The sequence below is a fragment of the Artibeus jamaicensis genome, unplaced genomic scaffold (genome assembly GCF_021234435.1).
Source record: "Artibeus jamaicensis isolate MK-2021 breed Jamaican fruit bat unplaced genomic scaffold, CSHL_Jam_final scaffold_614, whole genome shotgun sequence".
NCBI classification, from domain to species: Eukaryota; Metazoa; Chordata; class Mammalia; order Chiroptera; family Phyllostomidae; genus Artibeus; species Artibeus jamaicensis.
In genome coordinates this window covers 3,243,391-3,306,199 of record NW_026522050.1, presented here as the reverse complement: position 1 = coordinate 3,306,199, position 62,809 = coordinate 3,243,391, and the positions used below count along the sequence as shown (strand labels likewise).

At 42.5% G+C, this 62,809-nt stretch overlaps 1 pseudogene; it reads right to left on the bottom strand.

Annotated features, from left to right (window-relative positions):
- Positions 1-2,805: 2,805 nt before the first annotated feature.
- On the bottom strand, positions 2,806-34,716 carry LOC119051998 (catenin alpha-1-like; annotated as a pseudogene).
- Between the last annotated feature and the right edge of the window lie 28,093 nt (positions 34,717-62,809).

Genomic DNA, 62,809 nt, shown 5'->3' with positions numbered 1-62,809 from the left:
ACCTTTGGGTTTAAGGCACATCATTCTGATGCTCTAAAACACACTGGCTAGAACTCAGATCATTTTATATAAATTTTTCCTTGCCTGAAGAGGATATTTCTTAGACTTTCCTAATTTCCTTTTATAATAGACAAGTTTTTTAGAGGTGTTTAGGTTCACAGAGCAATTGAAGAGCAAGCGAAGACTTCCCACATGCACCCCACTCCCAAACATACACAACCTCCCCACCCAACATCTACAGCCACACCAGACAGGGACATGTGTGTCACAATTGATGAACCTCTATAGTTACTATTAGGGTCCATTATTGTTCTGTATATTCCATGTGTTTGGTGAAATGTATAATGATGTGTACCCACCCTTACAGTGCAGAGAGATTTTCTGCCCTCCATTCTCTGTGCTTCACCTATTTTCTCTCCCTCTCCTTAACCACTGAAGACCACTGACTGATCCCTCAAAATCTCCATAGTTTTCACCTCTCCCAGTGTCTGCCATAGCATCATGGATCCTGTAATCCCTAAGGGCCTGTGAGATGCTGTAGCCAGTCAGTGGGAGAAGCCTGGGTCCCAGACTAACCCTTGAGGGCAGGATGTATTCTGAACAGGCATCTGGGAGCAGTAGGCTCATGGTTAAGGTAACAGTTGTCTACAGTGTCCAGCACAGAGGAGTGTGTTATCAGTGATACTATTAAGAACACTGAACCTCGGTGACTATCAAAAGCAGTGGAGTTATTTTCATTTTACTATCATTTCTCAGTCCTCCACAGACAACACATTCTTCACCACACACACCCCTGGGTCACTACCACTGCCCCACCCTCTGACCTCAGCACATTCTGCACCATGTCTCCTCTGCTGGCCTCTGAACCTGCACCCAAATATCACAATAATAATCCACTATGTTATAATCCACTGTAAGGAAAAAGGCAGTGAGATGGTGGTAGATGGGTTTTCTTGAAGAAAAGGAAGATCGGAAACTTTGAAGAACACATACAACAAGTCAAACTGATTGCCACCTTTGTCCTGTGTGCAAACAGTGAGTTTTCCAAAATACACTGAATAACATACTTGAGGGTGCTGAGGGTTTTTTTTTTTATTACATATGCAGTGTGCAGCAGTACTTCAATCCACTTTTACTCTGTCCTCAAATCCCCTTAGTTCTTTGGTAATTTTAAAAAAGATTTTATTTCTTTTCTTCCAGAGGGGAAGGGAGTAAAAATGAGAGAGAGAGAAACATCAATGTAAGACAGAAATATTGGTTGGGGGTGAACACGCCCAACTGGGGACTGAACCTGCACACAGCCATGTGCCCTGAACAGGAATCCAACCAATGACCTTTTTCTTCACAGGATGACACCCAATCTACTGAACCACACTGGTCAAGGCTCTTTGGTCTTTATTTAAGTGTGTATTCTCAGAGGGGAGAGTAGCACTGTTTAGATCTTCCCAAGTCTTTAAATTTCTGGTTCAGTGGAAGACAAGTACATTCTCATTTTTGCTTCACCCTTCACTCTGTTGCCATATCACAGGCCAGGTAGTCTCCAGAAAGCTCCACTGCACACCTGTGAGAGAATGGCATTGAGCAGTGATCATAAACCTTGAAGTTGTTATTGACATAGGTTTGTGCCAGACCCCCTGAGTCAGAGGGCCTCATCAGCAGTGGCATGTAAGTGTGTGTGTGTGTGTGTGTGTGTGTGTGTGTGTGTGGTGACATTTGTGTGCCAGTTAGGTGGAGGCCAGAGAGTAGACTGACCCTAACACGTCAAACATATGGAGTGGATCCAGATGCAAGTGTGCACCTCCGCTTCTAAGGCTTCAATCAAAGTTCTTACTTCAACAAGAGTACACAGTAAAATATTGCATACTTTTTTTTTACTTCAAGGAGGTCTTTATTAGGTAAAGTTAGTGTAAACAACATTCAAATTCATAAAATTCAGAGAAAACAGTAAAAGCATACTTTGTAGCCATAGTAATCACTTTTAATCACAAATAAAGTAAGGTCTCAATTACTGCCCAAGCAAACATTCTTCTCTCTGGCTCTATTGAAAGCCTAGGCAGAAAACACTGCAGGTATTGGAGGTATTGGAAGGGAGACCAATGTTTTATCTGTGTTTGAGGCTGCAGAGAGGGAAACAACATGTCCTGACTGTGGCATCATAACACTGTAGCCTAAAAAAAAGTAATTTGGCTGATGCGTCCTGCAGTGCACTGTATCTTTGTCATTGTACCAACACAATAAATGTTTCATTTCTGTCATAAAGAGAGTAATCAGTTTTCTTCATGACAGGTTGTGTTTTACTATGTCGCATGTGGTTTCTCCATTTCAGAACTAGTGCTATGGACATTCCTCCTCTGGGGACAGCTTCCTGAGATACCCATTTTGATTTCCCTGACTCAGTTTGGTCATTGAATAGCAACAAAAGGTCAGGATACAGGGCAAGTGAAAATCCCGTCTCTGAATCTGGGGTGAGTCAGCTCTTCCCATCGTTCCAAACCTAATGCCACGCTAATTTAATGGGCACCACTTGGCCAAGAGCATTATTTACAATTTAATATGAGATTCTATGGGTAAGACATTTTTACTTTTATTTAAGCATGTTAAATCATACCTAGGAAAGGGATCCTAAATTCTGAGAGTGTTTGTGACCAACTGAAACACATGTGTGCCCTTGCAAAATTCCTCACCTGCCCTGGTTTAAAATCTGTGCAATCTGACTTCAGTGTGCTATTCTGCAAAATCATCCTAGTGAAGAATTATGACTGATGTTAAGGGCCCAGAGGGGTGGGGCAGCTGACTAGTGCCACCTTAGATGCTGTCCGTTGTCCTGAATTCTCTCTGGGCCTGCACAGGGTTCACCTGCGTCTTAGCAGATTCCCATTTAATCTTGGCCTGTGTCTTGTCCTATTTCTCTGTCTTCACCAAGGCTTTTCCTCAGGTGTCTTCATCTTCCATGATACAGATGGCAGGTTGGACAAAGCAATACTCTGAGATCTCTGGTATTTAGTGGAGACCACATAGGATGCCTTCACCTTCTGCACTACAGCATTCATCAAGTTCTTGGTGGTCAATATGAGGGACATGGCCCTGCTTACCCCAGAGAAAATGAGCTCCCCCAATGGTTGTGCACCTCACTTTTGACCATGAACAGATTTTGAGCTTGTAGAGGGCAATACTCTAGGGAGGCCTGTGTCTGAAAATTCTAAGTGTTACACTGAAATAAGAACATGAAATAATTTTAAATATTTCCAAAGATAAAATTAAATAATTCCACTTGCCGACAACACAGTTCTTTCTCCAGGAGACAAGAGACAGGCTCGCAGAGAACCACTGAATGTGTTCAAATAATATTAAAAGATACACTGTAAGTGGTCGAATACATGCTCAGTATATAAAAATACATCAAGTTGTGTATGGTATAGGAGAGAATGAGAACTGCAAAGGAAGGAAGTATCTCACTGGAAAAAGTGACAAAACCATCAATACCTAAGAACAAATCTAATGAGTAAGGTAGTATATCGTGTGTATTTGGAAGACTAATTATAAAAATGTCAATCATTCCAATATGGCTATGTAAATTCAGTGCACTTTCATCCTGAATGCCACTGGAACTTAATGAGGAACTAGAAAAAATTATTTAAAAATTCACACGGAACAATACCTATCCAAAAATGGCCAAGGAGATGAGGAAGAACACTGAGTGGTTACTTTTCTTTCAGATATTGAAAATAAATTAGTAAAAAACTATTCTTCATCCAGATTAGTACAGCCTTAGAAATAGACATCTGTACTATGGAACATGATAGGTAACTCAAAAATGGATGCACATGCAGAGAGAACATAATATATGTCATAAACCACATCACAATTGAAAAGTTCAAAGACTAAATTTTTTGGTCAGACATGGCTACTAACCATCAGCAAGAGAGAAAACAAGACTTCTACCTCTTACGATATACAAAATCAAAACTGGCCTCAACACTGACATATAAGTGAGAAATTTCAGTGAACTGGTTGGGGCAGGATCCAGATTTAATGGGGTCCGGAGAAGGATTGGAGGTGAGCAGTGGAACCAGTCACTGGAATGTGACACAGTAAATACTCCCACATCATGTGATACATACACACCCGCTCTGGCACACACTCACCTAATCTAAAGGTGCTTGGTTTTACTTTTCAGCCTGATGGAGGCCATTTTTCTGACCTGTAGAAAACCGCACAGTAGGTAAGAGAAATATTCCAAAACGTGATACAGATGACATTATCAGCATAATAAATACATCAACTAACTAACTCATGGGCTTTATTGCTTTATACCTGTGTACTGGGAAACCTTTGGTAAGAATTATTCCTGTGCAGTCTTATGTCTTATATCTTACACCAAAGAGCAGCAGATCTACAATGAGAGGGATTTACAGAAGATGCCAAGGCTACAAGCACATGAATGTCAGATGCTTAGGGGTTAATGAGGACCAATATCCAGAAGGAACAGAAGACTTCTAATATGCCCTTCAGTACAAAAACCTGTTCCAGAAGAAAGGTCTTTCTGGTGAGCAGGAGATAAAATTAAGCAAAATAAATAGTTTTGAGAATCCTCTAGTAAATGTTAGTTCATCAGTTTCCTGGTCTACCTGACAAGCGCTGAGGCCTTTTGGCCACTTTTCCCAGGGAGTTCCTCCAGAATCCCTAAACCAATTCTGTCAACTTCCCATGGTGTCCCAACATATTGCCTTTCTTCTCCAGGGTCAGGATGAAGAACACCTGCTTATTTTCAGAAGCCTATATGGCACCTCCGTATGCTGAGGGCTCAAACTCCCATGACTGGAAGGTACTTTTTGAGGCTGTCCTCCAGATTCCTGTTCACATGTAGGCTGATGTACACTCAGGAACACAGACCTAAAGGATGGTCAGCACACCTGCCCTGGAAGAGCTGAATGATGAGGTGGCCTTCATAGCTTTCAGTCAATTCTTCCTCCGAATATCTGTGTGGAATGTCAGGTCTCCAGGCGGAACATGTGTGCTTTGAAAGAGACTCCCCTTGGCCCACTAATCTCAGCTTTTGCTGGAATGAGCTTAGGATGGAAGGAGAATGCTTGGCACCTGAGTGCTTCTCCAGGTGAAGAACATCACTGGGTCCTACCAGTAACTCTTTTGGGCCCAGGAGAGGTCAAATGAGCAGAGCCCCAATCACCTTTGCACACAACCTCGATGGTCACTGTTACAGTGAGAGAGGTCAAGTCTACTTCTGGGTTGTTTGGTTGTATATTTGTTTTTGTTTTTGCGATTTACTCAGTCTTTACCTTGCTGCTGAAATTTGTGTGACCTTCCAGAGCTATGGGGTTGGAACAGAGTATGTGATTGTAATTTGACGTGTAAGACTTTGTGTATCTATTGGATAACATTCCTCCTAAGATGAGATACATGGCTACGACAGAAACAAAATGTGTAGCCATCCTAGGACAACGGAGCTGTAGCAGGAGTTGCTGAAGAAGAGGAACAGAGCAATCTCTGATGCCTAGGCACTTTCCTGGTTGTGAGTCTCCCTTGGCAGTTCACCACTCGTAGAAGCAGTCAGATCATTTTAGGGGACCAAGGGCTGCAGGCAGGGCCAGTGGGAGAGAGAAGGTGAGGTGCAACCACCCACACATGTTTTTGAAGCCTCAGGGCGCACATGTCAGGGGCTCTTCAGTGCACAAGCCAGGGGAGAAAGTGGTAACATGGGTTATGGAGTTTGTCACATGAGACATGTGGGTGATGTGGGATCCATCAGAGATCCTTGCAGTCTTGGGTAAAGTTCAACATATATCTTTCCATTTTTTATATTTTTTATCAAAGTGAAATGTTACTGATAAATGCATTTCATATTCAGCAGACTGAGGCCTACCTTTTATGTTGTATACCTCTAGACAGCATCATGTATTGACAAAAATGAAGATTTTTAGTCATGTTATTCATCCTTGGAGGTCTTGGCCCAGAAAGCACTTGTCACTTAATTGTGCGCATGTGAAAAGGACAAGTCTGTGGTGCCCATGTCACTGTAGTCCAAGTATTCCTTTGGAGAATGGGCAAAGACTGACAGTGGGATCTGACACTCAAAATTATTCTTAATAATTTAACAGCCATGGCATGTTAGGTCTTTCTTTGATGTTTTCCAAAGCCAGGACAGAGAGATGACTCACTGTAGAAATATACTGTGTCCTGCAAAATACTGCCTATACTGAGCTCTTTGGAGTTTGCAGTTGCACATGCAGAGTCAATGCCACATAGAATCTGACAGACCACATGTACATCATCCATCTTGGGAAAAGGGAACAAGGATGCTTGTGCAGGGGAGGTCGCACATGACAACCAGTGTCACCAAATGATACATAAATTGTATCTTAAAGTATACTTGGACATCATGATCCAGAAGTGATGATGTCTCCAATGTTTCCATCCCCCATGTTCCTGTCCCCCAGTTAGACACAAGGAGCAAAGGAACTCTGGGATTTCTTTTTTTGTTGTTTCTGTAGATAATTTTATTTTATTTTTTTCATAGTTCTGCTTGAGTTTTATTTTTTATTTTTTAATATATTTTTATTTAGTTATTTTTCAAGTACAGTTTTTTTGTCTATTTCTCCCATCCCAACCCCCCCCACCCCGTCTCCCCACCTCCCTCCCATTCCCCCCAGTCCTCATCCCTGTGTCTTTCATACTTGTTCCTCAAAATTCCTCCCCATTCTTCCCCTTAAATTCCCTTCCCTCTCCTCTCTGGTCACTGCCCACTTGTTCTCTATTTCAGTGTCTTTGTTTTTATTCTGTTTGCTTGTTTGTTTTGTTGTTTAGCTTGCTGTCTACAGTCAATTAATATTCGACAAAGGTGGCAGTAACATAAAATAGAGTAAAGATAGCCTCTTCAACAAATGGTGTTGGGAGAACTGGACAGCTACGTGCAAAAAAATGAAACTTGAGCACCAACTTACACCATACACCAAAATAAATTCAAGGTGGATAAAAGACTTAAATATAAGCCGTGACACTATTAAAGTCCTAGAGTAGAACATTGGCAAGAAAATACCAGATATTCCACACAGCAACACTGGGATTTCAACCACTGCTGAAGGACGCCTGTCACCAGTGCATCCTGCTGAGGACCATGTTCCACAAATTCTGTGTGTCTTGGAATAACTAGTACCCTCTTATACTCTTAGTTCACCCTCTTATCACCCTCTTATACTCTTAGTTCCAAAATGCAGTACTTAGGATTAGAAAATAACAATAACAGTCACTGAGATGTGATCATAAAGCAGGATATGAAGTGATTGAAATGTGATGATATTATTTAACTAAGAGAAAATCCACTGGAAGCAGAGCCAAATTCAGAAGCACACTCAATTAGCATTTAGGATGAATCAACATTGCTCCTTGGCAAAGTCTACTAGATTCAGTCTGATATTTGTCTTCGTGGGTGAGGTGGTTTATTCTGTTTGACTTAGGACTTACATTTCTTCTTTTCATTGCATAACTGAAACAGCTGACTTCCACCGCCAGTTACTGTGCTGAGCATGGTTCCTGAATTAATTACTTATCCTAGTATAAATTGTTTGCTCTCAGCCTTCATGTAAAAATGAGGAAACTGTGGCTGTGAGGGTCAGCACCTTGTGGAAGATCCCACAACTGAACTTGAAACCAGGTAGTCTCTAAAACTGAGCTCTTCTTCACAACTCAGTTAGTGAACAAATTTGAAAGATCCAGATCTGTTCACTCACTGTTTTGATTCTGAAGGATTGTCCCAAACAATCCTGCAGAATCAAAACAATGTGTAAAACATTCTGAGTAAGATTCTCAAGTGGGTAGGCTTGAAACTCTACAGTAATTTGGGAATAATTGACTTTACATTTTCTAATATTTCTTCAGGCACAACGTGTGGGTGCCTTCCTGTTTTTAGATTGCTTGTTACATAAGTAAGAAAAATACCATGACATTATCTTTCAAGCTTTTTTGAACTGTGTGAACCTCAGTGTATTCTAGCTGAAGCTGGAGTTCCTGTTGCCAGTGGTGCCCTACTCTCCAATGTGTCACAGGGTGAGACAGGTTTATGGGAAGAGAGGCTGGTTTGCAGGCTGCCATGAATTCAGCTGTAACACAAACTTTCATCTCTTTTCACTCTTTTGCTCAGGAGGTTATTGTAGACTTTTCTGAGAGGTGATCCATCATCTACATACCATGACCAATTCATTGATTCCTTTTTTTGTCTGGTTTTTCCCTTTGTTAAAACAGAATGACAAGTACAAGATGTTGGCCTTCATTCTTTAGCAGTCTGTAGTTCCAGGACACTCTTAGATTCACAGAACATAAAGCATAAAGTACACAGCACTCCCATCTACCCTTATTTCCAGACAGACACAGCCTTGCACTCCCTTGCACTCCACAATCAGCATTGCACTCCTGGGGCCTGGGGACAGGAGGAGGAGAGGCCCTGTGGGAGCTGCTGCTGGTACCCTGAAGACCCAGCAGGTGCCAACCTCCTAAGTGACAAGAAAACAGTCAGGACACTTTCCCACTTGATTTGATGGAACCCTGACTTGACCATGTTTGAAATGTTAGATGAGAGTAGCAGGGTGGAAGCTGGGAAGGTAATATTATTCTTGGCATGGTGTTCTCTCAAGACCTAAATAACTGATATCTTCACAAATGCCCCACACCACTGACCATTCTGCCTCAACTTGCCAAAGTGACCCTAGTCCAGCAAGCATCCTTTTGCACTAAACATGCACCCAAAGAAAACATTTCAGGAATGTGTGCTGGTCCTCTTCTCTGTCCCAGGCACTAGGCTTAGAAACATGAGCAAAACCTGTCACAAACCGCAAGTAAGAAGTTAAATTCTCATGAGGCTCCCATCAACCAACTGATTGTACCTTTCTAAAACTCTAGTTAAGGAGATGAAACATGGGGGGCACCTGCCAGTACACTGATTGCATTTTTGTGTAATTCCAGCCTCAGGATTGCCACTAAGAAGACATGCATGGTTCCACCAATTGCTACTCGATCAAGTTACCAGGGCTGTGACCATGGAGGTTGGAATTCAGCCACAGTGAGAAAAAGGGAGCTGGACGTCGGGCCTTGTGACCTGCCATGTAAAGTGGGCAGGACCTGTGAGGCTCACTGGGTACAAATAGCCCTGGGCTCCTCAGAATGCTGAGTCCAGCTGCTAACTGCTCATTGCTTGCTAAAGCTGAACTCAAAGCAACATTGACCATGAGACTTTTCCTGTGTGTCCTGCTGGTCACTCTGGCCTTTTGCTGCTATGAGGGTGAGTATCACTCCTAATCAGACTACCACCAGCCCAGAGAAGTGACCTTCTATGAAGTATGTAACTTATTTGGGGAGGAGGGAGGAGATCTGAATCCAAACCAGCTCCACTACTTGTAGACTAGCCCACCAAACTCCAAAGGCTCCCGTATCAATTCCCAACAGCCAGGAACTTTCTAGAACACCCTCTGAGGCCACTTTAAAAAGGCTCTCTTTTGAAACCTCACTCCCTGTCTAGGGCCTCTGTTCAGAAGCAGTAGCATGTGCTAAGATTTGGTTTCATCACACTTCTGTCTCTTATCAGAGCTATGACTTGAACAAAATGCTCAACCTCCCAAGTCCTCTAATATTCAGATTTTACAGCTACTAGAGAGAGCAGCTGTGATCATGGAATAACACAAAGGGTGTCAGGAGCCAGCTCTGAGTCTTATCAGCTGTTCAACATCCCAGAGTCTTTGGTGCCAGTTGAACCATGGCTTTCAAAATCTTTCATTCAGACTCCTAGAATGCTACAGCTGGGAGGGTTTTAGGAGAGCTTTCAGTTTAAGAAGAGCCAGTGTGGTCTGGCTCTCTGAAGAATCTGTCAGGATCAGCAGCATGCAACACATGCTCATGCCCTGCTTCTTTGCTGGGAGTCCACCAAGGATCAGAGGAACCAGTGCAATCTCAGGTTCTGTACTGGTTGTGTTTTTAGCTGCTTTAATCCACTCATCCAACAGTACTTTGTTGTGGTATCATGCCCTCCACTCTGACCAAAGTGCTTTTCACTCTTTCTTTTTCATCTGACTTTCCCAACTCCTCTGCTTTCTTCGTGTTGCCAGAGATCTGTCAAAATCTCAACATAGTTGTTGTCTGCTCAGGTCACATGGGAACTTGGTAGGGCACATTCTGTTCTGCAGGTGGTTATGAAGACCTGAGGACAGAGCTGGGGATGAGGATGGAAAATCCACATATTAAGTGTGATGAGTTCAGGTCTCAGCACAATCCCCTTGGAGTCAAAAGCAGGCCCTAGTTGCCACCTTCTACCATCTCAAAGGAATTCTATATTTAGTGCAGACCACAAGAGCTAGTGGTCATTCGTGTGTAAGACTCATATGCCTTTCTAAACTCTTTAACTGTTTTTACCCAATGACATAATTCTATTGTTTAACTTACTCTCAGAAGAGCATTTTCCAACATTCAATCATTATCCCTACCCCTCTCCAGTCTTGGTCCCTGTTCTGAACTCTGTGAGATAGGCCCTTCCCACTTTGCTGGAAAGACTGATCACTAAGAGCTCCTCTTCCCCAATGTCCAAGAGCAAAGAATGTGTCACTCTAACACAGACCAAACCCTAATTTCTCAAACTTAGAAAACAATTTCAGCAAAGCAGTCTTGTCTTGCAAGTGTGTGTATACTTAACACAGAAGAGCAGCTGAGCTGCATGTCACTGAACCTGTTTTCTAGGACCAGCCCTGCTGCTGTTATATGATTTGAGTACATCATGGGTTTTCTAGGATTTTGCATTGTCATTGCTGCAAACATGAGATGAGACCATAAACCCCCTTGTGTTCCTGTCTAGTTCTACTAAGCTCAGGGGCCATCAGGGAAAAGTGACTTTTTTACATCAATTGTATTTTTTCTTCTACTACAGCAAATGCAAAAGTCTGTCCAGCTCTTATGTCTACACTTAGAAGCTTATTCTTCGCTTCTTCAAGGCTCGGCAATATCCAACTTCTGCTATTTTTTCCACCTAGAGAAGATTCTGAGGCCATTTTGAAAGTGAAAGAATGCATTAACCGTATGCCCAGGGATGACAGACAGAGTGTTTTCAATGTTTTGGTAAGTTGTTTCTCCCTCCTCTGTAGGGCTTTCTGCTCAGCTGCACAGCCTGGATGGAGATCAGGGTTATTCACTGTGGCACAGGGTCGGGAGGCACCTGCCCCTCTTCTCACCTCCAACAGAGAAACTGGTAGCCATAGGGTGGATGATGACATGACACCTGCTGAGATAGACTAAGTCTGCACATTACATGTAGCATATTCCTCCTTCTCAGGTAACTTTCCTGGGCACCACATTCCGCACAGTGTCCTTGAAAAGACAACTAGGGCCCAGGTGGTGATGCTAAAGGGCAGACACTGCTACCTCGTTTTCTCGGAGGGTTCAGATGTTGGAGTGCCAGGTCTCCCAAGCAGGGAACAGTCTCTGGTGAGCCTCAGGGAGGGTGGAGAATATTGGAGGGAATCAGCAGTGGAGAGAGTACAGGCCCAGGCCCTACATCAGTATTGAGAGGTCAATGCTTGGGGCTCCACCAGCTATCAGAGAACAAGCTTCTTCCTATACCTGAACCCTACTTTTTCGCCCATCACCAACCATATCCAGCAACCAGAGAGCCTCCCTGTTATGTCCTCTGCCATCTCTTGTGGAGCTATAACACTTAAACAGTATAATTGGGGAAGAAATCAGATACTTAGAATAGTTTTTCAGCTTGTCCACCACTGAAATGAAGTTGGGTGTGGTACAGATGCCCACATATTCTGGATGCTCCGTGTGGAGATGTCCATGTGCTGTCAGTTCAGTTTCCTCAAGGAGACAGAACATCTCCTGCAGACAGAATGTCTTTTGTTTCTTTTTGCTCCTGTTCTGTTCCCTCTCCCTTCATCCAATTCGGAGAGAAAACAGAGCCATCAGTTCTTGGGCTCTGAGGAAGGATATCCTGGGCTGCTCTGCCCAACCCTTGACTTCATCCCAACTCCATTAGAAACCCAAGTCCCACTCTTGTGTCACTCGGGCTTTATTTGTCTGTCTATGGTCATTTTCTTTCTTGTCCTGCATGGTTTGTTCTGACTGTACCAGTATTTTTTACTTCCCCACCCACTTAGCCCTCCTGCCTAGTGGCTCTATGTGCCTCTGCTGGGTTCGATGTCCTTCACATGTTGGTGTGAACAGAAGATTCTGTGAACGTGTCATCTTCAGGAACAGCATGACTGATATTTCCTGTCTCTCTTTCTCTATTTCAGAAAAATGTACAGTCCAAATGTAACAGCTAGACTTTAAATACCTTACACAAGTGTGCCTCTGTCATTCAAGAATGGCCTGATCTCCCCCCCAAAAATGTGAAGGTTTCAACGTCTTGCTTCAATAAAGTACTTGCCCTGCACTTCTCTACCTGTCTTGTTTTTGTCCAAAAGTCTCTCCCTGGATTTGGGGTGGCTCTCATCATAAAGTGGCTACATCTCTCCAGTCTGCCCCAGGAGGGTGCCTTGCCATTTCCCTTTCTGTGTGTTTGCTAACCTCTCTTCACCTCTTTCTGTACAATACATGGGATGGCATTTGGAGGCCACCAGGAAATTCAGAATTTTCTCCCTAAATCACAACATGCACCCACATCACATTTACAAAACTCTTTGTGGTATGGAGAATAAACCATAGGTCCTGATTTAGGGTATGGATTTGGCAGGGTTGCAGGTGTTTTATGAACCTGCTTTAGCTCATTGGTTCCCTGACATCTAAGAGTCCACTAAGTTCTGCCTCCTCCGTGGCTGACAATCCCTCCGATATCTTTGTCTTCCCATCCCCACAGCCATCCTCACAGTCGAGCCCTTACCCAGTGCACCCAGGTCCCCTAAACAGCCCTTTGGGTTAGAAAGGGCACTCCTGATATACACCCTCCCTATGAACTTCACTGTGACTCTCCAAGTCGGATTCCACCTTACTTCTATAACTTTGAAACACTAAAGTCATGGCTTCCTAAATGTTTCAAGTAAGAGTACTTATTATTAGATCTAACCCATCTCTAATTGTGAAGAATGTGTGAAGGACAAGCTATGATTCAGAAACCAAAACATAAGACTTACCTACTCTTATTAATTATGTCCAAAGTCCTTACAATAAATGTGTACTTTTGATTACTTCAGGGAACATGTACACTTACATCAGTCTCTGTTTTCTGAAACACATTCTATATTGAGTCTTCACACTGTGATTGGTAAACCCAAGAACTTGGGACACCCTTGGGACACCCTGAGAAACAAACCAGGCCATGCGGGGAGCACAGGGGACCACAGTTGGTGTTGCTAAAAAAGCCCTTGCCCCACCCAAGCCTGGACCCTCTGAACACATTGTCCTGCCCTCCAGGCTCTCTACTCAGCCATACCCTTCCATGTGCCACTTCTCCTGTGTTACATTGCATCACACATTCGCACAAATTTGGTGGTGGTTCCTTTGCCTCTGCATTGTCCCCTGCACAGCTGACAACCTCAACTGGGAGGCCCTTTCATGTGCCCTCTTCAACAGGAACTTTTCTAACTCTCACATCCTACAGTAAATCTTTACACACAGACACACAATTTACACTCATGAACACTCAGATGGTGCACAGGGTGGCACATGCAGCACACCTGCAGATTTGCAGTCATCCCCAGACACAAACACAGAATGGCACTGCCGTCCCTCTGGCAGCACTTTACTTTTCTCTGGTGTGGTATTCAAACCAAAAAGTTCATTGGAGACCATACTGACTCAACTAAAAATATGAAAGCACCAATGTTCTCATTGTTATTTTTCTAAAACACATAAGAGTTCACATGCATTGAATAACCCTATGGGCGACATAGTCCTGGAAGGTTAACATTTTCAGTCTAATTTGGCTCTGACTTGTCTCCAGGCAGGTGACAGACTGTTACAATCATGGCCATGGAGAAGAAGGATGTTCTGCCCACTGCTGGTCAAGCCTGCCTCTGTGTCTTCTCAGAATCAACTGGGAAGACACCAAAAGACAGTGAGGCCCAAGCCCCACTGCAGGACTCACACGTGTGAATGTCTACAGTAAACAGTTTATGTTAGTTGAGGGCCCTCAACTTTCCTCTAAACCTGGCCTGCCTTCTCACTCTGGTCTCCCAGTCTCAGCCAAGAATGCAAGGTGAGGATGAGAGAGCCATTACTGTTAATAAACATTTACAGTAAAAACAAAGTGTTCTGGAAAAGTGAAAATATCACAGCAGGAAAATGTCATAATGAATATGGAAGATAAAACAAAACAATGCAACAAAAGTACATGTGATGGGTCACTCAAATATTGGAAATTGTTCACTTTCAGGTGATAGCTAACAAGCTTAATAATCAATGTATGTAACAAAGTATTCTTTTAGGAACTGAAGGTATGACCCACCCTAACTCCAGGAGACCATCAGCAGTTCCATCTTTGTACCTCAGGAGGACTGCAAGCAATGAACAGGTATCTGAGCCATTTAGCTCCAGGGTAAAACACCCACTGCCCAGGACACAGATAGAGACCACCGCCCAGGGTATGGATGAAAGTCTACCAACCAGGACACAGATGGAAAACTGCTGCAGCTTTTATGTCATGAACGTTTTCCTTGAAGTTCAGTCCTCTTACCTACACATCTCTCTGCTTATTGAAAAGGATGGTTGAAAATGGAATTGAAGACAGTCTGCTATGGTAAAAACTCACCATCTTCTCAGTTCATTAGCCAAGTGAATAACGTGCTTGTCAAGACTCAATCTCTGCCTCTGTTATTGCTTCTGGTAGGTGACAGGCAGCAGTAATGCTGGCTTTTCTGGGTTCCCTCATATAAAAGAAAGAAATATGAAAGAAAAGAAAAGCACATGTAACTAAAAATTTCAGGTATGAGACAGATGGTGGTGGGAAGAAAGTCACCAAAGAAATATACTTAGAAAATTTCCCCACAGTGAAAAATATGAAATGGAGCACCTCACATTTTGTGACTTTTTGGAAGATCACCCTAAACAAAAATGATTCTTCAAAGAAGAAATGTCACTCAACAGTACTGGGGAATCTGCGGCATGCCTCTGCACTCTAGGGAAAAATCTAGAGACAGAGGTTTGGTGAAAACGGAAAGAGGTCATTTATTCAAAAGCTGCACAATTTTCAAGGAATGGCAAACTTCTACCACGGAGCCTATTTCTTCTAGAGCACCCAGAAAACCCCCCTACCTCAGTATGCCATACAGAGAGAAGGTGCACCCTGAGTAACTTCTCCCATTTAAAAATACCATTTCTTCAGCAATTGTAGGTGGCTGCTGCACCATTGTCCAGGCAACATGGCTTCTTTCCCCTTCACTGTTGGGCCTCAGGCTTCTCCTAGGCTTCTCAGCCTTCTCAGGCTTCTCCTTGCTCAGGCCTAATCACCCAGGGACCCCGCCATTCCCAGCACAGGGCTGTACCACCCTCAGTCCTTATTTTTAGGCTTAAGTCAGGCAGAGGAGGCAGATAGCCAAGGAATTCTCAGAGACTTCTTGCAGTCAGACTGAGGACTCAGGCTATGTCAGAATAGCCGGGGAGAAAGGGTCTATCAACCCCTCTTTTTTGCAGCCTCCCAAGTCCTTCCTTGAGGGCCTCCCAAGTGGTTGTGTATGGCTTAGGTTGCCTCTCCTCAGAGGGTTTGTACTCATCATTGACTAACCAACCAAGCACTGGGAGCAGAGATGGATAAAGCAGAAGAAGTACTCCTGCCAGGGGGATAAGCTTTGCCTTCCTAGTGGCTTCAGGTCCAAAGATCGCTCACTCAGCCTTATTCATGGGGGCGGTTTATAGCTCCTGACACCAGGCAGGGCAGTTCCCAACACGTGTATTCAACTAGAATTCTTATACAGTTAGCTAGCCTTTAAGCATGAATATAAATATGTTTCAGAACTGCAAATATTCAAAAGCTTGATCACCAATGACCCTTTTCTCAGAAGGAAGGAGAAAATATGCTCTACAAAAAGGCCCAAATGAAGATTGATGAGGCATGCAATCCCCTTAGCACAGAACAGAACATGGGTGTTTATATTGCATCCACAGAGAGGAGTATAAAATACCCACACTCAACACCAGGAGACACAGTGAAAGAAGCTGCAGGTGAGGCTGGTGCAGCAGGTGTGGACCAGTTTGGAGAGGTGTCTATTGCTTCTCATTGGAAGATCTTTCTCATTATTTCATTTCAGAAACAATGCTCTTACATCATTACCTTTTAAAAAAATGTTGACAGTGATAGGACGTTTAAGATAGAAACGGCAGGGAAGGACAGAACTGAAATTTGCAGAGATAAAATTTGGCAAAAAAAAATATATATATAAAGATGCTGCACATCACCTCAGGTGAGAATGGAATCTATGCTGCACCACATGTGCTGTATTTGTTAAAAGGACATCAGGTAAGAAGATGCTTGTACTTTCTTTTATTTTAATGGTTGCATGGGCTATGATAATGATGACAAATATGGAAGGAAAGAACATAATTTAACTTGCTAATTAATTCATGTATTTATCTGTTTTATGTCAGCTGTGGTGCCAGCTACTAGAAAGAAAGGAGTGGATGAGACAGACCCAGGGATGACACTGATGGGATTCGCAGTCCGTGAAGGTGGGTGGAAAGGAGACAAGAATGGTGTGGAACATGTCAGAGGGCAAAAGGTAATTGCTGGGAAGAAAATGAAACAGGTGGAGGTGAAGTGAAGGGAGGTGTGGGTGAGAGGTCCTTTCACATATTCGTGTCCTACACCTACAATAACAAACTACCACAAGCTGGGAGCTTAAAACAATAGCAATTAATTTTCTCATAGTATGGCATTGAACACAGAGGTGTGGACAAGGCGGTGACATTGGTCAGCACTAGAGCTCCACTCACTGCCCAATGTGTATCCACAGAGGCCCCCTCACACTTCTCATCTGTTGCCACAAGGTTGACGGGCAGTTGTCTATCATTGGGGGTGTCTGCCATGGCTTTAGTGCCATTGGAGGTGAGACTCTCATTTCAGTGGAATTCCTGAGCATCACAGAGTTTTTAGTGACATACTTGGCCTCACTCACCCTTTTGATGCAAATACAACTCCACCCACCCTGTGGGAACATCAAAATATTTCTGAATATAGACAAATGTCCACAGGGATGGGTGTAAGGAGTGAGAAGATCCACTCCAGTAGAGAATTGCAGTTCTAGCAGTGTGTAAATACATTGTTAGATCTCCCATATTCTCCGGGTAATTCCCCTAAGAGCTAGAAGGGCACGCTCTGGAGGCCAACAGTTAGTAAGAAAATGTGAGAATGAGGAGAGGGAAAATAAGTAACTGAACAGAGGAGATTTGCTGTAGAAATCTAACAAACCACTGAATGTCACAAGCATGTGCTGATTAAATATTTAATGACACATTTTGTAGAAACATGAAGTTGTATAAAGTTCAGAATTTTGGTGACTGAGCCAAGGAGAATAACTACAGGTGAAACCTGATGCTGACTCAGTTGCCAAATCCAGCTCCTTGTCTGCAGTCATTGCATAGATCCGGTTTAGCTTAGATCAAGAGAATGTTTTTATCTTGGGAACAGAAAAGCTGAGGTGGCCCAGTCCCTCCATGAAAGAGTTCCAACTTCATCTCTCCTCACCTGACCCTGCCTCTGGTGGCTGAGTTCACAGCTGTCTCCAGAAACACAAAAACAGGGTATTAGCACCACAATGTCATGCTGGTGCCCAGGCTTAGACTTGGGTGGGAGTCTTGCCTTTATTCGAGTTTCTATTTTAAATGACCTTCTCTTTGTAAGAACATCCCAAAATAACACGCACTGTGTAATCAGAAATTTTTTTGTAAAATCTCAAAATGTGTCCTCAAAACCAGTTATAGAAGAAATAATTAGATGTCTACTTTGTCACCTTTATCACACAAGGATTAGAACAGCACAGATCTCCAGGAGCTACACAAAGAAAGAATAGCCATAATGTCAGGTCCTACTCACTAGCAGAAAGGTGCACACAGAGGACCTCAGGATCTTGGAAAGGAAATCTCCGGAGATTCAAGGTCATGATATGACAAAGGAAGTAGGCTGTCTCTTGTGTGGCATTGAAAATATATAAGGAGTTTTAACCTAAGGGACTCAGGCAAACACACTAGAGGAGAGAACTTTAGGTGGAGCAGAGGCCTCAGCAGAAAATTGTGAGGCCTACATGGAGATCGACCTGGAGTCCACAAGGGCAGTTGTGCAAGTCAAGGTCACAAGAATCCACCCGACTCATAAAGTGAAAGCCCATAGGGGTCAGACTAAGGCAGTCTATAGTGTGGAGAGCTGTCTCTAATGCCAGAACATCTGGCTACTTAGGTGCCTCTACCACCCACTAGTCGTGTGCTGTTGGTTGGGTTACTTGGCTTCTCTTCCCACCTGGTACAACTGGGGAGAATTGATATGCCTATGGATGGGTTGAAAACCACACATCTCTCTTTCCTCAGCAGAGGCCTGGTCTATGCAACTATTTTGACATTTCATCCTTTCTGTGACCTCATCTACTTTCTGTAGTGCCCTCAGTTTGGTCAATAATTTTTTCATCACTCTACTCAACAAGTTGTTGTGAGAATTAAAGGCAGTGGTTGCAAGACTTTGCATTAAGTAAATTCTCTGTAATGGTTTGCCATCTGTGTTTTACTAAATCTGGAAGTAGGTGGCACAGGTAGGAGCCACATTCTGAGAAGATTAATGGGACACCAGGAAGTAGACTATGTTCAAAAGCAATGAGGAAATGATGCCTCAGTAAAACTCTTCAAAAAAGGGTCAGGCAAATTTCAAGTAAGAATGGATCAAAATATAGGTCTTATTTTAAACTGTGGTGGTTTTCCTCATAATGGAACAAGAATATCTCTAGATTTGTAGGAAATGTAAAGCAGCAGCAAGTTTCAGGGGACTCTAGTGGTCTGAGCAATCCTCCCTGGGTGATCAGAACAAGTTTCTCAATGTTACAAACTAATCTCTGGTAACTGATGTGGAGGGAGTCCCTGTACTGTGCTCAGCCCCCAGTGAGCACTTGCCCACTGTAACTCACTCTCGACTCATGACAACTCCTAAATGATTCCCATTGTCAAGGAGATCCAGCTGAGACAGCTCCACAGCAGCGTTGAACTGAGGCCTAGAAGGCACCTACTCTAGGACTGGCCAACAAATTCGGATCAGTAAACATCTCACTGCCATACAGATGTCCTCAAGACCAGGGCCATTCCTGAAGTTTCAGCCTTGGGAAAGTACTTCTCCACCCAGGTGCTAGATGCTGGCTGGATCAGAAGGTTAGAGAGGTTCCCGTCCAAAGACTATTCTAGAGGCTAATGTCATCTCTGGAAGTGAGGGTCAAAACCAACTTTACACAATGAGTGAAAAAGAAAAGCATGAAGTATCTTGTGCCCAAAGACTGTGGGGCTGATTTCTAAGAACTACTTACAAGAAAGAAAAGTCAGGTATCACCTCATCTTCAGAACGCTCGTGGACTTGGTGTTAATGCATAAATCACCAAAGAAAAACAGCTCTTGGACTTCTGGCCAAGATGAAGGTGTAGGTGGAAATAATGTACCTTCTAGCACAACCAAATTTAAGGACAACAAAGATTTAGAAACAAAAATATAGCCAGAAGTGACAGAAAATTGAACTCTACCAAATCCAAAAACAATGAACAATTCATCCAAACCAGTAAGAAGAGTGGTGACAGGGTCTGGTGGAGAGGGGTCCTGGCAGAAAAAAGTGGTCATTGGCGACCTTGGCAGGCACAGGGATGAAAACCCAATAATGCTTGCAAGGCAGTTGGATGACCGCAGACTCACGTTCATGCACAGATTAAACAGGGACGTTTAAAAACAATCAGTGAGAAAGACCGCATAACCCAGGGCCCCACCAACAATAAATAAAGCCTAAAAGCACCTATTGGAACAACTTTCTTGGGTTGAGGACCTGAGAGAGGCTCCCAGCCTCACAGGAGAGTTTGCTGGAGAGACCCACAGGATTCTAGAACATACACAAGCCCACTCACCCAGAAACCAGCACAAGAAGGGCCTAATTTGCTTGTGAGAAGTGGCAGAAGGGACTGAAACCTGAGAGAAAAAAGGAATAAGTGCCATCACTCCCTCTGACCCCACTCCAACATACAGCATCACAACTCAGCCACTTGGGTTGCCCCACCTTGGGGAACACCTAGGCTCTGTCCCACATATGTAATAAGTGCAAACAGACCAAAAACATTATGGCTTAAGCATATGAACAGCTCAAAGTCCCAGAGCCAATACTTTTAAGAGACCAGGAGATAGCAACCAATCAGATGCACAGTTCAAAACACTGGTGATCAGGATGCTCACAGAACTGGTTGATTTTAGTTGCAAATTAGATGAAAAAATGAAGGCTACACTAAGTGAAATGAAGCAAATAGCACAGGGAATCAATAGTGATGGAAAAAAAACTGGACCAGAAGGAAGAAAGAAATGACCAAAAAGAAAAGAATAAAAAACAAGAATTCAAAAAAAAAAATAAGGAGAGGCTTAGGAAATGCCAGGACATCTTTAAACATTCCAACATTCTAATTATAGGGGTACCAGAAGGGAAAGAGGGAGAAGAAACTGGAAAACTTATTTGAACAAATAATAAAGGAAAACTTCCCCAATCTGACAAAGGTAATAGACTTCCAGGAAACCCAGGAAGCTCAGAGAGGCCCAAAAAATGTGGACCCAAGGAGGAACACACCACAGAATATCATAATTACAATTAGAAAATATTAAAATGAAGGAGAGAGAGGACTGCCGCCAAGATGGAGGCATAGGTGGAGACGCCGTGCTTTCTCCCACAACCAAGTTGAAAGACAACAAAATATTAGCAATAGAAAACACAGCCAGAACACAGAAAATTGAACTTTTTGGAAGTCTGATAACAACAAATTCTGCAGCCTGACCGGTAAGAGGGGCAAAGCCAGCAGCTGGTGGAGCGGGGTTGCACAGGAAAACTCAGTGGGACAAACTCAGGTGCTGGGTCCCAGGCGTGGGGTTGCAACGGCAGACCCAGTGAGTGACCCAGTGAGTGACCAGTGTACCCAGCGAGGGTGCAGGGTGGCAGGTTGACTGTGGTCTCGCATTCGTGCGCAGATAGACCAGTGAAGGAGTGGGTGGTGAGACAACGGGACAGAGCAGGCCCCAGCAGCAAGAGGCAGCAGAGGGGGGCACCATTTCCCCGCTATGACCCTGCCCCCACATTCAGCGTCGCAACCCAGCGACCTGGGTGGCCCTGCCCTGGTGAACACCTAAGGCTCTGCTCCTCATACTTAACGGGCACAAATAGACCAAAAATGGCTCAAGAAGATCCCAAAGCCCCAGAGCCCCATAACTCTAAGCGACGAAGAAATAGCAAAACTTTCAGATGCACAGTTCAAAACACTGGTGATCAGGATGCTCACAGAACTGGTTGATTTTAGTTACAAATTAGAGAAACATATGAAGGCTAAACTAATTGAAATGAATGGAATTGCACAGGAAACCAATAGTGATGAAAAGGAAACTGGGACTCAGATCAAGGGAGTGAACCAGAAGGAAGAAAATAATGTCCAAACAGAAAAATATGAAGAAACAAGAATTCAAAAAAATGAGGAGAGACTTGGGAACCTCCAGGATATCTTTAAACATTCCAACATTCAAATTATAGGGGTACAAGAAGGGGAAGAGGAACAGTCACGAGTGGAAACCTTATTTGAACAAATAATAAAAGAGAACTTCCTCATTCTGGCAAAGGAAATAGACTTCCAGGAAATCCAGGAAGCTCAGAGAGTCCCAAAGAAGTTGGATCCAAGAAGGAACACACCAAGGCACATCATCATTACATTAGCAAAGATTAAAATGAAGGAGAGAATCCTAGAAGCAGCAAGAGATAAGGGGACTGTCACCTACCAAGGAGTTCCCACCAGAATGTCAGCGGATTTCTCAAAAGAGACCCTACAGGCAAGAAGGGGCTGGAAAGAGGTATTCCAAGTCATAAAAACCAAAGACCTACAACCAAGATTGCTCTATCCAGCAAAGTTTTCATTTAGAATGGAAGGTCAGATAAAGTGCTTCTCAGATAAGACCAAATTCAAGGAGTTCATCATCACCAAGCCCTTATTATGTGAAATGTTAAAGGGACTTACCTAAGAAAAAGAAGATAAAAAAGATGAACAGTGAAAGGACAGCAAACTCACAGTTATCAACAACCACACCTAAAACAAAAGCAAATTAAGAGGACAGCTAGATCAGGAGTAAAACATAGAAGATGAACCAAATGAAGATCACGTGGAGGATTAGCAACAGGGGAGTGGGAGAAGGAGAAGGGGGGAGAAGGCACAGAAAATAAGTAGTACAGACAGTAGATAGAAAATAGATAGGGGGAGGGTAAGAATAGTAGGGGAAATACAGAATCTAAAGAACTTGAGACACGTGTTCATGAACTAAAGGGGGGGGAATGGTGGAGGAGGGGTGTGCAGAGTGGAGGGGAATGGGGGCAATAGAACAAATGTAATGGCATAATCAATACATATGGTAAAAAAAATTAAAAGAATGAAAAATCTTTCTACAGAATTACACACACAGTATATATTTTGACTACTTGAGAGATTCCCAAGGCCAATGTGAATATCACTGGTTTGCAATAATAACTGCACCCTGTAATGGAAAGAAGAAACAGCAAGACGTGACCCTCATAAGATGAGCAGACCCTTGGAAGAGGCAGTAATGGGGCAGAGGCCGAAGGCTGGATATGGACAGGAGGGACACTCTGGTGGACTGGAGAAGCAGTTCGTCTCTTATCTAGTTTGAAATTACCCTTCCTGTATTGCATTTTCTTAGCCTAATCTTTTAATAAAGTCTGTGAATGTGAAAAAAATTGTATTACAAGGCTACTGTAATCAAAACAGCCTGGTACTAGCATAAAAACAGGCACATAGACCAATGGAACAGAACAGAGAGCCCAGAAATCAACCCAACTCTCTACAGTCAATTGATATTCGACAAAGTGGGCAGTAACATTAAATGGAGTAAACATAGCCTCTTTAACAAAAGGTGTTGTAATATCGTTAGCTATCAGAGAGATGCAAATGAAAACCACAATGAGATACCACTTTACACCAGTCAGGATGGCTATCATAAACAAAGCATCAAACAACAAATGTTGGAGAGGTTGTGGGGAAAAGGGGTCCTTAGTTCACTGTTGGTGGAATTGCAGACTGGTACAACCATTATGGAAAACAGTATGGAATTTTCTCAGAAAAATAAAAATTGACCTGCCTTTTGACCCAGCAATTCCACTGCTAGAATTATATCCTGAGAACCCTAAAACATCAATTTCAAAGAACCTATGCACCACAATGTTCATAGCAGCATAATTTACAATAGCCAAGAGTTGGAAGCAACCTAGGTGCCCATCAGTAAAAGAATGGATCCAAAAATTGTGGTACATATACACAATGGAATTCTATGCAGCAGAAAGAAAGAAGGAGCTCCTACTCTTTGCAAAAGCATGGATGGAACTGGAAAGCATTATGCTGAGTGAAATAAGCCAAGTGTTGAAATACAAAAACCATATGATCTCACCTTTAACAGGAAGCTAAACAACAAAACAAACAAGCAAGCAGAATAAAAACAAAGACACTGAAATAGAGAACAGGGGGACAGCCACCAGAGGGGAGAGGGGAGAAAATTTAAGGGGGGAAAAGGGGGGGGGGATTTGGAGAAACAAATATGAAGGACAGAGGGACGAGAACTAAGGGGGGTGGAAATGGGAGGGAGGTGGGGAGCACAGGGCCGGTGGGGCTGGAATAGGAGAAATAGACAAAAAACTGTACTTGAAAAATAACTAAATAAAATTATTTTAAAAAAATAGTGTTGTGAGAACTGGACAGCTAAGTGCAAAAACATGAAACTTGAGCACCAACTTACACCATACACCAAAATTAATTCAAGGTCAATAACCTTAAATACAAGCCATAACACCAATAAAATCCTATAAGAAAACATTGGCAGGAAAATCTCAGATATTTCATGCAGCAACTTTTTACTGATATGTCCCCTAGAGCAAGCAATGTAAAGGAAAGAGTAAACAAATGGGATCTCATCAAAATAAAAAGCTTCTGCATGGCTAAAGAAAACAGTATTAAATTAGCAAGACAACCAACTGTATGGGAAAACATATTTGCCAATGATACCTCAGACAAAGGTTTAATTCCAAAATATACAAAGAACTTACATGATTTCACTCTAAGAAGACAACTAACACAATTAAAAAATGGGAAAAGGACTTGAACAGACACTTCTCCAAGGAGAACATACAGAGGATCCAAAGACACATGAGAAGATGCTCCATATCGCTAGCTATCAGAGAGATGCAAATTAAAACTACTATGAGATACCACCTTACACCAGTCAGTATGGCTATCATAAACAAAGCAACAAACAACAAATGTTGGAGATGTTGTGGGGAGAAGGGGTTCCTAGTTCACTGTTGGTGGGAATGCAGACTCATACAACCATTATGGAAAATAGTACGGAATTTTCTCAGAAAACTAACAATGGACCTGCCTTATGGCCCAGCAATTCCACTGCTGGGGCTATATTCTAAGAACCCTATAACACCAATCCAAAAGAACCTATGCACCCCAATGTTCATAGCAGCGCAATTTACAATAGCCAAGAGCTGAGCAACCTCGGTGCCCATCAGTATTATGGTACATGTACACAATGAAATTCTATGCAGCAGAAAGAAAGAAGGAGCTCATACCCTTTGCAACAGCTTGGATGGAACTGGAAAGCATTATGCTGAATGAAATAAGCCAGGCAGTGAAAGACAAATACCACATGATCTCACCTTAAACAGGAAGCTAAACAAACAAAACAAAAAAAAAACAAGCAAGCAAATTAAAAACATAGACACTGAAATAGAGAACAGGGGGAGAGCTACCTGAGGGGTGAGGGGAGGGAATTTCAAGGGAAAAGGGGGAAGGATATATAGGAACTAGCATAAATGACACATGGACAACAACTAAGGGGGGTGGAAAGGGGAGAGATGTGTGGGGCATGGGGGGGTGGGCTGGGAACGGAGTAAAAGACAGAATACTGTAGCTGAAAAATAATTTTAAAAATTAATTAATTAATTAAAAATTTTAAATAAAAAGAAAAAAAGAGTATAGGGCAGATGAGCCATAAAGAAAAAAATTGGGAAAGCTGTAATAGCATAATTAATAAAATATACTTTAAAAATATGGGACAAATTAAAGAACTGATCAAAACTCTAGAAATAGGACTAGATGACCAGGAGATAGAATCTATCACATGCAGATTTTAAAACACTAAAAATCAAGATGTTCACTGAAATGAGTGAGTGCAGCCCCAAAATAAATGAAGAAGTAAGGGCTGTACAACGTGAAATTAAGAAAAACATACAGGGAACCAACAGTGAAGGGAAAGAAACTGAGACTTCAATGATTTGGAACAAAAGGAAGAAAGAAACATTCAACTGGAACAGAAGGAAGAAACAAGAATTCAAAAATAATGTGGATAGTATAAGAAGACTCTGGGGTGCCCATCAGTAAATGAATGGATCAAAAAATTGTGGTACATATACACAATGGAATTCTATGCTGCAGAGAGAAAGAAGGAGCTACTACCTTTTGCAACAACATGGATGGAACTGGAAAGCATTATGCTGAGTGAAATAGGCCAGGCATTGAAGGACAAATACCATATGATCTCACCTTTGACAGGAAGCTAAAGAATAAAACAAACAAGCAAACAGAATAAAAACAAAGACGCTGAAATAGAGAACAAGTGGGCAGCGACCAGAGGGGAGAGGGAAGGGAACTTAAGGGGAAAAGGGGGAGGGATTTTGAGGAACAAGTATGAAAGACACAGAGATGAGGACTGGGGGGGGGGAATGGGAGGGAGGGGGGAGACCGGGCGGGGGGGTGGGGTGGGATGGGAGAAATAGATAAAAAAAAATGTACTTGAAAAGTAACTAAATAAAAAAATAAAAAATAATTTAAAAAAAAGAAGAAGACTCTGGGAAATCTCCAAATGAGCAACATCTAAATTAAAGGGATGCCAGAAACACAACAGGAGGAGCAAAAAATTGAAAACCTTTTTGAAAAAATAAAGACAGGAAACTCTCCCAATCAGGTGAAGGAAATAGACATACGAGTCCAGGAAGCTCAGGAAGTCCAGGATGCTTTGGATCCAACAACTTGGATCCAAAAAGGACCACATCAAGACACACTGCCCAAGATTAAAGTTAAAGCAAGAAGTTTAAAAGCAGTAAATGAAAAAAGAGAGTTACCTACAAAAGAGTTCCCATAAGACTGTCAACTGATATCTCAAAGGAATCTTGCCAGTAAAAAAGGGCTGGAAATTAGTTTTCAAAGTCATGAAAAGCAATGGCCTGCAACCTAGATTGTTCTATCCAGCAAAGCAATAATTTAGAGGGAAAAAACAGCTAAGGTGCTTCCCAGATAAGTTCAATTTAAATGACTTCATCATCACCAATCTGTTATTATGTGAAATCTTAAAAGGACTTATCTAAGAAAAAGATCAAAACTATCAACATTGAAATGACAACAAACTCACAACTATCAAAAACTGAACCTAAAAAATAGACAAATACATCAAACAACTAGAACAAGAACAAAATGACAGAAATGGAGATTTCATAGAGAATAATCAACAGGGAGGGGAAAAGGGAGAATAGAGAAAGGTAGAGGGAATAAGAAGCATAAGTGGTAGATACAAAATACACAGGGGAATGCTAAGAATAGTATAAAAATGGAGAAGCTGAAAACTTATATGTACAGCTCATAGACATGATCTAAGTGGGTGATGCTGGAGGGACACATCAATGTCCCTCTCCCTTTGAAATTTCCATCACCCTGGTGTGCGTTTACCAGTTTCAAGACCAAAACTCTAGGCTATTCCTGGGATGCCATCCTGAGACCTCAGGGACATGTGTGCCTGTGCATGATGCTGAGGGAAGAGACCAAAGACCCTGCTTGACCTCGGTAAGTAACACCCATCCCCACCAACCACTCTCCTTTACCCTGAGTTCCAATATTCTGTATTAGGGTTTTAACATCACAGTAACAGTGACTCAGATGTGATCATGAAAAAGTATAAGGAGTGATTGAAAACTAATGATTTTATCTTACCTGATAGAAATCCTGGTGGGGCCAAAGTAAAATTCAGAAGCACTCTTTGTTAGCACTTAGGAGAAACAATCCTTTGTCCTGGCAAAGTCAGTTAGACTCAATCTGCTGTTTGACTTGGGAATGAGATGGTTTACTCTGCATGACTTGGTGTTTACACTTGTTCCTTTCTGATGTAAGTATAAGAGCTGACATTGACCCCCAGATACTGTGTGCAGCACATTTCCTCTGTTGATCCATTCATCTCAACACAAGTCCACTGAGGTCAGCCCTAAGGTATCAGCCCTACTTAACAGATGAGGAAAGTGGGTTAAGAGGGTCAGCAACCAGCTGAGGACCCAAGGGTAGAATTTCCCAGAGCTGACTTGAATGCACAAGTCTGAGCCCAAAGTTAGAAAACCAAGTTCTAATCAAGAAATGCAAATGTTCTTGTTTTCAGTCATGCAGACAACACTTTAGAATACAAAACTGAGCACACCTATCCTGCTAGGGCTCTGGTTGGGGCAACACTGAATCTGTAGAATTATTTGAGAATAGTCGACACCTGTAAAACTGTAAATGTTTCCTTGAAGAACAAGGTGTATGGCTCAGTGAGTAAAGTTTTGGGATTTACCCTGAACACACTGTGTGTTTCTGCAGGTCCATTTCAGTGGTATGCTGCTGGTACTGCTCCTGTTGCCACAGTCCCGCTTTTCCCATGACATTGTGTGGTGGGAATGGCTGAGCTACAGGAGAGGAGTCAATTGTTCTGTGCTGAGCATGAGTTCAGCTCATATGAAGAATTCTTATCAGTTCCAATAGGATTTTTTCAGTAGATTATCTGAAATATTTAATTCATCAATCCATTTTTAGTGTAATCTTTATTGTACTTTTCCCATGACTAATTAGTCCCCTTATACCCATCTGCCCCCAGCAATCTGCACACTGGTGCCCATGTTTACCAGTCTTCATAATTCATTTTTCAAAAATCTTCACTTGATGATGTGCTTATTGATTTTAGAGGGAAGGTGGCACAGAAAGGGAGGAAAAAAATCACTGTGAGAGAAAAAATTTATTGGTTGCCTCTGCCAAGCACCCCAACCCAATGTTGAACCCCCAACCTAGGCATGTGCCGTGGCCAGGAATCGAACCTGTGACCTTTGGGTTAAAGGCACATAACTCTAATGCTCTGATCTACACTGGCTAGGACTCATATTATTTTATATTTTTTTCTTTGTCTGAGGAGAATATTTCTTACACTGCCCTACTTTCCATTTTTAATAGAAAATTTTTTTAGAGCTCTTTAGATTCACAGAGCAATTGAAAAGCAAATGCGGACTTTCCACATGCATCCCACTTATGAACCCGCACAACCTCCCCACCCCACATCTACAGCCCCACCAGACAGGGACGTGTGTATCACAATTAATGAACCTCTATTGACACACCAATATCACGTACAGCACATAGTTACCATTAGGGTTTGTACTTGTGTCGTATATTTTGTGTTTGGTGAAGTGTACTATGATGCATACCCACCCTTACGGTGCAGAAAGATTTCCTGCCCTGCAGTCCCTGAGCTCCACATATTTCCCCGCCCTCTCCTTAACCACTGGAGACCACTGACTGATCTCTCAATGTCTCCTTGGCTTTGACCTCTCGCAATGTCTGACATAGCATCAGGGATCCTGTAAACCCTAAGGGCCTTTGTGTAGGGGACCGGTTTGTTTTGGTCTCGCAAATGTGACAGCTCTGTATGGAAAGCCTAGAGAAGTGAAGTAGTGAGCAGGAGCCAGACTTTTAAGCAGAGTTTTCCTGTGGGAATCAGGCCTAGAAAATGCATACAGACTGTTATGGCTCACTCTTGCTAAAACTCCATCACCCTGGTCTAAAACAACAAATGTGCATTGTCTATCTTCAAGGTAATTTCCAAAGCTTGTATGAATTAGCCCAAGGACAGAGCTAATCAGCTCATCGCCGTTCCCATCTGCATGTTATTTTTATTTCCTTGTGTATACCTAAAATGTAGACAATAATATTCTATGTAATAGATAATAAATCTTTCTCTAATATAAGACCCAAGAAAAACAATAAAAGCCTGTTCAGACAAGGGTTGAGGTGCTTCCCTCTTGAGGGAGCAGCCAAGGCATCCATAGGCACTCTCCCTTGAGAGAGTAGTCATGCCCTTCCCTTTTTCTTTAAAGGATTGTTGTTGCCTATGCATTCATTCTCACCATCACCCACAACAGGCAGACTCTGCTGGCAAGGGTCCACCACACCTATGAGATACTATAGCCAGTCAGTGGGAGAAGACTGGGTCTAGGACTAATGCTTGACTAGCGTCCAGGAGCAGTAGGCTCCAGGTCAAGGTAAAAGTTGTCTACAGTGTCCAGCACAGAGGACTGTGTTATTGATGATACTATTGAGAACACTGAACCTCGGTGATAATCAAAAGCAGTGGAATTACTTTCATTTTATTATCATTTCTCAGTCCTCCACAGGCAAAACACCATTCATCACACACATCCCTGGGGCACTACCACTGCTCCACCCTCTGACCTCACCACATTCTGCACCATGTCTCCTCTGCTGGCCTCTGAACCTGCACCCAAATGTCACAGTAATAATCCACTGTGTTATAATCCACTGCAAGGAAAACGGTAGCGAGATGACGGTAGACGTGTGTTCTAGAAGGAAAGGAAGATTGGAAACTTAGAAGAACACACACAACAAATCAAATAGATTGCCACCTTGGTCCTGTGTGCAAGCACTGAGTTTTTCCAAATACACTGAATAACGTACTTGAAGCTGATTTTTTTTAATTTAATTATTGTTCAAGTACAGTTTTCTGTTTTTTACTTCCATTCCAGCCCACCCCCCAGTGCTTCCCACCTCCCTCCAATTTCCACCCCCCCTTGTCCGTGTATCCTTTATACTAGTTCATGTAATTCCTTCCCCTTTTTCCCCTGAAATTCCCTCTCTTCTCTGCTCTGGTCACTGTCCCCCTGTTCTCTATTTCAGTGTTTTTAATTTGCTTGCTCCTTTGTTTTGTTGTTTAGTTTCCTGTTAAAGGTGAGACCATATGGTATTTGTCTTTCACCGCCTGGCTTATTTCACTCAGCATAATGCTTTCCAGTTCCATCCAAGCTGTTGAAAAGGGTAGGAGCTCCTTCTTTTTTTCTGCTGCATAGAATTCCATTTTGTATATGTACCATAATTTTTTATCTGTTTACTGGTGGGCACTTAGGTTGCTTCCAACTCTCAGCTATTGTAAATGGTGCTGCTATGAACATTGTGGTGCATAGGTTCCTTTGGATTGGTGTTTCAGTGTTCTTAGGATATAATCCTAGCAGTGGAATTGCTGGGTCAAAAGGCAGATCCATTTTTAGTTTTCTGAGAAAATTCCATACTGTTTTCCAAGCTGCTTTTTTTTTATTACATATGCAGTGTGCAACAGTGCTTCAATCCTCTTTCACTCTCTCCTCAAGTTCCCTTAGTTCTTTCGTCATTTTTTAAGATTCTATTTCTTTTCATAGAGTAGGGAAGTGAGAAAGAATGAGAGTAATTGAAACATTGATGTAAGAAACATAGATTGGTTGGAGGCTACTTCACCCCAACTGGAAACTGAGCCTGCACACAGCCAAGCGCCCTGACCAGGAATCAAACTGGTGACCTTTTCCTTCACAGGATGATGCCCAACATACTGAGTCACACTGGTCAAGGCTCTTTGATCTTTATTCAAATGTTCATTCTCAGATGAAACAGGAGCACTGTTTGAATCTTCCCAAGTCTTTAAATTTTTGGTTCAGTGGAAGACAAGTACATTCTCATTTTTGCTTCACTCTTAAGTCTGTTGCCATATCACATGCTAGGTAGCCTCTAGAAAATTCCACTGCACACCAGTGAGAGAAGGGGATTGACCCGAGAGCATAAAACTTAATGTTATTGACATAGGTTTGTGCCAGACCCCCTGAGTTAGAGGATCCTATCAGCAGTGGAACGTAAGTGTGTGTGTGTATGGTGACATTTGTGCTGTGTGCCAATTAGGCAAAGGCCAGGGAGCAGACTTGTCTTCACAAGTTAAATATATGAACAAATTCCAGATGCAAGTGTGTACCTCCACTTCTAAGGCTTTAATCGAGGTTCTTACCTCAAAAAGTGTACACAGTAAAATCTTGTGAACATTTTTTTGTTTCAAGGAGGACTTTATTAGGTAAAGTTAATGTATAAAACATTCAAATTCTTAAAATTCAGAGAAACCAGTAAAAGCATACTTTGTAGCTATAATAATCACTTTTTAAACACAGATAAGGTATAGTCTCAATTACTGCCTAAGCAAACATCCTTTTCTCTGGCTCTATTGCAAGCCTAGGCAGGAAACCCTGCAGGTATTGGAAGGGAGACCAATGTTGTATCTGTGTTTGAGGCTGTAGAATGGTAAACGGCATGTTCTTACTATGGCATCACAACATTGTAGCCTGAAGGAAAGTAACTTGGCCAATGTGTCCTCCAGTGCACTGTATGTTTGTCATTGTATCCATGCATTAATATTCTCATTTTTGTCATAGAGCGTTTAGTTTTCTTCATGATAGGTTATGTTTTACTGAGTTGCATGTGGTTTCTCCATTTCAGAACTAGTGCCATGGACATTCCTCCCCTGGGGACAACTTCCTAAGGTACCCACTTTGCTTCCCCTGACTCAGTTTGGTCATTGAATAGCAGACAAAATGTCAGGATACAGGGCAGGTTAAAGGCCCCTTCCTGAGCCCTAGGTGAGTCAGCTCTCCCCATTTTTCAAAACCTGATGCCACACTAAGTCAATGGGCACCACACTTGGCCAAGAGCATTATTTACAACTGAATGTGGGATTCTATGGGTAAGACATTTTTACTTTTATTTAAACTTATCAAATTATACCCACAAAAGCGATCCTAAATTCTGAGAGTGTTTGTGGCCAAATGAAACACAAGTGTGCCCTTGCGAAAGTCCCAATCGGCCCTGGTTTAAAATCTGTGCAATCTGACTTCAGTGTGCTATTCTACAAAATCATTCTAGTGAAGAATTGTGACTGGTGTTAAGGTCCCAGAGGGGCGGGGGCAGCTGGCTAGTGCAGCCTTGGATGCTGTCCATGATTCTGAATTCTCTCTGGGCAGGCACAGGTTTCACCTACATCTTCGGAGATGTCTGTTTAATCTTGGCCTGTGTCTTGTCCTTTTTCTCTGTTTTCACCAAGGCTTTTCCTCAGGTGTCTTCATCTTCTGTGATACAGATGGCAGGTTGGACAAAGCCATACTCTGAAACCTCTGATATTTAGTGGAGGCCACAAAGAATGCCTTCACCTTCTGCACTATGGCATTCGTCAAGATCTTGGTGGCCCATATGAGGGACAGGCCCTGTTTACCCCAGAGACAATGAGTTCCCCACCATGGTTCTGCACCTCATCCTTAACCTTTCTGCAGATGTTTAGCTTGTGACAGTAGAGAACAATGCGCTGCTGAGAGGCCAGCAGGTCCTGCTTTCAGGCCACATCTAAGCTATGATCTGTGGTGGTATAACCAAAAATGTCCAGCCTTAATTTTTCCAGTGAAATTCTGGTGGCTGTACTGTGCAGCCAATGAATTTTGAGAGTTCCCAAACCTAAGGCGAAGATCATGCTTCCACCATGATCACACTCAACTGCCTGGGCCCTACAGTTATGTCATTACCACTGTTTTCCCTTTTGAACACTCACCATCCAGTTGGTTTTTGTAATCCTGTAAGCTGTCTCCCATTTCACAGTGTTTACTTTTTGCTCTTAGGGAGGCTTAGTTATGATGGCCTAGGCACTCTGGCCAGCTATAGAATAATTATCTACAGTCTGGACACTTGTCCTACTGCAGACAGCAAAGTGCCCTTTTTCAAAGTGAGAGTCAACAAACTCCTTGGGAGTTTCTATCACCACCACCACTTTCCTGGTATCTCCAATGCCATTGCACACCAGGCAAGATGTTTCAATGAACTCATTCTCATCAACGGGCAAGAAGAATCTCATCAGAGGGCTTCCACCACTGCATCCACTTGCTTGGTCGAATGCAGCATGTTCATGTTGGAGAGAAGCTTGGGAGATTCCAGCATCTTCTCTGAGTGGTCCCCTGGCTCATAGTTGTCCATGGGTGAGGTGACTACAGGAATGACTCTGGCTGCTGCTCCTCAGGTAGTGCCAGTTGTGTGGTCCAGCCCATCCACGTCTTTCTCTTGGAGAACAATGACACATTTGTTCACATCTTCCAATATGTGATTCTCTGAGACAACCAAGAAGCCATCAATAAAGATAATATCATCAACAGAATCTAGGAGAACAGGAACTTATCTTTCCCACTGTTCTTTCTAAAGATGTATGAACTCTTAGCACAGTTTACTCTGTGGTTTTGCGGCAATGGCCAATGCAGCATTGATACCCTGAGGACAGAGGGCTTGTAGCATGCTTGCAGAGATCTGAACAAGTTGATATCTTCTTCATCATTTGAAATGGAACAGGACAAGTGGTAGCCTGAATTTGTTGGCATGTTCCTGGAGAACTTGGGCACCGTCTTTCACTTCTTTGCAACTTTCCGTTCTTTGCAGCTTTCATTAGTACTGACAGAGGAACATTGTTTTCCAGGAGTGAATCTGGCCAGGGGTCCATGACACTTTGTGAAACTGTCTACTGAGGTATCTGTTCTTCTACATCATTTTACATATTGCAGAATTGAGCACATAATTCCTTCTTTAAAGATTTATTTATTTGTTTATTTATTTATTCATGTATTTATTTACTTACTTATTAGAGAGAGGGGAATGGAGAAAGAGAGGGGGAGAAATATTGACATGAAAGATGAACATCAATCCTTATGAGCCTCCACATGATCATGATGGCCCACATCTATCAGTTCCTGTTGCCCTTTTAGCACCATGCTGTTAAGTTTATCCACTTGAGGTTCCTGACCTTTATACTATATTCCCAAGACTTGTTCATTGCTATCATTCCTCAGCCTCAAGATACTGTCTCCACAAATTTCAGGCGAACAAGTAATTTGTAGATACGCAATACGTGCCATGTCAGCAAAAACAAGCAGCCAGGTAACAGGGAAGGGCAAAGGTTGAGTTTCCTGAACCACATTGACACAGGTCAAAGAAGATTAAGGGTCACTTACAAATTCTCCCACAGCCCTCTGCATCAAGTCACCTTTTTCCTCCACTAATCTGAAGCAGCCACAACCTTTTCCTTGAGGAACTGACTCTCCTCTGCAATTTTATCTCATTCCCAAGAATTATCACTTGCTCATTCAATAGATGCAGCCCGAATCTGGCCCTTCTTGGAATGGCCTCTCTTCTCATTAGAGGGCCCCTTCCTATTGGTGTTCACCAGTCATAATGTGTGTAAGTAGGATTATTGGAGTAGACTCCAATGGTCTCTGCACTGCTAAAGTCCTGATCCCTAGACTTCACAGGGTTAGCAACTGAAGCCTATGTTGTCTGCATGAACAGGAGGCATCTGTGTGGGAAAGGAAGTGAGCACAAAAATTTTCCAGAGGCCTGGAGCCAACAGATGCCACTTGGTCTCTCTCCCATTGAGCTCCAAGGATGTGTACTTTCTTAGTAAATTTCTAAAGAAAGTATAAATAAAAGAAAACTCTGTAGAACCAATGAAATCAATGTTCAAAGGCAACAGCCAGCATCAATCTAAAATGGTGAGTGCTAAAGATGCTTCTATTATAACAGCAGTGGGGGGTGGGAGAGAATCTCTGATGAACCCAGTATTACTCAACATGGGTCTGCAAATTCTAAGTATCACAATAAAATAAGAACATGGAATAATTTTAAATATTTTCAAAGATTAAATTAAATACTTCCACTTGCTGGCAACACCGTTCTTTCACCAGGAGACAAGGGACAGGCTCACAGTGAACCACTAGGCATTAAAATAATATGAGGAGATACATTATGGGTAGCTGAATACATGCTCAATATATAAAAATACAACAGCTTGTGTATTGTATAAGAGAGAATGCGAGTCAGAAACAGAAGAAATGTCTCATTGGGGAAGGTGACAAAACCATAAAATACCTAAGAACAAACGTAATGAGTAAGGTAGTATATATTGTGTGTTTGGAAAACTAATTATAAAAATATCAATCTTTCTGATGTAGCTATATAAATTCAATGCACTTTAAATCTGAATGGGGAGAGGACTTCTGCCAAGATGGAGGCATAGGTGGATATGCTGTGCCTCCTCACACAACCAAGTTTAGAGACAACTAAATATTATCAACAGAAAACACAGCCAGAACACAGAAAATTGAACTTTTCGGAAGTCTGTTAACAACAAATTCTTCAGCCTGACCGGTAAGGGGTGAAACCAGCAGCTGGTGGAGTGGGGTTGCACAGGAAAACTCGGTCAGACAGACTCAGGCGCGGAATCCAGGCACGAGGAATCCAGGCGCAGGGTTGGACCTAGTGAGCGACCAAGCGAGCAACCAACCAAGCGACCAAGCGAGGGACCGAGGGAGAAACAGCGAGGGAGCAGGGCTTCAGGTTGACTGTGGTCGCGCATTGGTGCACGGATAGACAAGCGAGGGAGTGGGTGATTGGGCTGGAACCCAGCAGGTCCCCACAGCAAGCGGCAGGGAGGGGCCTGCCATTTCCCTGCTCTGACCCCACCTCCACATACAGCGTCATAACCCAGCGACTCTGAGTGGCCCGGCCCTGGTGAACCACCTAAAGCGCTGCTCCTCACCCAGCTGTGAGAAACAGCAGAGGGGGTCGCCATTTCCCTGCTCTGACCACGCCCCCACATACAGCTTCACAACCCAGCAACCTGGGAGTCCAAGGCACCACTCCTCACACTTAAAGGACACAAACAGACCAAAAATGGCTCAAGAAGATCTCAAAGCACCAGAGCCTATAAATCTAAGTGATGAAGAAATAGCAAAACTCTTAGACGCACAGTTTAAAACACTGGTGATCAGGATCCTCACAGAACTGGTTGATTATAGCCACAAATTAGACAAATATATGAAGGTGAAACTAATTGAAATGAATGGAATTGCACAGAACACCAATACCGATGAAAAGGACACTTGGAGCGGGACACTCCAAGCCCCTGTGACGGTCCTGGGAGACAGAGGAGTCAGGAACTGGAGCGGGGACACCCTTGTGCCCATGCCATAGCTACCGGCCTGGGCAACGGAAGGGTCAGTTGCAGGAGCTGGGACACCAAAGGCCCCTGTGACACCGTCATAGAGACAGGCCTGGACCCTGAGGAGCCAGCTATGGGAGCCGGGACGTTCGCAGATCCTGTGCCACTGCCATAGCAACAGGACTGGATGCCAGGGAGTCAGGTACAGAAGCCGGGACTCTCCAAACCCCTGAGACAGCCCTGGGTGGCAGAGGAGCCCTCTACGGGAACTGGGACGGTCTCAGCCCCTGTGCTGCTGCCAGAGCAATGGGACTGGACACTGGGGAATCAGGTACGGGAGTTGGGACTTTCTAAGCCTCTGTGCCACTGCCATAGAGACAGGACTAGACGCCGGGGAGTCAGGTATGGAAACCGGGACACTCCAAGCCCCTGTGACGGCCCTGGGCGGCAGAGAGAGCCAGGTACGGGAGCCGGGACATTTCCAGCCTCTGTGCCACTGCCATAGTAACGGGCCTGGGTGCTTGAGGAGGCGGCTACTAGAGCCGGGACATTCAGCAGTGGTAGGCGACCAATGCAGGGACCAGCTCAAGGACCAGCGTAAGTGGAGACGAAGAACATCAAGAAACTTCAAGGAGTCTGCACCACTGAACTTCACAAGGATCATACCACAGAAGTTTACACCATAAAACCAGTGTTTCAGAACAGATCAATTTTGGAAGCAGAGACTAACAAGAAGAGTCTCAAACAATGAGAAGACAAAGAAATAATCCCTAAATGAAAGAAAAAGCAGAAACTTCAGAAAGAATGTTAGATGAAATAGATGCTGATCAACTATCAGACAGTGAATTCAAAGCACTGGTTATTACGAAGTTCAAAGAGCTCACAGTGAACTACCAGAAACTACAGGGGGAACTATAATGATCTCTCTGCAAACTACAGCAACATCAAAAAGGAAATGGAAACTATCAGCAAGAGACAAGAGGAAATGAAGAATACAATTTACGAATTGAAGTACACAGTAGAAAGTTTCCAAAGTAGGATAGATGAAGCAGAGGATAGGATTAGTGAGTTGGAGGACAAGGTAGAAAGCATCTCACAGAAAGAGCAAGAAAATGAAAAGAGACTCAGAAAGAATGAAGAGGGATTAAGAGAAATGCATGACAATATGAAACGTAATAATATCCGAATAATAGGAATACCAGAAGGAGAAGAAGAAGAACAAGGGATAGAAAACGTATTTGAACGAGTAATGAGAGAAAATTTTCCTAATTTGATAAGAGAAAAAGTCACACAAATCCAGGAATCACAGAGAGTCCCAACCAAGAGGAACCCAAGGAGGCCCACTTCAAGACACATCATCATCAAAATGGCAAAATTCCAAGACAAAGAGAGAATCTTAAAGGCAGCAAGGGAGAAAAAAGAAATAACATACAAGGGAGCCCCAATAAGGTTAGCTACTGACTTCTCAATGGAAACACTCCAAGCAAGAAGAGAATGGCAAGAAATATTTCAAGTAATGAGAACCAGAGGCCTACAACCAAGGCTACTTTACCCAGCAAGGCTCTCAATCAAGATAGAAGGCCAAATAAAGAGCTTCCAAGACAAAAGAAGCCTAAAAGAATACGCCTCCACCAAACCAGCTCTACAAGAAATACTAAAAGGACTGCTTTAAGAGAAGGAAGGATAAGAGGGAGACAGAGAGGAACACAGGTACAAAAATGGCAATGAATAAGTACCTATCAATAATAACCTTAAATGTAAATGGATTAAATTCTCCAATCAAAAGACACAGAATAGCTCCATGGATAAGAAAGCATGACCCACACCTATGCTGCCTACAAGAGACTCACCTCAGGACAAAAGACCATCACAGACTAAAAGTGAAAGGCTGGAAACAAGTTTTCCAAGCAAACGGACAAGAAAAAAAAGCTAGGGTAGCAATTCTCATATCAGACAAAATAGACTTCGAAAAAAAGGCTATAAAGAGAGACCCAGAAGGTCACTTCATTATACTCAAGGGAAGAATCCACCAAGAAGACATTAACATTGTAAACATATATGCACCAAACATAGGGGCACCCAAATATATCAAGAAAACCTTAGAGGACTTCAAGAAAGATATTGACAGCAACACAATTATACTAGGGGATTTTAACACCCACTATCAAAAATGGACAGATCTTCCAAACAAATTATCAACAAAGATATTGTGGCATTAAACAACACCCTAGATGAAATGGACTTAACTGATATATATAGAGCCCTTCATCCCACAGAAGCTAAATACACATTCTTTTCAAATGCACATGGAACATTTTCAAAGATAGACCACATAATAGGACACAAAACGAGCCTCAAAAAATTTAAGAAAATTGAAATCATACCAAGCATCTTCTCTGACCACAAGGGGCTGAAATTAGAAACCGACCCCAAAGAAAAAAACCCAAAGTACCCAAAAATATGGAGACTGAATGGTATGCTATTAAACAACAAATGGGTCAAGAATGAAATTAGGGAAGAAATCAAAACATTTCTGGAAACAAATGAAAATAATCTCACAACAACCCAAAACTTATGGGACACAGCAAAGGCAGTCCTGAGAGGGAAGTTTATAGCAATACAGGCCTACCTAAAGAAAATAGAAACATTTCAAACAAACTACCTAACCCTACGCCTGCAAGAACTCGAGTCACAACAACAAAGACAGCCCAGAGCAAGCAGAAAGAAGGAAATAACCAAGATTAGAGCAGAATTAAATGACATAAAAACTAAAAGCACAATTTTAAGGATCAATGAATTCAGGAGTTGGTTCTTTGAGAAGATAAACAAAATAGACAAGCCTTTAAGTAGGCTCATCAAGAAAAGAAGAGAGAGGACACAAATAAACACAATCAGAAATGAAAAAGGAGAGATTACAACTGATACCACAGAAATAGAAGAGATTGTAAGAAATTACTATGAAGAACTGTATGCCAAGAAATTTGAAAACCTAGGGGAAATGGACACATTTCTAGAAAAATACAATCTTCCAAAACTCAATGAAAAAGAAGCAGAAAATCTAAATACACCAATAACAGCAAAAGAAATTGAAGCAGTAATCAAAAAACTCCCATCACACAAAAGCCCCGGACTAGATGGTTTCACAGGAGAATTCTACAAAGCATTTAAGGAAGAGCTAACCCCTATTCTCCACAGACTATTCCAAAAAATCCAGAAGGATGGAAAACTCCCAAATTCTTTTTATGAAGCCAGCATCATCTTAATTCCAAAACCAGATAGAGACACAACAAAGAAAGAAAACTTCAGGCCAATATCGCTGATGAACATAGATGCTAAAATCCTTAACAAAATATTGGCAAATCGCATCCAACAATATATCAAAAAGATCATACAACATGATCAAGGAGGATTCATCCCAGGGATGCAAGGATGGTTCAATATTCGCAAATCAGTAAATGTAATACATCACATAAACAAAAGCAAAGACAAAAATCACATGATCATATCAATAGATGCGGAAAAAGCTTTTGATAAGGTACAACACCCATTTATGATAAAAACACTCAGCAAAGTGGGAATACCGGGAGCATTTCTCAAAATAATAAAGGCCATATATGAGAGACCTACAACCAATATCATACTCAATGGGAAAAAACTAAAAGCTTTTCCACTAAGATCAGGAACAAGACAAGGATGTCCACTTTCACCACTTCTATTCAATATAGTATTAAAAGTTTTGGCCACAGAAATCAGGCAGGAAAAGGAAATAAAAGGCATCCAAATAGGAAAGGAGTAAACAAAACTGTCACTGTTTGCAGATGACATGATAGTGTACATGGAAAATCCTATAGACTCTACCCCAAAACTGCTCAAACTAATTAATGAATTTGGCAGAACAGCAGGATACAAAGTCAATATCCAGAAATCAAAGGCATTTTTTATACTAACAATGAATCAGCAGAAGCAGAAATCAAGAAAAAATCCCATTTGATATAGCAAAAAGAAAAATAAAATATCTGGGAATAAACCTAACCAAAGAGGTAAAAGACCTGTATGCAGAAAACTACACAGCACTGAAGAAAGAAATCAGGGAAGACACAAACAAATGGAAACATATACCTTGTTCATGGATTGGAAGAATTAACATCATCAAAATGTCCATACTACCCAAAGCAATATACAGATTCAATGCAATACCTATTAAAGTACCAATGGCATATTTCACAGACATAGAACAAACACTTCAAAAATTTATATGGAACCATAAATGAGCCTGAATAGCAGCTGCTCTTTTGAGAAAGAACAAAGTAGGAGGGATCACAATACCTGATACCAAACTGTATTAAAGGCCACTGTAGAGACTTCCGCCAAGATGGAGGCATAGGTGGATGTGCCGTGCCTTCTCCCACAACCAAGATTAGAGAAAACTAAATATTAGCAACAGAAAACACAGCCAGAACACGGAAAATTGAACTTTTCGGAAGTCCGTTAACAACAAATTCTTCAGCCTGACCGGTAAGGGGAGAAACCAGCGGCTGGCCGAGCAGGGTTGCACAGGAGGACTCGGCCAGACACACTCAGGCCCTCAGAATCCAGGCGCAGGGTCAGACCTAGTGAGCGACCCAGCGAGCAACCAGGCGAGCTACCTCGGGGGGACAGCCGGGCCCGGGGCTGCGTGTTGACTGAGGTCGCGCATTTGTGCGAGGGTGGACAGGCGAGGGAGTGGGCGGTTGGACCGGGCCGGCAGGTCCCCACTGCAAGCGGCAGTGGAGGGCGCCGCCATTTCCCTGCTCTGACCCCACCTCCACATACAGCGTCATAACCCAGCGACTCTGAGTGGCCCGGCCCTCGTGAACCACCTAAGGCACTGCTCCTCCGCACCCAGCTGTGTGAAGCGGCAGAGGGGGTCGCCATTTCCCTGCTCTGACCACGCCCCCACATACAGCGTCACAACCCAGAGACCTGGGAATCCAAGGCGCCGCTTCTCACACTTAAAGGGCCCGAACAGACCAAGAATGGCGCAGCAGGATCTCAGAGCCCCAGAAATAAATCTAAGCGATGAAGAAATAGCAAAACTCACAGACGCACAGTTTAAAAAATTGGTGATCAGGATCCTCACAGAACTGGTTGATTATAGCCACAAATTAGACAAATATATGAAGGCGAAACTAATTGAAATGAATGGAATTGCACAGGACACCAATAGCAATGAAAAGGAAACTGGGACTCAAATCAATGGAGTGGACCAGAAGAAAGCAAATAATGGCCAAACAGAAAAGAGCCAAGAAGCAAGAATTCAAAGAAATGAGGAGAGTCTTAGGAACCTCCAGGACATCTTTAAACGCTCCAACATCCGAATTATAGGGGTACCAGAAGGGGGAAAGGCACAGCCACCAGTGGAAAACTTATTTGAACAAATAATAAAGGAGAATTTCCCCAATCTGGCAAAGGGAAATAGACTTCCAGGAAATCCAGGAAGCTCAGAGAGTCCCAAAGAAGTTGGACCCAAGAAGGAACACACCAAGGCACATCATCATTACATTAGCCAAGATTAAAATGAAGGAGAGAATCCTAGAAGCAGCAAGAGCTAAGGGGACAGTCACCTACAAAGGAGTCCCCATCAGACTGTCAGCAGATTTCTCAAAAGAGACCTTACAGGCAAGAAGGGGCTGGAAAGAGGTATTCCAAGTCATGAAATCTAAAGACCTACAACCAAGATTGCTCTATCCAGCAAAACTTTCATTTAAAATGGAAGGACAGATAAGGTGCTTCTCAGATAAGATCAAATTCAAGGAGTTCATCAGCACCAAGCCCTTATTATATGAAATGTTAAAGGGACTTATCTAAGAAAAAGAAGTTAAAGAAACATGAACAGTGAAAGGACAACAAACTCACAGTTATTAACAACCACACCTAAAACGAAAGCAAACTAAAAGGACAGCTAGATCAGGAGTGGAAACATAGAAATGAAGATCTCAAGGAGGGTTAGCAACAGGGGAGTGGGAGGAGGAGAAGGGGGGAGAAGGTACAGAAAATAAGTAGCATAGACAGTAGATAGAAAATAGATGGGGGGGCAAGAATAGCATGGGAAATATAGAATCTAAAGGACTTGAGACACATGGTCATAAACTAAAGGGGGTGAGGGTGGGGATGGGGGGTAGGGTGGAGGGGAATGAAGGGGGGAATAGAACAACTGTAACAGCATAATCAATAAAAAAAATTAAAAAAATAAAATAAAATAAAATAAAAAAGGCCACTGTAATCAAAACAGCCTGGTACTGGCATAAAAGCGGGCACATAGACCAATGGAACAGAGCAGAGAGCCCAGAAATAAACCCAACTCTCTACAGCCAATTAATATTTGACAAAGGGGGCAGTAACATAAAATGGAGTAAAGATAGCCTCTTCAATAAATGGTGTTGGGAGAACTGGACAGCTACATGCAAAAAAATGAAACTTCAGCACCAATTTATACCATACACCAAAATAATTTCAAGGTGGATAAAAGACTTAAATATAAGCCGTGACACCATTGAAGTCCTAGAGGAGAACATTGGCAAGAAAATCTCAGATATTCCACGCAGCAACATTTTTACTAATATGTCCCCTAGAGCAAGGATTATAAAGGAAAGAATAAACAAATGGGATCTCATCAAAATAAAAAGCTTCTGCATGGCTAAAGAAAACAGTATTAAATTAAAAAGACAACCAACTGTATGGCAAAACATATTTGCCAATGATACCTCAGACAAAGGTTTAATCTCCAAAAGATACAAAGAACTTACACGACTCCACTCCAGGAAGACATTTAACCCAATTAGAAAATGGGAAAAGGACTTGAACAGACACTTCTCCAAAGAGGACATACAGAATATCCAGAGACACATGAAGAGATGCTCAATATCGTTACCTATCAGAGACATGCAAATGAAAACCACAATGAGATACCACTTTACACCAGTCAGGATGGCTATAATAGACAAAGCAACAAACAACAAATGTTGGAGAGGTTGTGGGGAAAAGGGGACCTTAGTTCACTGTGGGTGGGATTGCAGACTGGTACAACCATTATGGAAAACAGTATGGAATTTTCTCAGAAAAATAAAAATCGACCTGCCTTTTGACCCAGCAATTCCACTGCTAGGATTATACCCCAAGAATCCTAAAACATCAATTTCAAAGAACCTATGCACCACAATGTTCATAGCAGCACAATTTACAATAGCCAAGAGTTGGAAGCAACCTAGGTGCCCATCAGTAAACGAATAAATCAAAAATTGTGGTACATATACACCATGGAATTCTATGCAGCAGAGAGAAAGAAGGAGCTACTACCTTTTGCAACAACATAGATGGAACTGGAAAGCATTATGCTGAGTGAAATAGGCCAGGCATTGAAGGACAAATACCATATGATCTCACCTTTAACGAGAAGCTAAACAACAAAACAAACAAGCAAACAGAATAAAAACAAAAACACTGAAATAGAGAAAAAGTGGGCAGTGACCAGAGGGGAGAGGGAAGGGAATTTAAGGGGAAAATGGGGAAGGACTTTGAGGAACAAGTATGAAAGACACAGGGATGAGGACTGGGGGGGGGGAGAAGGGGAGGTAGGGAGATGGAGCAGGGGGGGGATGGGATGGGAGAAATAGACAAAAAAACTGTACTTGGAAAATAACTAAATAAAAATTAAAAAAAATAAAATAGAAACTTGAATAAAAGCAAGACTCCCACCCAAATCTAAGCCTGGGCACCAGCTTAACACCGTGATGCTAATACCCTGTTCTTTGTGTTTCTGGAGACAGCTGTGAACTCAGACACCAGAGGCAGGGCCGGGCGAGGAGAGATGAAATTGGAGCTCTGACATGGAGGGACTGGGCCACCTCAGCTTTTTCATTACCCATAAGAAAACATTCTCTTGATCTAAGCTAACCCAGATCCATGCAATGACTGCAGACAAGGAGCCGGATTTGGCAACTGACTCACCATCAGGTGTCACCTGTAGTTATTCTCCTTGGCTCAGTCACCAAAATCCTGAACTTTATACAACTTGACATTTCTACAAAATGTGTGGTTAAATATTTAATTGGCACCCAGTCATGACATTCACTCATTCATTAGATTTCTACAGCAAATCTCTGCTCAGTTACTTATTTTCCCTCTCCTCATTCTCACATTTTCTTGCTAACTGTGATCCTCCAGAGTGTGCCCTTCTGGCCCTTAGGGGCATTAACCCAGAGAATATGGGAGATCTAACAATGCATTTACACACTGCTAGAACTGCAATTCTCTACTGGAGCAGATCTTCTCACTCCTTGTACCCATTCCTATGGACATTTGTTCATGCCCAGAGATATTGTGATGTCCCCACAGGGTGGGTGGAGTTGTATTTGCATCAAAAGGGTGAGTGAGGCCAAGTATGTCACTAAAAACTCTGTGATGCTCAGGAATTCCACTGAAATGAGAGTCTCACCTCCAATGGCACTAAAGCCATGGCAGACACCCCCAATGATAGACAACTGCCTGTCAACCTTGTGGCAACAGATGAGGAGTGTGAGGGGGCCTCCGTGGATACACATTAGGCAGTGAGTGGAGCTCCAGTGCTGACCAATGTCACCGCCCTGTCCACACCTCTGTGTTCAATACCATAAGTATGAGAAAATTAATTCTATTGTTTTAAGCTCCCAACTTGTGGTAGTTTGTTATTGTAGGTGTAGGACACGAATATGTGAAAGGACCTCTCACCCACACCTCCCTTCACTTCACCTCCACCTGTTTCATTTTCTTCCCAGCAATTACCTTTTGCCCTCTGACATGTTCCACACCATTCTTGTCTCCTTTCCACCCACTTTTGCAGACCACAAATCCCACTAGTGTCATTTCTGGTTTTGTCTCATTCCACTCTTGCCTTTTCAGTAGCTGGCAACACAGCTGACATAGAACAAAAATAAATACATGAGTTAATTAGCAAGTTAAACGATGTTCTTTTCTTCCATATTTCTTATCATTTTCATAGCCTAGCCCATACAACCATTAAAGGAAGAGGAAGAACAAGCATCTTCTTACCTGATGTCCTTTTAACAAATACAGCATGTGTGGTGCAGCATAGATTCCAGGTTGACCTGAGGTAATGTGCAGCATCATAACCTATTTTTTTGCCAAATTTTATCTCTGCAAATTTCAATTCTGTCCTTCCCTGCCATTTCTATCTTAAACTTCCTGTCACTGTCAACATTTTTTTAAAGGTAATGATGTAAGAGCATTGTTTCCAAAATGAAATAACGAGAAAGAACTTCCAGTGAGAAATAATAGGCACCTCTCAAAACTGGTCCACACCTGCTGCACCAGCCTCACCTTCAGCTTCTTTCACTGTGTCTCCTGGTGCTGTGTATGGGAATATTTTATACCCCTCTGTATGGATGCATTATAAACACCCATGTTCTTTCCCGTGCTAAGGGGATTGCATGCCTCAGTATTATTCACTTAGGCCTTTTCATAGAGCATATTCTCTCCTTCATTCTGAGAAATGGTCATTGTTGATCAAACTTTTGAATATTTGCAGTTCTGAAATATATTTGTCTTCATGCTCAAGACTAGCTAACTGTATAAGAATTCTAGTTGAATACAAGTATAGGTCAGAGTTTCTAAATTTTTAGTATTTGTGTTTTTCAATCTTGTCTTGATTTAATTTTAATTGTCCACCTTTGCCTGTGACTTAGTGTTTCTAATGAAGATAATTCTGGAAAAGACCTGGTTAGACCAGGGAGGGGTCAAGGAGGGACCGACTGAAGGATGGGTTACAGGAAACACTGTATGTGGAAAGCATGAAGCCAGTAGTGTGGTGTATGCAGGTTTCCCTCCCAACAGGCTGAGACTCAGTGAGAAGGAGGCCCTGCCTGCAGTCAGCGCAGGTTGGCCATGGTGGTTGACAGGAGAAGCACAGCAACTCTTTTCCACAACATGGTGGCAGGGGCAGGTGATGAACTGCCCGTTTCAGTTGGGAAAATGATGGGATTGGCTGGGGAAGCAGAGCCCTCCAGGAGTGCACAAAATTTTTGGCCTGAAGATATAAAACAAAACGTACAAAGAAACACGCTGTTTTTCTCCCCCAGGTTCACTGTGTGGAAGTGCAGAGTGCCTGCCAACCAGTGGGAACTACAGACACTGCCAGGGGACAGAACCTGGCCCCTGTCCCAAGGTAGTAAGGGGCAGCTGAGCTGGTGACTGGTGCCACACTGTCCTACACCACTGGTTGAATGAATACATAAGTGAGAAGACAGCCAGAGAGATGGGAAACAGGTGCTGAGCCAAGGGGCACAAAGTGGAAGAAAGGGCAGTGTGCTGCATGTGGGGCACTGACTACCACCAGACTCTTCTAGGAGAAGCCTGAGGCCCAACAGTGAAGGGGAAAGAATCCATGTTGCCTGGACAATGGTGCAGTGGCCACCTGCAGCTTTCTGAAGGGATGGTATTTTTAAATAGGTGAAGTAACTCAGGATGCACCTTGTCTCTGTATGGAGGAGAGTGATGGGGAAGGGGGCGGGTTCTGAGTGCTCTAGGAGGAATAGGCTCCATGGTGGAAGCTTGCCATTCCTTTAAAATTGAGCAGCTTTTGAATAAATGACCTCTTTCTGTTTTCACCAAACCTCTGCCTCTGGATTTTTACCTAGAGAATAGAGGCTTGCAGGAGAGCCCCTGATATTGTTCAGTGATATGTCTTCTTTGAAGAATCATTTTTGTTTAGGGTGATGTTCCAAAAAGTCACAAAATGTGTGCAAAATGACAGAGGTGCTCCACTTCATATTTTTCACTGTGGGGAAATTTTCTAAGTATATTTATTTGGTGACTTTCTTCCCACCACCATCTGTCTTATATTTGAAATTTTTAGTTAGATGTGCTTTTCTTTTCTTTCATATTTCTTTCTTTTATATGAGGAAACCCAGAAAAGCCAGCATTACTACTGCCTGTCACCAACCAGAACCAATGCAGAGGCAGAGATTGAATCTTTATGAGCATTTTATTCACTTGGCTGATGAACTGAGAAGATGGTGAGTTAGTACCCTAACAGACTGCCTTCAATTCCATTTTCAACTATCCCTTTCAATAAGGAGAGAAATGTGTAGGTAAGAGGACTGGACATCAGGGAAAATGTTCATCGGAAAAAGCTTCAGCACTCTTCCATCTGTGTCCTGGTTGGTAGTCTTTCATCCATATCCTGGATGGTGGTCTATATCTGTATCCTGAGCAGTGGGCATTTCACCCTGGAGCAAAGTGACTTAGGTGCCATGTTCATTGCTTACAGTCCTCCTGAGGTACAAAGATGAACTGCTGATGGTCTCCTGGAGTCAGGGTGGGTCATACCTTCAGTTCCTGAAACAATACCTTGTTACATACATTGATTACTACGTTTACTAGCTATCACCTGAAACTGAACAATTTCCAACATTTGAGTGCCCCATCATGTGTACCTTTTGTTGCACTGTTTTGCTTTATCTTTCATAACCATTGTGACATTTTTCTGCTGTGATTTTTTTCACTTTTCCAGAACACTTTCTTTTACTGTAAATGTTTATAAACATTAATGGCTCTCTCATCCTCACCTTGTATTCTTGGCCGAGACTGGGAGACCAGAGTGAGAAGGCAGGCCAGGTTTAGAGGAAAGTTGAGGGACCTCAACTAACATAACCTGTCTACTGTAGACATTCACGCGTGTGAGTTTTGGAGTGGGGCTTGGGCCTCACTGTCTTTTGGTGTCTTCCCAGTTGATTCTGAGAAGACACAGAGGCAGGCTTGACCAGCAGTGGGCAGGACATCCTTCTTCTCCATGGCCATGATGGTAACAGTCTGTCACCTGCCTGGAGACAAGTCAGGGCAAAATGAGACTGAAAATGTCAACCTTCCAGGACTATGTTGCTCATAGGGGTGTTCGATGCATGTGAACTTTTATGTGTTTTAGAAATAATAACAATCAGTACATTGGTGCTTTCATATTGTTAGTTCAGTCAGTATGGTCTCCAATGAACTTTTTGGTGTGAATACCACACCAGAGAAAAGTAAAGTGCTGCCAGAGGAATGGCACCGCCATTCTCTGTGTGTGTCTGGGGTCACTGCATGTCTGCAGGTGTGTTATGTGTGCCACATTTGCACTGTCTGTGTGTTCGTGAGTGTAAGATGTGTGTCTGCGTGTAAAGATTTATTGTAGGATGTGAGAGTTAAAAAAGTTCCTGCTGAAGAAGGTCCATGAACGGGCCTCACAGTAGAGGTCGTCAGCTGTGCAGGGGACAATACAGAAGCAAAGGGAGTACCACCATTTCCATGTGGAAGTATGATTCAATGTAACACAGGAGAAGTGGCACATGGAAGGGGATGGCTGAGTAGAGAGACTGGTGAGCAGGACAATGTGTTCAGATGGTCCAGGCTCTGGGTGGTGCAAGGCCTTGTGTGCAACACCAACTGTGGTCCCCTGTGCTCCCCGCGTGGCCCACTGTATTTCTCAGGCTGGCCCAAGGGTGTCACAAGTGCTTGGGTTTACCAATCACAGTATGAAGACTGAATATAGAATGTGTGTCAGAAAACAGACTAATGTAAGTGTACATGATCCCTAAAGTAATCAAAAGTGCACATTTATTGTAATGAGTTTGGACATAATAAGAGTAGATAAGTCTTATGTTTTGGTTGCTGAATCATAGTTTGTCATTCACACATCCTTCATAATTAGAGATGGGTTAGATCTAATAATAAGTACTCTTACTTGAAAGATTTAGGAAGCCATAACATCTAGTGTTTCAAAGTTACAGAAGTAAGGTTGGAATCCCACTTGGAGAGTCACAGTGGAGTCCGCGGGGAGGGTGTATCTCAAGAGGAGCCTCTCTGACCCAGAGGGCTATTTAGAGGACCTGAGCACACTGGGTAAGGCCTCAATAGTGAGGATAACTGTGGGGATGGGAAGATGAAGATATCCGAGGGATTGTCAGCCATAGAAGAGACAGAACTTAGTGGACTCTTAGGTGTCAGGAAGGAAATTATCTGAAGCAGGTTCATAACACCCTCGCAACCCTGCCAAATCCATACCCTAAATCAGGGCCTGTGGTTTATCCTCCTTGGCACAAAGAGTTTTGTAGGTGTGACATGGGTACACATTGTGAGTTAGAGAGAAAACTCTAAATTTCCTGGTGGCCTTCAAATGCCATCAAATGTATTGTAAAGAAAGAGGCTAAGAGAGGTTTGCAAACACACAGAAAGGAAATGGCAAGGCCCCCTATAGGTGCAGAGACTGAAGAGATATAGTGACTTCATGAGGAAAACCACCCAAACTTCAGGGAGAGACGTTTGGACAAAAACAAGAGAGGTAGAGAAGTGCACGGCAAGTACTTTATTAGAGCAAAACATTGAAACCATCACATTTTGGGGAGGTGGTGATCAGGCCATTCTTCAATGACAGAGGCACACTTGTGTACAATATTTAAAGTCTAGTTGTTGCATTTGGACTCTATACCTTTCTGAAATAGAAAAAGAGAGACAGGGTATGTCAGTCATGCTGTCCCTGGAGATTACACTTTCACAGAAACTCCTGTTCACACCAACATGTGAAGGACATCGCACCCAGCAAAGACACACAAAACCACCAGGCAGGAGATCTGAGTGGGTGGGGAACTCAATAATACTGGTACAGTCAGAACAAAACATACAGGAGGAGAAAGAAGATGTCCAGAGGAGAGGATGATGGTGACGGAGTAAGACAGAACGTACTCCAGCTCCCGTACACGTGGGTGAAAAGCCTGGCCGAGCTACTGAGAAACAGTGTAATTAAGTAATAGATCCAGAGCATTTATATTCTAATAGTATCTTTGTATTCCTCCTCCTGTATAGGCTTCTTAGTCTTGGCAGGTTATATTGTATTATCTGACAGGTCTCCTCTGTACTTTCCTCCACAATGTATTTCTAATTTTCTATACCTTACACCTCTTGTTTTCCTTTAGCATACTACCCAAAGCTCTACACTCCCTATTCAGACTGATCTCATAGAGTCGGTCACAGGATTGTTGCTCTAATACTACTGTAAATAATAGCTGTTCTGTATAACTGTAAACACTTCATGACTAATCTCCCAGATCTTAGCACATTTTACAAGTTTCTGAATTCTATTACTGGAGTAATTAGCTCTATTTGCTCACACAATACACCTATCTACTATTCCTTACTCTCACCTCACCTCAAAATCTGACCGTCTGCAACCTCACTGCTTTCTACTCCCAACTCACAAGCCATCCCTCCCCAATAAGAGGCTTATCTTTTGTCCATCCTTTCATAAAAGTGGCAAGTTGGATTGAAGATTACAGCTAACATTATATATAGCCTAAAGATCATCTAGGTCTTCCCTACTGCATGTGATTGTAACTATCATGAAATACTCTTCTGCTGTCATAAATCATTTTGCCTCCCCCTCCAAATGATTACACACACATGAAAAAAGGAGTAGGTGGAAATGAAGAACATCAAGATACCTGAAGAAGCCTGCACCACTAAAATTCACAGGTATTCTACCACAGAAGTTCACACCATAAACCCAGGGAGTCAGAACAGACCAATTTTAGAAGCTGAGGCTAACAAGAAGAGTCTCAAAAACAATGGGAAGACAAAGACACAATTGCCAAATGAAAGAAAAGGTGGAACCCTCAGAAAGAATGCTAAATGAAATAGAGGCAAGTCTACTATCAGATATTGAATTCAAAGCACTAGTTATCAGGAAGTTCAAAGAGCTCATAATGAGCTACCAGAAACTACAGGGGAGATACAATGAACTCTCCGCAAACTATATCAACATGAAAAAGGAAAGAGAAATTATCAGCAAGGGACAGGAGGAAATGAAGAACACAATTTCTGAATTGAAGAACACAGTAGAAAGTTTCAAAAATAGAATCAATGAAGCAGAAGACAGGATCAAAGAGTTGGAGGACAAGTGGAAAACATCTCACAGAAAGAGCAAAAAAAAAGAAAAGAGGCTCAGAAAGAATAAAGAGGAATTAAGAGAAATGCAAGACAATATGAAATGTAATAATATCCAAATAATAGGAATACCAGAAGGAGAAGAAGAAGAACAAGGGATAGAAAACATATTTGAAAAAGTAATGAGAGAAATTTTTCCTAATTTGATGAGAGAAAAAGTCACACAAATCCAGGAATCACAAAGAGTCCCGATCAAGAGGAACCCAAAGAGGCCCACGTCGAGACACATCATCATTAAAATGGCAAAATTCCAAGACAAAGAGAGAATCTTAAAGACAGCAAGGGAGAAAAAAGAAGTAACATACAAGGGAGCTCCAAAAAGTTTAGCTACTGACTTCTCAATAAAAACACTCCAAGCAAGAAGAGAATGGCAAGAAATATTCCAAGTAATGAGAACTACAGGCCTACAACCAAGACTACTTTACCCAGCAAGGCTCTCAATCAAGATAAAAGGCCAAATAAAGAGCTTCCAAGACAAAAGAAGTCTAAAAGATTATGTCTCCACCAAACCAGCCCTACAAGAAACACTAAAAGGACTGCTTTAAGGAAAGGAAGGAGAAGAGAGAGACAGAAAGAAACACAGGTACAAAAATAGCAATGAATAAGTACCTATTAATAATAACCTTAAATGTAAATGGATTAAATGCTCCAATCAAAAGACATAGAATAGCTGAATGGATAAGAAAGAATGACCCACACATATGCTGCCTACAAGAGACCCACCTCAGAACAAAAGATCACCAGAGCCTAAAAGTCAAAGGCTGGAAACAAATTTTTCATGCAAATGGACAAGGAAAAAAAAGCTGGGTTAGCAATTCTCATATCGGACAAAATAGACTTCAAAAAAAGGGCCATAAAGAGAGACCCAGAAGGTCACTTCATAATACTCTAGGGAAGAATCCACCATAAAGACGTTAACATCATAAATATATATGCACCCAACATAGGAGCACCAAAATATATCAAGAAAATCTTAGAGGACTTCAAGAAAGATATTGACAGCAATACAATTATAGTAGGGGATTTTAACACTCCACTATCAAAAATGGACAGATCTTCCAAACAAAAGATCAACAAAGATATTGCAGCATTAAACAAAACCCTAGATGAAATGGACTTTACTGCTATATATAGAGCCCTTCATCCCAAAGAAGCTAAATGCACATTCTTTTCCAATGCACATGGAACATTTTCAAAGATAGACCACATGATAGGACACAAAAACGAGCCTCAACAAATTCAAGAAAATTGAAATCATACCAAACATTTTCTCTCACCACAAAGGATTCAAATTCGAAACCAACCCCAAAGAAAAAAACCCAAACACCCCAATCATGGACACTGAATGGTATGCTATTAAACAACGAATGGGTCAAGAATGAAATTAGGGAAGAAATCAAAAATTCCTAGAAGCAAATGAAAAAGAACTCACAACAACCCAAAACTTATGGGACACAGCAAAGGCAGTCCTGAGAGGGAAGTTTATAGCAACACAGGCCTACCTAAAGAAGATAGAAACATTTCAAACAAACAACCTAACCCTACGCCTGCAAGAACTTGAGGAACAACAACAAAGACAGCCCAGAGCAAGCAGAAGGAAGGAAATAACCAAGATTAGAGCAGAATTAAATGACACAGAAACTAAAAGCACAATTCTAAGGATCAGTGAATCCAGAAGTTGGTTCTTTGAGAAGATAAACAAAATAGACAAGCGTATAAGTAGGCTCATCAAGAAAAGAAGAGAGAAAACACAAATAAACACAATCAGAAATGAAAGAGGAGAGATTACAACTGATACCACAGAAATAGAAGAGATTGTAAGAAATTACTATGAAGAACTGTATGCCAAGAAATTTGAGAACCTAGGTGAAATGCACAAATTTCTAGAAAAATACAATCTTCCAAAACTCAATGAAAAAGAAGCAGAAAACCTGAACAAACCAATAACAGCAAATGAAATTAAAGCATAATCAAAAAACTCCCATCACACAAAATCCCTGGACCAGATGGTTTCACAGGAGAATTCTACAAAACATTTAAGGGAGAGCTAACCCCTATTTTTCACAGACTATTCAAAAAAAATCCAAAAGGATAAAAAACTCCCAAACTCTTTTATGAAGGCAGCATCATCCTAACTCCAAAACCAGATAAAGACACAACAAAGAAAGAAAACTTCAGGCCATTATTGCTGATGAACATAGATGCTAAAATCCTCAACAAAATATTGGCAAATCGCATCCAACAATATATCAATAAGATCATACACCATGACCAAGTGGGATTCATCCCAGGGATGCAAGGATGGTTCAATATTCACAAATCAGTAAAGGTAATACATTACATAAACAAAACCAAAGACAAAAATCACACGATCATATCAATTGACACAGAAAAAGCTTTTGATAAGGTACAACACCCATTTATGATAAAGGCACTCAGAAAAGTGGGAATAGAGGGAGCATTCCTCAATATAATAAAGGCCATATATGAAAGATCTACAGCCAACATCATACTCAATGGGCAAAAAGTAAAAGTTTTCCCCCTGAGATCAGGAACAAGACAAGGATGTCCACTCTCACCACTCCTATTCAATGTAGTATTGGAAGTTTTAGCCAAAGTGATCAGGCAAGAAAAGAAATAAAAGGCATCCAATAGGAAAGGAGGAAACGAAATTGTCACTGTTTGCAGATGACATGATAGTGTACCTGGAAAATACTATAGACTCTACCCAAAAACTGCTCGAACTAATTAATGAATTTGGCAAAACAGCAGGATACAAAGTCAATATCCACAAATCAAAGGCATCTTTGTGTACCAACAACGAAACAGCAGAAGCAGAAATCAAGAAAAAAATCCCATTTGATATAGCAAAAATGAAAATAAAATATCTGGGAATAAAACTAACCAAGGAGGTAAAAGACCTGTATGCAGAAAACTACAAAACACTGAAGAAAGAAATCAAGGAAGACACAAACAAATGGAAACATATACCTTGTTCATGGAGTGGAAGAATTACATCATCAAAATGTCCATATTACCCAGAGCAATTTACAGATTCAATGCAATACCTATTAAAGTACCAATGGCATACTTCACAGACATAGAACAAACACTTTAAAAAGTTATATGGAACCATAAACGACCCCAAATAACAGCTGCAGTTTTGAGAAAGAAGAATAAAGTAGGATGGATCACTATACCTGATATCAAACTGTATTACAAAACCACTATAATCAAAACAGCCTGGTACTGGCATAAAAGCAGGCACATAGACCAATGGAAAAGAACAGAGAACGCAGAAAAAACCCAACTCTCTACAGCCAATTAATATTTGACAAAGGGGGCAGTAACATAAAATGGCGTAAAAACAGCCTCTTCAACAAATGGTGTTGGGAGAACTGGACAGCTATGTGCAAAAAAAATGAAATTTGAGCACCGAATTACACCATACACCAAAATAAATTCAAGGTGGATAAAGAACTTAAATATAAGCCATGACACCATTAAAGTTCTAGAGAACATCGGCAAAAAATTCTCAGATATTTCACGCAGCAACATTTTTACTAATATGTCCCCTAGAGCAAAAAATATAAAGGAAAGAATACACGAGTGGGATCTCATCAAAATTAAAAGCTTCTGCACAGCTAAAGAAAACTATTAAATTAAAAAGACAACCAACTCTATTGGAAAACATATTTGCCAACGATACCTCAGACAAGGGTTTAATCTCCAAAATATACAAAAAACTTACAGGACTCCACTCTAAGAAGACAACTAACCCAACTAAAAAATGGGCAAAGGACTTGAACAGACAATTCTCCAAGGAGGACATACAGAATACCCATAGACACATGAGAGAAGCTCAATATCATTAGCTATCAGAGAGATGCAAATTAAAGCCACAATGAGATACTACTTTACACCAGTCAGCCTGGCTATCATAAACAAAGCAACAAACAACAAACATTGGAGAGGTTGTGGGGAAAAGGGGACCTTAGTTCACTGTTGGTGGGATTGCAGACTGGTGAAAAACAGTATGGAATTTTCTTAGAAAAATAAAAATTGACCTGCCTTTTGACCCAGAAATTCCACTGCTAGGATTATATCCTAAGAATCCTAAAATATCAATTTCAAAGAACCTATGCACCACAATGTTCATAGCAGCACAATTTACAATAGCCAAGAGTTGGAAGCAACCTAGGTGCCCATCAGTAAATGAATGGATCCAAAAATTGTGGTACATATACACAATGGAATTCTATGCAGCAGAAAGAAAGAGCGAGCTACTACCTTTTGCAACAGCATGGATGGAACTGGAAAGCATAATGCTGAGTGAAATAGACCAGGTGTTGAAAGACAAATACCATATGATCTCACCTTTAACAGGAAGCTAAACAACAAAACAAACAAGCAAGCAGAATAAAAACAAAAGACACTGAAATAGAGAACAAGTGGGCAGTGACCAGAGGGGAGAGGGGAGGGAATTTAAAGGGAAAAAAGGGGAGGGATTTGGAGGAACAAGTATGAAGGACACAAGGACAAGAACTAAGGGGGGATGGAAATGGGAGGGAGGTAGGGAGCACAAGGTGGGTTGGGCTGGGATGGGAGAAATAGAAAACTGTACTTAAATAATAACTAAATAAAAAAAATTTTTTTAAAGATGTCCAAAGACAAACAAATAAATCCTTAGTGATCCAGGAGTAGGACTCAGGTTTCTAATGGATTTGGAATAGAGTCAAGGGCTGGGCAGAGCAGCCCAGGGTATCCTTCCTCAGAGCCCAAGAACTGACGGCTCTGTTTTCTCTCCAAATTGGATGCAGGGATAGAGAACAGGACAGGAGCAAAAAGAAACAAAAGACATTCTGTCTGCAGGAGATGTTCTGTCTCCTTGAGGAAACCGAACTGACAGCACATGGACATCTCCACACTGAGCATCCAGAATGTGTGGGAATCTGCATCAAACCCAACTTCATTTCAGAGGTGAACAAGCTGGGAAACTATTGTATCTGATTTCTTTTCCAATATATACTGGAAGTGTTTTAGCTCCACGAGAGGTGGCAGAGGACGTAACAGGGAGGGGCTCTGTCTCCTGGATATGGTTGGTAATGGTTAGAAAAGTGGGGCTCAGGTGTAGGAAGGGGCTTGCTCTGTGAGATCAGGTGGAGCCCCAAACTGCCACCCCTCAATCCTGATGTAGGGCCTGCACCTGCACCCTCTCAACTGCTGATTCCCTCCAACATTCTCCACCCTCTCTGAGGCTCCCCAGGCACTGTGCCTTTATTGGGAGACCTGGCGCTCCAACCTCTGAACCCTCCGAGGAAGTGAGGCAGCAGTGTCTGCCCTTCAGCATCACCACCTGGGCCTTGGTTGTCGTCCCCAGGACACTGTGGGGAATGTGGTGCCCAGGAAGATTACCTGAGGAGGAGGAACATGCTACATGTAATCTACAGCCTTAATCTAGCTCAGCAAGTGTCATGTCATCATCCATCCTATGGCCACAAGCCTGTCTGTTTGAAGTAAAAGGAGGTGTATGTTTGTCCCCACCCTGTGCCACAGTGAATAATCCTGATCTCCATCCTGGCTCTGCAGCTGAGCAGAAGGTCCCACAGAGGAGGCATAAATGACTTACCGTAACACTGAAAATATTCTCTCTGCCCTCCCTGGGCATAAGATCAATGCATAGTTTCACTTTTATCATGGCCTCAGCATCTTCTCTACGTGGAAGAAATCTCTGAAGACTGATATTGTAGATCTCTGGAGGATCTGAATAAAAGCTTCTAAGTATAGATATATAAGCTGGACAGACTCTTGAATTTGCTGCAGTAGAAGAAACACAATTGATGTAAAAAAAAGTCTCTTTTCCTTGATGGCCCCTGGGCATAGTAGAACTCGACAGGAACACAAAGGAGTTTATGGTTTCATCCCATGTTTGCTCCAATGACAGTGCAAAATCCTAAAAAGCCATGATGTGCTCAAATCACATAGCAGTGCAGGGCTGGTCCTAAAAAACAAGTTCACTGAGATACAGCTCAGCTGTTCTCCTGTGTTGAGTATACACACACATTTCCAAGACAATCCTGCTTTGCTGAAATTCACTTTCTCTGTGTTTGGGAAATTAGGGTTTGGTCTGTTGGTAGACTGACACATTCTTTGCTTTTGGACATTGGGGAAGAGGAGCTCTTAGTCATCAGTCTTTCCAACAGAGTCTAAAGGGCCAATCTCACAGAAGTCAGAACAGAGATCAAGATTTGAGAGGGGTAGGGAGAATAATTGAGTGTTGAAAAATGCTCTTCTGAGAGTAAGTTAAACAGTAGATTTATGTCATTGGGCGAAAACAGTTAAAGAGCTGAGAAAGCAATCTAATGCTTACACACGAACTACTACTAGCTCTTCTGGTCTGCACTAAATACAGAATTTCTTTGAGATGGTGGAAGGTGGGAACTAAGGCCTGCTTTTGACTCCAAGGGGATTGTGCTGAGACCTGAAGTCACCACACTTCCTAGTCTGAATTTTCCATCCCCATTCCCAGCTCTGTCCCCAGGTCTTTATAACCACCTACAGCAGAGAATGTGCCTTAACAAGGTACTATGTTACCTGAGCAGACAACAACTATGCTGAGATTTTGACAGATCTCTGGCAACACCAGGAAAGCAGAGGAGCTGAGAAAGTCAGATGAAAGTGAAAGAGTGAAGAGCACTTTGGTCAGAGTGGAGGGCATGATACCACAACAAAGTACTGTTGAACGAGTGGATAACAGCAGCTAGAAACAAAACCAGTGCAGAAACTGAGATTGCACTGGTTCTTCCGATCCTGAGTGGACTTCCAGCAAAAGAGCAGGGCATGTGCATGTGTTGAGTGCTTCTGATCCTTACTGATTTTTAAGTGAGCCAGACCACACTTCCTCTTCTTGAACTGAACTGAAAGCTCTTCTACAACCCTCCCAGGTGGAGTGTTCTAGGAGTCTGAAAGAAAGAGTTTAAAAGCCATGTTCAACTGGCACCAAAGACTCTAGAAAGTTGAACAGCTCATAAGGCTCAGAGCTGGATCCTGATACCCTTTGTCTTATTCCACAATCACAGCTGCTATTGCTAGTGGCTGTAAAAACTGATGATGAGAGGACTCTTGGGAGGTTGAGCATTTTGTTCAAGTCACAGCTCTGCTGAGGAGCAGAAGTGTGATGCAACAAAATCTTACCACATCCTGCTGCTTCTGAAGATAGACCCTGGACAGGAAGTGAGGTTTCAGATGAGAAGATCTTCCAAGTGGCCTGAAAGTTTGTCCTGCAAAGTTCCTGGGTATTGGGAATTGATACAGGAGCTCACAGAGTTTGGTGGACTAGTCTACAAGTAGTGGAGCTGGTTTGGATTTGGATCCATTTACCCCACCTTCCCAAATAAGTTACCTGCTTCATAGAAAGTTACTTACCTGGGCTGGTGGCAGTCTGATTAGGAGTGATACTCACCCTCATAGCAGCAAAGGGCCAGAGTGACCAGCAGGACACACAGGGAAAGCCTCATGGTCAATGTTGCTTTGAGTTCAGCTTTAAGCAAGCAATGAGCAGTTAGCAGCTGGACTCAGTAGCCTGAGGAGCACAGGGCTATTTGTACCCAGTGAGCCTCACAGGTCCTGCCCACTTGGACGTGGCATGCCACAAGTCCTGACTTCCAGCTCTCTTTTCCTCGCTGTGCCTGAGTTCCAACCTCTATGGTCACAGCCCTTGTGACTTGATTGAGTAGCCATTGGTGGCACCATGCATATTTCCTTTGTGGCAGTCTCAAGGCTGGAGTTATACAAAACTGCAATCAGTTTACTGGCAGGTGCCCTCCAGGTTTCAGCTCATTAACTGGAGTTTTAGAAATGTACAATCAGTTGATTGATGGGAGCCTACTCAGTATTTAACTCCTTAATTGCAGATTGTGACAGGTTTTGCTCATGTTTCTCAGCCTAGTTCCTGGGACAGAGAAATGGACCTGCACATATGCCTGAAATGTATGCTTTGGGTGCATCTTTAGTGTAAAAGAATGCTTGCCGGACTAGGGTCACTTTGGCAAATTGAAGCTGAAAAGTCAGTGGCATGAAGCATTTGTGAATATATCAGTTGTTTAGGTCTTGAGAGATCACCATGCCAAGAGGAAGACTACCTCCCGTCTCCCACCCTCCCACTCTCATCTAACGTTTCAAACATGGTCAAGTCAGGATTTCATCAAATCAAGCGGGAAACTGTCCTGTCAGTTTCCTTGTCAGTTAGGAGGTTGGCACCTGCTGGGTCCTCAGGGTCCCAAAAGCAGCACCCACTGGGCCCGTCCTCCTCCTATCCCCAGACCCCAGGAGTGCAATGCTGATCGTGGTGAAGGCTGTGCCTGTCTGGAAAAAAGGGTAGATGGGAGCGCTGTGTACATTCGGCTCCATCGTCTGTGAAAAATGAAGGCCAACATCCCAATGGTATTATTTTCTTCAAACAAGGGAAAAAAAAAAACAAAGAAAAGGAGTCAATGAATTGGTCATGGCATGTAGATGGTGGATCACCTCTCAGAGAAATCTACAATAACCTGAGAAAACCTGTGAAACAGATGAAAGTTCGTGATGCAGCTGATGCACGGTGGCCTACAAACCACCCTCTATTCTCATGATCTTTTTTCACCCTGTGACACATTAGAGATAAGAGCACCACTGGCAACAGGAAATCCAGCAGCAACTAGAATAAACTGAGGTTCACACAGTTCAAAGAGGGAAAGCTTGAAAGATAATGTCATAATATTTCCTCACAGATGTAACAGAGAATCTGAAAACACCAAGGCACACATTGTTGCTGAAGAAATATTAGAAAATGTAAAGTCAAGTATTTCCAAATTACTGTAGAGTTTCAATCCCACTCACTTGAGAATCTTACTCAGAAAGATGTACACATTGTTTTTGAATTCTGTAGGGCTGTTTGAATCTTTCAAATTGATTCACTTGCTGAGTTGTGAAGAAGAACCCAATTTTGGGGGCCTACCTGGTTTCAAGCTCAGTTGAACTTTCTACTTCTGGGATCATCTGCAAGGTGCTGAACCCCTCAGCCTCAGTTTCCTCATTTGTACATGAAGACTGAGAGCAAACAATTTATACTAGGATAAATAATTAATTCAGGAGCCATGCTCAGCAGAGTAACTAGCAGTAGAAGTCAGCTGTTCCAATTATGCAACGAAAAGAAGAAATGTAAGTCCTAAGTCAAACAGAATAAACCACCTCACCCACAAAAACAAATATCAGACTGAATCTAATGACTTTGGCATAGAGCAATGTTGATTTACCCTAAATGCTAAGCGTGGGTGCTTGTGAATTTGGATCTGGTTCCAGTGGAATTTTTCTTTGTTAAAATAATATCACTTTTCAGTCACTTCATATCCTGTTTTCTGATCACATCTAGGTGACAGTTACCATTATTTTCTAATTGTAAGTACTGTGTTTTGGAAATAAGAGTATAGGAGGGTGATGGGTGGGGTGGGTACTAGTTTTTACAAGACACACAAGTTTTTACAAGAATCCCTGGAACATGGTTCTCACCAGGATGCACTGATGACAGGTGTGCTTGAGCAGTGGTGGAAATGCCAGGGCTCCTTCAGCTCTCTGTGTCTAACTGGGGCACAGGAACACGGGGGATAGAAACATTGGAGACATCATCACTTCTGGTCATGATGTCCACGTGTACTTTAAGATACAATTCATGTATCATCTGATGACACTGGTTCTCATGTGCCACCTCCCCTGCATAAACATCCTTGTTCCCTTTTCCCAATACAGATGATGTACACGTGGCCTGTCAGATACTATGTGGCATCAACTCTGCATGTGCAACTGCAAACTCCAAAGAGCTCAGTGTAGGCAGTATTTTGCAGGACACAGTATATTCCTGCAGAGAGTGGTCTCTGTGTCCTGGCTTTGAAAATCATCAAAGAAGGACTTCATGTGCCATGGCTGATAAACTGTTAAAAATAATTTCAAAAAAAAAAAAAATTTTGAGAGAGCGAGCGGGGGGGGGGGGGGCGGCCTCCCCCCCACCCAGGGGAAAAAAAAAAAAGAACAGAAAAACCAAACAAACACAAACGAAACCTCGACGTCGAACCAAGGGGCCGCCCACGACGGGAAAGCGCGAGGGGGGCGGGGGGTTAAGGAGGAAGAGCCGGACGCGCCCGGCGCGGGCGCGGAACCCAGACCGCGATCCAGTCGCACGGGTTCCAAACCCAGGATTGGACCGAGTGAGCAGCCCACCGGGTGAGCGACTACGGAGGAGTCAGTGGGGAGGCGGTGGCAGCGAGTTCACTGTGGGTGCCCGGTTACGCGCGGGTGAGGGAGTGAGCGGTGGGACCAGCTGCGGCGGTGGCGGTGGCGGCGGCGGCGGCGGCGCCATTTTCCCCGCTCTGACCACGCCCCCACATACAGCGTCACAACCCAGCGACCTGGGACTCCAAGGCGCCGCTTCTCTCACTTAAAGGGCCAGAACAGACCAAAAATGTCGCAGGGGGACCTCAAAGTCCCGGAGATAAATCTAAGTGACGAAGAAATAGCAAATCTCTCAGACGCACAGTTTAAAACACTGGTCGTCAGCTTCCTCACAGATCTGGTGGACTATAGCCACAAATTAGAGAAACATAGGAAGGCTAAATTAAGGGAAATGAATGGAATTCCACAGGAAACCCATAGAGATGAAAAAAAAACTGGGACTCAACTCAATGGAGTGAACCAGAAGGAAGAAAAAAATGATCAATCAGAAAGGAATGAAGAAATAAGAATTCAGAAAAATGAGGAGAAGCTTAGGAACTTCCAGGACATCTATAAACGCTCCAATATCCGAATTATAGGGGTACCAGAAGGGGGAAAGACACAACCACCAGTGGAAAAACTATTTGAACAAATAATAAAAGAAAATTTCCCCAATCTGGCAAAGGAAACAGACTTCCAAGAAATCCAAGAAGCCCAGAGAGTACCAAAAAAGTTGGACTCAAGAAGAAACACACCAAGGCATATCATAATTACATTAGCCAAAATTAAAACGAAGGAGAGAATCCTGGAAGCAGCAAGAGCTAAGGGGACAATCACCTACAAAGGAGTCCCCATCAGGCTGTCAGCAGATTTCTCAAAAGAGACCTTACAGGCAAGAAGGGGCTGGAAAGAAATATTCCAAGTCATGAAAACTAAAGACCTACAACCAAGATTGCTCTACCCAGCAAAACTTTCATTTAGAATGGAAGGACAGATAAGGTATTTCAAGTGTCAGATCCCACTGTCAGTCTCTAAAGGCCCATTCTCTAAAGGAATACTCGGACTGCTGAGTTGTGACATTGTGTGTGCCATATATGCAGGTGACATCAGTGCCACAACTTGCTCTTTTCACATGTGCACAATCAAGTGACACGTGCTTTCAGAGTCAAGACCTCTAAGAATGAAGTACATAACTAAATGG